Source organism: Camponotus vicinus, unplaced genomic scaffold (genome assembly GCF_025532165.1).
Source record: "Camponotus vicinus isolate PSW18456_S1 unplaced genomic scaffold, iyCamVici1.0 SCAF_13, whole genome shotgun sequence".
NCBI classification, from domain to species: Eukaryota; Metazoa; Arthropoda; class Insecta; order Hymenoptera; family Formicidae; genus Camponotus; species Camponotus vicinus.
Window position 1 is genome coordinate 8,455,438 of NW_028141949.1, and position 72,089 is coordinate 8,527,526.

Below are 72,089 nucleotides of genomic sequence, written 5' to 3' on the forward strand. Positions count from 1 at the left end.
ACAGGGGCTAACCGCTATTCTGTGCTTCAAACACCGAATAAGTTTGTTAACACTTAAAATCTAAGAACGAGGCGATTCACGGGAAGACGATATTAAGGAAAGAAGGCTTGAAAGAAACCGATTAGAATAAAATAAGTAAATATATTCGTAAAAGGCCAGAAATTATAATACTAATAAACTGAGAGTTAAATGGTTCTGAGGCCTTGATTGGTTATCCCGGCAACATCCCACATCCCGTGCCGCACCAGGCACAACAATATATTATAATTTATTTGTTTTATTTTTCAGAAAATAAACAAAAAAAGAGGAGGCGGGCGGGCCCGTGCCCGCTGGTGCGCTCAGCGTAGCAGGGGCAGCAGGGGCGCTGGGGCGTCGCGGGCGATCGAGAAGGCGACCGAGGCCGAGGAGGCGGCCGGGGCCAAAGAGGCGGCCGGGCCCGAGGAGGCGACCGAGGCCGAGGAGGCGCCCGAGGCGCAAGAATTATAAACAATTATTATTATTATTAATATTATATATAAATAAATAATAAAAAAATAATAAATAATTCATAGAATATTTATTTATCCAATATTTTCTTCCTTTTATCCTTTATTCTTAGATATTTTTTTCCTCCTTTATATATATACAATGTGGTATTATAGGGCTCCAGGCGAAGGTCCACATAAAAAAACCTAACGCGCCATTGGTGATACCCCGTGGGTGGTGTGGAAAATCACCACACTCATTAAATTTTTTTTATTTTATTATTTTAAATGTATATGTATGGAGAAAACAAGTTAAATTATTATATTAAATAGTTTTATAATATATTTTTGTAATATAATTAGTATATATTTATATTTGTATATTTATTTGTATAATATATTTATAATATATATATATATATATATATATATATATATATATATATATATATATATATTATAAATATATTATACAATTTAATAAATATATTATACAATTTAATAATTAATTTAATTTAATTTAATAAAAATAATAGGGTATCTAATCCTAATTTATAATTAAATTTTTTAAAATTAATATTTTTCTTATTAATTTTTAAATTTATACCTATATTTCACCATAAGTAATTAATTTTAAAATTAATTCTTTAATAAATAATATTTATCTTATTAATTAAAAAAATTATTTATTATTTTTAGTTTAACCGCAATTGCTGGCACTAATTTTTATTAATAATCCCAATAATTTTCTATTATTAATTCACATTAATACATAATTATTTTAAATATTAATCAATAATTATTAAATTATTTAAATTTAATTAATCAAAATTATCTTAAAAAATTATTTATATTTAAATTATTCAAATAAGCTTATATAAAAAAATTAACTATTTATCTTTATTATTATTTTTTTTATTCATTTCATTAAATTTTTTTATATTTAAATACTTAAATAAATTAAATTCCATTAAAACTTTATTTATTCATTCATATATATATACAGGGTGTCCGATTCCTGAGTGACCAAACGAAAAGTAGTGGTAGATTGGATCAAATTGAAAAGAAAAGTTCTCTACTATTTTGCAAAATTCGCAATAATTATTAAGAAATAAGCAAAAATGTTTCGGCGCATGAGAAGCGGTAGATCGCTCGCAGTATCCGATTAATGAGTGATCAAACGAAAAGTGGTGGTAGATTGGGTCAAACTGGAAAGACAAGTCGTCTACCATTTTGCAAAATTCGCAATAATTATTAAGTTATAGGCAAAAATGTCTCAGCGCATCAGAAGCGATCTGTCTACCGCTTCTTATACTCTGAGACATTTTTGCCTATAATTTAATAATTATTGCGAATTTTGCAATATGGTAGAGAACTTTTCTTTTCAGTTTGACCCAATCTATCACCACTTTTCGTTTGATCACTTAATAATCACACACTACAAGCGGTTTACCGCTTCTCATGTACCGAGACGTTTTTGCTTATTTTTTAATAATTATTGCAAATTTTGCAAAATAGTAGAGGACTTTTCTTCTCAGTTTAACCCAATCTACTACTACTTTTCATTTGGTCACTCAGGAATCGGACACCCTGTATATACAGGGTGACCCATTTTAACTTAGGCAGCCAAATAACTCGAAAAATAAGCAAGATAGAGAAAAATGTTTTAGACAAAAGTTGTATGGTTTCGAGGGGGCCATAAGATGGTATCATTGGTTTGACCTTGAAGAGTCATTTGAAGGTCACGTGAAGGTCACTTCAATTTTTTTAAATGGAATACCCTATATATTTTTGTACATTCTTGTAGCTTATTTCGAGAGCTTTCCAAAACACTATAATTAAGTACCTTTCCGTTAAGTACTTTTTGAGTTATGATGCTTGAAATAATTTCTTAATTTTACATAAACCGTAAAATATCTTGTAAAATATTCATTTTTCGATTATCTTACCTTAATACTTTTATGTACAAAATAATGAGAGGAATCAATTGGTGTAAAGAAAACACATAGTTGTTTTTAAGAAAAAATATGGAATTGTTAATTGCAAATTACATATTTTTTCTTCGAAACAACTATGTGTTTTCTTTACACCAATTGATTCCTCTCATTATTTTGTACATAAAACTATTAAGGTAAGGTAATCGAAAAATGAATATTTTACAAGATATTTTACGGTTTATGTAAAATTAAGAAATTATTTCAAGCCTCCTAACTCAAAAAGTACTTAACGAAAATGTACTTAATTATAGTGTTTTGGAAAGCTCTCGAGATGAGCTACAAGAATGTACAAAAATATATAGGATGTTCCATTTAAAAAAATTGAAGTGACCTTCACGTGACCTTCAAATGACTCTTCAAGGTCAAACCAATGATACCATCTTATGGCCCCCTCGAAACCATACAACTTTTGTCTAAAACATTTTTCTCTATCTTGCTTATTTTTCGAGTTATTTGGCTGCCTAAGTTAAAATGGGTCACCCTGTATACACACACATACATATAAACATATTATACGATAAAAAAGCTGTAAGAGAAACATTGAGCGCATATCGAGATATCGAGATATGTCCTCTTCTACTATCTGAAGCTAGCCGAGGCGCCGAGCTCACACGTACGATTACGCTCACATCCTCGTTACCCCCTCCACGACGTGTTACATGTTGCTTGCGGCGGAGATCTGGCAGCTTTACGTGGAAGTCCTCCGGAGAGGAGGAAAGAAGAGGATTCTTCTGAAGGATATGTGCAAAGATTGAGGAGAAAATTAAATAATATTCACAATAGTGGTAGGCGGCGTTTAAATCTTCAATCTCTTCGTTCCAAAATTCGATATGATCAAAGGGCTAGGAAAGTTAATTTTAATATTTGCCAGAAAGTTTGGTTTTATAATCCTCGAAGAATAAGGGGGAAATCTCCCAAATTACAAAGTAGTTGGGAGGGACCCTATAAGATAATTACAAAGCTTAGTGACGTTGTTTATGGAATTAGGAAATCGAATAGGCATAAATGTAAGGTAGTTCATTCTGATAGGTTGGCCCCTTTTCACGAACGACAAAGATTTAATTAGGAGAGTATTTCGGAGTCCACCTTTCTTGTAAAAAGATTATAAAAAAATATTTTGCCCGGAGTTTAGCTGTGTAATATTTTTCAGGAAAATTCCATTTGACAACGGAAAAGTAAGAAGGAAAAGGGAAGGAGAGAGAAAGTCAAGAAAGAAAATGAAATGGAATTATTTGAACATTAAAGGACTGCCTCGCCCGCGGTTTTTGAGCCGTGGTTTTCCCGCGGGAGGGTAAATGCCGAGGCAGAGGCTTGAGAAGTTCTCTTTGGAGAACGGTCCACGGAGGGTCACCCCTCTCTTGCCTGAAGATGTGGAACTACAAAATTTCTGGAATCATTTGAGTCGTTTGGGCCCTAGAGGATGTGCAGTTCGGTAACCTGAACAGCAGTTCAGGGAGAACATGGAGACACATCGGGAACTTTAATTCGACCAGATTCCTGGAGAAACTTGCCATTTCGTGATTGTCGGGACGACAATCTTTCGAAGAGGAGGGCAAGTGTTACGTCCGTGTTACGTCCCTGGTTCAATTTGCGGTCGAGTCAGCTTTGGAAAGCAAGGAAGATCTCGTTGTCAAGAAGAATATTGATAAGACGAATGACAGTGGAGTCTGGTGCCAGCTGTTAAGCTGAGCGGACGTGTTTCTATTTACGAGCCGTTGTATTATCGTTCCGAGTTATTGCTTGTGTTTCTGTGTTGCCTATTAAAGTTTCGGTGTTACAAAGAACAGTGTTATTATTTACGAGTGCGCAAGCGTGTGCGCGAGCGAGTACGCGAGTGTCGATCTTTGTGTCGCGCGCGTTCGATAGATATCGTTCCGCGGACGCAACAATATATATAGTATTGAATCTTCTTTCTCTTACAATTGCTAACGTACGCTAATTCTGTTTTTTTCTAATGCTTTGCTTATTGTAATATATCACTCCGTTGCTGTTTCACACAAGCTCATATTTGAAATATTTTCATTTATTTCTTTGCGTGAAAAAATGATTGAAAAAACTAATAAGTTTGTGAGAAAGCAACGGGGCGATATAGCGAGCGATTAGAAAGAGACCGAATGAGCGTATTGTAAGAGGAAGAAGATACGAGAAAATGTAATAATATTAGAGTGTGGATGTATATTACTCTCCACGCATGAAACAGACAAGGATAGTACCATTGTTTTTCCTTGTCACAGAAACAGATTATAGCTCTTACTATCGCGACACCAGTCAATCTGTTCGTGTACTAATCTACTGTTCTTTTTTATCGATTTATCCTCGATTTCGTATGATACATATGCATAAAAGTGTTTTACACAAAAATCTTTTTTACTAAGAATTAAAATTCATTTCTAAAAGTTTACATATATTCTTTCATGCATTTCCAAGTGGGAACGTATCTTATTTTGTACGTGCAAATTGCAAAACTTTTATATTAAACAAATATATTTATGACTTGACGCTAGCAGTCGATAATTTAAAACTGTAATTTTTTTTTTCGTTTTTATCTGAAAATTGAACACGTTCCCGCTTCGTTATTGTATGTACTTTAATCATGGAGAAGCATTTTTCATTCTGTGCAACCAACATAATAATTTTTGTGTATAACTAAACAATTGTTTTGATCGGTAAGGTAGGAAGATACGACATCCTCTTAAGGTAGCTCCCTCGCCTACTGCTCTAATCAAATGACTACACGAGAACTATTTTGACTTCGTCAGTGTCGGTAACACAGTTAGTGTGTATACCTATATTGCCTGTATATCAGTGTCGTCGTCGTAAACACGCGACTGTATGCCAGTGCTTCAAAACGATCCATTAGTGCAATTTGTGAAAACGAAAGATGAATGAACACTCTCCAAAATCGCAAAAAAAATCAACGCTACATGCAATAAGGATTTCCAGAGATCGAAGGAAAGGCCAATTTATGAGAAGAAAAGTATATTTGGGGAATGAGAAAAAAAAAGCTTTAAAGAGGTTATGCGAGGTTTGTTTACATATTCTAAAACAATTAAAAAAATTGTCAAGTATAATTGTAAATTGTGTATTTGGTATTAAGTCTCAATTACTTTCAGGATAACGTTCAAGTCTCATCTGATGCCAGCTCTGGTACTGCAAGAAGAGAAGTGATTGAAACTTCTTTATTTTCTAAACAAATGTGGTGCAGCAACTGCAATATTCCTCTCTCATTGGATTTTGCAATTGAAAAAGAGCAACGTGGACTAAGCAATCAATACACTGTCAAATGCTGTAGGTGTCCTTTTCTCAAAAGAGTACATACTAATTCAGTATTTGGAGACAAGAATCAGTATGCAACAATAAATGCAAAAGCTGCCATGGGTAACTCATTTATATGATTTTTTATCTTACAATATTTTCATTGAGTCTTCAACTAATTTTTATTTTTTAGGTATGATAGACTCAGGTATCGGAGAGACGCAGTTTAATTTACTGCTATCGGCTCTCAACATTTCACCAGTCTCATCTAATTTAATGAAAAGATATGAAAGGATGGTTGGAAATCAGGTAGAAAAAGTTGCTATAGAAAGTTGCAGTGAATATTTAGAGAAAGAGAAAAATTTAACAAAGGAGGCGAATGATGTAGTTGTTGATGAGTAAGTTAATTGTAAATACACAAATTGTAGATAAACAAATTATAAATGATGAACTTTTTTTAAAAATGATTATGAAGTATCGACAAAAATTTTGTATGCGTATGAAACATAGAGTACTGATTTTTTTTTACATGATTTTACATTCAATATTTTTTATATTATACAAAGGAGTAAAGAGAACATTCTACTTGTTATAAATAACATCTCAAATGCTAATTATTATGTAATAAATTTATACGTACATTATAAATTTTTTAAATATTTATTTCCCTTTTTTCCTTTTTTTCTTAATTTCGTTGCACCTCACACCTTTATCTTTCGATTATTATTTTTGTATGTGGAGAACAGGACAAGGTAAAGACGGATTGTCGTTCGCTTACGATGTAGGATGGCAAAAAAGGGGCACTGGAAGATCTTACAACAGTCAATCGGGTCATGGTGTTTTAATAGGGCACTATTAAAAAAAAATTGTCTCGTATGCGATTCGATCCAAAAGTTGTCGTCGTTGTGATATGGGACACAAGAAAAATGATCATAACTGTAAACAAAATTACGATGGATCTTCCAAAGGCATGGAAGCTGATATAGCTGTTGAGCTATTTACGGAAAATCCATTGTTTGCAAAACATCATGTTTTCGGAGCAAGGCTTATCATGGACAACGATTCGGCTACTATTGCCAGCTTGAGAGCAGTATCAGCCCACAGCATTGAGTTGTGGTCTGATAAAAATCATTCTGTCAAGGCGTTTTCAAATTCGATGTATGGAATGTCTTTACCGAAACCAATGATAGAGTATTTCACAAATACTCTAAGCAACGCCATAGCAGAAAATAAAAATCGGCCCCAAGATCTCGCCGAATCTTTAAAATCAATTATTCCTCACGCTTTTGGTGACCATGCGTACTGCAAATTCCACGAAGAAAAAGAAAATTATGAATATAAAAGACTCCCAGGTAAAAAACCACTCGAAGGCCAATCTCTTAGAACTTCTTTAGAAGAGTTGATGGGACGCTACATTAATAATGTAGACAAACTGGCGCCTGCTGCTTCAACCCAAATTAATGAAAATTTCAATAATATTGTGGCAAATAAATGTCCGAAATCCAAGCACTATTCAGGATCAGAATCTTTAAATTATCGCGTAGCTGCAGCAGTGTGTCAAAAAAATTCGGGGCACACTTATATTGACGAGGTTTTTAAAAAAGTAGGTGTCAGTCCAACGCACGCAGGTTTAAAATTTAGAAAAATCAAAGAAAATAAAGTTAAGAAGAAAAGATTATTCACAAGCAGTCGAGACGGTAAAGTAAAACGGAAATTATTGAAAAACAAAAAGTCATCAAAAAGCAATGTTCGACGCAATGAAGGAGTAAGTTACGAAAGTAATATTGGTCTTAGTGGAGTATTCGATATACCGATCGACAGAGTTGAGCCTTCTTCAAGTAGTCCGTCAGAAAATGAAGTCAAAAATTTTAAAATAGTTTTTTTCGACATTGAAACTACTGGTCTTAGTGCTTCTGACCAAATAGTTCAAGTATATATACATATATAAATTGCATCTACAATAAATTAATATTCATAAACTTAATCTAATGTTAAAATTTTCTCAAATAATATTTTTTATTTAAGATTGCAGCTTTCGACGGTCTATCTACTTTTAATGTTTACTCGGTTCCGACAGTGCCAATGAAAGCTAAAGCTGCCGAAAAAACTGGGTTGACGGTAAAAAAAGGAGAGCTCTTCCTGCGAGGAAATAAATTAGATACTACATCGAAAGAGGCAGCTTTTAGCGAATTTTTAAACTATTTAGAAAATGTAAAAAATCTTCACTCCGTTGATGAGCCGTGTAACATAATATTAGTCGGTCACAATGTTATAAGGTAATTTAATAACTCTAAATTGCGGCTATGCTATTTCATTTAATTATAATTCATCTTTTATTATAGTTTCGATGCAGTAAGAATTACAAGTCTCGCAAATCAATTAGGGCTCTATGAAAAATTTAGAGATTTAGTGTATGGATACACGGACACGCTAAGATTGATAAAAAAAAAATTCCGAAACCAAAAGACGTCGAAATGTCATACTCCGAGGAAAATTTAGTAAAAAAGTACTTACCAAAAGAAAATATACAATCCCTCCACGATGCTTTACAAGATATTTTGATTCTTAAAAAATTAGTGGATATTTTAGGTATTTCAGATGATGAAATAAAAAAAGAATGCATAAGCCTTAGAAAAATTGAATGCGAAAAAATAAAAAAAATTAATATACAAACAAATAAAGCATCATTACAATTTTTAAACAATATTATTAAACCTAGAATTATTATGAAAATGGCAAGAGAAGGCATAAATCAAAAAGTTCTTTTTGACACCTATAAAAAAGACTTTACTAATGGGATAAAAGTATTATTATCAACAAGTGTCAATCGTAAAGTCCGAGTGACGTCTGAAATAAATATAATTAATATAATACATGATAAAATTAAAACTTTATGTGATGTTTAGTTAAGTGCTTTTATTTATTTATTAGAATATGCCAAAAAAATCTCCAGATGTGTTCAAAGTATTTGTTAAAATCAATTTTAAAAAGTAAAATATTTATTTAGAATAAAAAAAATCTTGCTTTTATTTGTTCATTCATTTGTAACCCTTCCATTTATCATAATTGGTACGATTCGTTTTTCAAAATTCGCGTGCTTGAGTACAAGAACATGGAGGCCCGACAGACTTCCTCTCATAACCGTGAAACCAATGTTTACTTTCTTTTTTGACAAATATCTCGAAAAAATGGCCGGCTACCTTTATTTTGCAAAGCGGAATTAGAAAGAAGAAGATTTTTTCTACAAGTAAGTCATAGTGTAGTTGCTGAGTTAATTAAATTTTCTTTGTAAAGAGCATGAGCAAATGATTGTGGACCACTCTTCCATAAGAGCCCATGTAAAAAATTCAAAGTTTGAGTTTGATTTTCTCGAGATTTTGTCCGGCTTGGGGCAAAAATAAGGTCACCATTGGATTCAGAGGCATGAAATCTATGAGTATAAACATATTTCGCTTCGTAGTTTTTCGCGAGGGAGCTACCTTAATGACTAACAACTCATTGTAGACTGAACTTTATATATGTCATAAATTTTATCACAGAGTCAGTGACGCAAAATTAGGATATTTATTGTGCTTGCAGTAGACAATGTAGAAAAACACTTTGTTATTTTGTATATGTGTTTCACAATATAGTGATTTATCTAATACTACAATATGTATATTGATCTGTTGTAACACGACGTGGAGCGAACGTGTCCAGACGTGTCCAAATGCGTTCATACACATTCAGGGGGTCGATTGTGTAATTTTGTCGAATATTCTCACTTTTCGCACTTTCATCTCACATGAAAAAATACGTGCGATTGGCTATGGACAAAGTGAAAAAGCGACATCCCTATGCTCACGGGAACATTACTCGCGAAACATGAATTATTTTCTAGATAGTTTTATACATATAAGTTTCTTCTATAGCATTTTTTTGTTCAATAACGAACCTCAGACAAAAGTCAGTATGTATTGCTGTATATTTATTAATGCTCTATGAGGATTAATTAATTTATTATCGATTATATTGACTGTTGAAAGTAGAGCGCTTACTAGACTTCCGCGGGATGCAATTTAGCGTCACCTACGCGTCGAGAACAAATTCGTTTAATGTAACGCGTCACTATCTGTAATATATATTGTTAACATCGCGCTGAAGAAGGATCAAAAGATGATCCGAAACGTTCGCTTCTTGTTATTATAATGTATTTTTTAATAAACTAATATTGAAAAAAGAAAGAAATGTTGTTGCTTCTCTGCGCTCCAACTACCGCGCGTTGGCTCTTATGCCATTTTCTTTTTAATTTTTCGATTATATTATATTAGTAATAGACGGCAGTGATAATAATAATAATGAATGTAACGGAGAAACAAAAAGAAATAATGTTATCCTTTATGTCGAAGTATCCAGATTTTGGACGAGGACGTTTGAGATATAATTCGGAGCACAAACAAAAATTGTAAGCACTCTTTAAATATTATAAAGATGATATTTTTGATAAACATACATGTATTGCATGTTCATTATCTTTATACATTATAGAGCGAGTCGCGACTCGCGTGTTGCGGATTCGTCGCGGGAGGCGCGGAGAGGGCATGGACCCCCCGCGAGGATCGTATAAATAAGATAAGGCAATCGATGCTGCAATCAATAACCCTTCGATCATTAGAAGCGTCAAGACAACATGGCAAGATACAAAAATGAAGAATATTACGACATGCTAATGGCACTCGGTGAATGCCATGGGGAACATTACGTCGCTACAAGACGATACGCCGAATTATACCCAAATCGGCCAAGACATCCAACGGCTGCTATCATACTTGGAGCAGCTCAAAGATTGTACGAAACGGGCAACGTTCTCCCGAACAAACATGACGTTGGATGAAATCGTAACACAAGAAATTTGCGGAATACGGAAACAGTTATTCGGGCTCTCGAGCAGGAACCTGAAACAAGTATTCGGAGTATTGCTCGAGAGCATAACTTATCGTATTCGACAATACAGAGGATATTGCGAGAAGAAAAATTGCACGCATTTCATTATACCCGCGTGCAACACTTACGACCAGAAGATTATCCTCTGAGATGAGTATTTTGCGAAAATTTTCTGAGGAGCGTGGATAGAGATCCCAGATTCCCTTCTCGTATAATATTTAGCGATGAGTCGCTATTTACACGAGAAGGATTATTTAATTCGCATAACATGCATTTGTGGAGCGATGAAAATCCTAGAGTTACACGAGTCAGGAATTTCCAGACTCGTTGGAAGCTCAATATCTGAGCTGGAATCATGGGAGCTGAAATACTAGGCCCAGTTGTTCTTCCGGATATTTGACCAGCGCAACATACATCATAGACATACTAAAAAATAATCTACCAGATTTCCTAGAAGAAGTACCATTATTGGAAAGAAACAAAATTATATTTCAACAAGACAGTGCTGGACCTCACAATGCCAGAATTCTGACGAATTTTTTAAACAACGAGTTTCCTGGACGCTGGATGGGCCGATATGGTCCGATACGTTGGCCTGCAAGATCTCCGGATCTCAATCCATTGGATTTTTTTGTTTGGGAATATTGCAAAGAAAAAATTTATAAAACGCTCCCTGAAGACATTGAAGATTTAGAAACAAGATTGCGATATGCCATATGGTCTATCGAAGAAGACGTAATGGAGAATGTCCAAGAAAATTTATTGAAACGCATGAGAGCTTGCGTTAAGATGGATGGGGGCCATTTCGAGCAGCTACTATAATTTCTAAATTAATCCGCCCTTTTTAGGGCGATCAGAAACAATCCGCTCTTTTCAGAGCGACCAATATTTTTGAATATTTGGAACATTTTCTTTCGTTTTTAAAATCATAAGAAAAAACCAAGAGAGATTGAAACGCCAGAATTTAATGATATTTTTTCATATTATTTTCATATTATTATTGATTATCGATTTTCAATCAGATAATAGTTTAATAAATATGTAATAATAATAAATAAATATATTTAATATTAATAATAATATTTAATAATAAATAAATATTTAATATTAATAATAATATTTAAGAATATTTATTAATAATAATATTTAGTATTAATAATAAATAATATTTAATATTAATAGTGAAAGTATTAAACATTTATTTATTTTAATTAATTTTAAAACAAATATCATACGATGTATAAATATCATATGATAATAATATTATACGCTAAATTGTCGCGTCTTCAATCAAACACATGTTCACGTTCGACAGCGCTGTTAGTACCTTAACCTACCATAACCTACCATAACCAAAAACTGTTTGCTGTCGTCGGGTAAATATCGTCGCATTGTCGCGTCGTCGCGTCGTGTAATAACGTATGTGCGCGTCTTTCTTTAATCGAGTGGTTTTTAGTTGCCAACAGTGATTATTCGACAGTGATTGATAGTGATTAGTGATAGCCATTGGTAAATTTCTCGTCTTATCGAGTGAGTAAATGAATGTGATTATGTTGAAGTTTATAAAAGAATACAAATTAAAAAAGAAAAAAGAACTTTCGATTAATTATTTAGTGTGTATCTTTGTCCTTTAAAACGTGATATCTACGTTCAATTTGAGTGAAAGTACGATCTATCGGAAAATTTATTTCTCAAGAAATTACAGCAATACATCGAACAAGGTAATAATAATTATTCTTTGGTGTTGTGTGAAAACAGATTTCGGGATGTCAAATAAACAGTGTTAGAGAAAATTCGCGAAAGAGAGGGGTTTTTAGTGGGTAGGGAGTACCGAGTTGATAATTCGACTTGGTACTCGAGTCCCCGGACCGTCCGGTGAATATGCATAAAATGCATTTTCCCTCGTAAAAAAAAACAATACAATTTAAAAAAATAATAATTAAAACAAAAATGTATAATAATAAAAAGTAAATAATAATTTAAGTAAGAATAATAATGACTTAAAGTGAGTAAGCAAAAGAGAGAGAGAGAAAGAGAGTGAGGGAGGGAGAGAGAGAGGCAGAGAGAGAGAGAGAATGAGAATGTATGTATTCGCATGTGTGTGTATGTCTGTAGCGATCAAGTGATCGCAGCAGGCGTCCCGCATAAGCACCCGCGTCTGACGGTGAATCGCGCCACCCTTGTCTGCCTCTTGTATCCGACCCGTCATAAGTTAATTACTTCTTTTAATAATTCAAAAACTAAGCGTTGGACGAAATTTTGCCAAAGGAAAAATCGTCTAAGAGTTGACTCAAGAATGTGTCATTTCAAGGACAATAGAGTTATTTTGAATCATCCTGTATATATTGTACTATTTTTATACATACAATTATCACATTTAAGGAATGGTACAATTTTCTGTTAATGAATAAATGTTCTCGTTCTGTCTGTGGTGGAAAGATGGCAATGTGAGTTCCATCAATAGATCCAATCACTCCTGGAAATCCAGTTTCCTCAAAAAATCTAATATAATAATCATTAATCATTAATCTAATATAAAAATAATCACTAATACTAATATTTAATTTATATATTTGTATTACTCTTTTTTAATCTGTTGTTTTTTTCTTTCTAGAACTGGAAACTGAATTCACTGTCTCATAAGCCTATTCAATGCATTTATTGTATTATGGATGGAAATAGAGACAGAAGTCTGAGACATACAAGATAAAAAATCTTGTCCAACTTTTCGTTGATATGATCCAGATGACAAAAAATGAAGTTGTAAATATCTAAAATTATAAAAATTAGAAACATAGATGAAATAAGATAATTTTGTTAGAAATATTAAAAGCTAATTATTTGTAATGTATATAAGTAACAAATAATTGTTGAGAAATTGCTGTCCTTCTTATTTTAATTGGCATGAAATTGTATTAAATCTTCTGGAGGAGTTGTAAAATTGCGGCTTTAGATAATCTGAAATGTACAAATATTTGAACATATAAAATATACGTTTATATTATAATAATAAAATATTATAAAAAAGATATAAATAAATTATCTCATTTATACATAAATTAATAATATACGTAATAATAATATATTATGTGTTTTATAATTTAAATTTGTGACAAATTATCACTAATTTATACTTGTATAATTTAACAAATGTATTATCTGGGATATCAAACGGATCTTGCGTATCTCTTAATGTTCTCCTTATTAAATTAAGATTATTTTGCTGTCTCCTATTGCCCTTGTTGTTTTCCTTTAGTAACATAAGAATAACCTCCATTTTAATTTCTGCCGGTTCTGCCTATTGAAAGTCTATAGTTTAGGTTACGTATACTATAAAGATTTTCGTTTTTATCAGTAAATATTGAAACACAGGCATTAGAAACATCGACAACAGATACAATTCGACACAAAATTTCTTGTTGAATAATCTCATGTGAAATATTTCGCATTTTCACTATGATGAAAGTTACCCAATCAAGTGAAAGCTCACTTTTATTATTTTCACTAGGTTTCGCGATACATAATCGACCCTCAGATGCGTTTTCCCATTTGTGTCTCTTATTAAAATTATATTTTTAATTTCCGATCATGTCTTATTTCTTCAATATGTTTTACAACTCAAATACCAGTTGATGGCATATAATTACTGTCGATAAATAACTTTAATAATCATTGTCGATAAATAATTTGAATATAATTGTAACGATGCACCCCGCAATGCATCGTTCCCGGCGAACACCGGTCGGAAGCTGCCTCCCGACGAACATCGGTCGGGCATAGACAGAAACGCGATGCGCCCATTTTTAATAAATAGATAACATCCGGGTAGGAATCGAGAGATCGATTATCGCGACACTGCCGTCGGGAGCCGACACTGGCAGTTGAGAACCCGCGCTCGGCACCCCGAACCGCTTCGATATTTTTACCGCCGCCCAGAGGGAGTAATTACCGAATACGCCGGCGCGGGTAATTAACCGAGTATAAAACGGGCTCTCGGCGGCACAGAAAGTCAGATCCTTCCGATCCTTCTTGAGACGCAGAGCTAGTCAGAAGGCAAGCAAAGCGAAGATCGAGAAATCCTTGCGAAATTAAAAGGCCAGAAGGTAATGTGAACGCTGCTTCTACCGATCGATATCGGCGCCTTAGAAATCGCCTCCAAACCGACATCCGAATATTAGGCGTCGCGCCTATCACGAGGTGAAACTTAAGCCGCCTCCGACGCTTGCTAGCGTCGCGACGCCTTCCGTAAACCCTACATCCAGCGGGGAAATAGACACGTTTAAATAACCGCACTACCGGACTTTAAATCTCCCAACAGCTGAGACGTAAACACCGGGCAAGAAACGCGGGCAAAAACGCGAGCGCGCCGTACCGGGAATCGTGCAATCGCATCTTGCACGCATTGTAAATTGCGTTATTCCGCGCCGCAAATTGTGCGAACTACTATTCGCAAGATCCGTGACACGTATACGGCCGAATTACATAACGCGGACGCATTGATAAAGCGCAACTTCCGCCAATTATAAACCATGGGGATTACTTCGCGCCGGGATTCCGTAGATCCTCGGCCCGCGTTTGTCGAACCTATCGATTACCATACGCGCTTACACATACACACACACGCACACACACCTACATTGTAATTACATATATTCACATACGCATATACATGCACACGCACACTTACACTTGTACATCACAACGCAGAGCTACAATAAATACATTTCTTACACACATACACATAATCCGTTATTTTATCACCGCCACCTGGATCCGACGGCTATCCGCAAATAGAGATTCCGCGGTATACGAAAAACCGTACGTTACATAATAATCACTGTACTTTTTTGCCAATCTTATATATGAAAGCGTTTTCTATATTATTTACTGCACATATGATATATATCCTAATCTCGCGTATTTTTATCTCATCTATCTTTTCATCTCATTAACATATTTGTAATGTTAAACATATATTTGTCAGATTTCCAATTTCAGTTTTTATAAAGGACATTGAGTGAGAATTCTTTAAGTGAAAGTGCTTGAGTACCCAGATAACACGCTTGTCAGAATGAAACTTTAGGAGAACTTCCTGAGGAAAACATTTAATTATCTTGAAAATGATATCCAGATGGTATCTCATAATCATCATTTACCAAAGGCATCTACTAAGAGAACTCTTTAAGATATCTCATTTGAGAGATTTCTTGAAATTGTTATCTTTTTGATATCATGCTAAATGATATCAGTTTGATCTCTCATAAAAGATATCATTATGTTGTATGGTTCCTGAGCCTTCAAATGCACATGCGCTATTATATGGACAGCTCAGAAACCAGACAAAGTTATGATATCTTTAATAAGAGATCCATTTAATGTTTAAGAAGATATCATAAAAATAACATATTCAAGAGGCGGGCTTAACCTAAAAAATTGTGTGTACTAGTGCTAATAAAAATACATTTTTATTGGTAGTACAATACAATAATAGAAATGTAGTGCTTAGAAGTGAATAGACATTTAATGCTTTTAATAAGTGCTAGTACAATATAATAAAAAATACAGAACAACGGTACGTTTCGCAGTAAGTAAAACATTAACTGATATACTATATTAATCTTAGAATAAATTAATAATTAATCCTCTATTAGGTTATAATGAATGAAAATAATACACCTATAGATACTTTTAGATTAATATATTTCAGATGTCTGAACGAAAAGCGTTTAGAAATTTATCTAAAAGTCAAAGGAATCGGAGACTTGTTCGTAAAATCTGCAATCCAACGTACAGTTCAAATCAAGAAAATATTAATGATAATGTGTATCCACTACAAGAAAATGTATTACAAGACAATTATTCGGTTATTGAAAGTTTGTGATCATAAAAATGAATGTCATGTACGTGAAGTATTAAGTAATGAAATGGACACTGAACTATGTTCATACAAGGTAATTAATACAAAAAAACAGAATTAAATTTTAAAAAAGAATTAATGCAATGGGTATGTCGATTTAACATCAGTCACAAGGCAACAGGAGCTTTATTAAAAGTTTTAAAAAATGTTGAAAATATTAGCGAGTTACAAAATCTTCCATTGGATTCACGTACACTTTTGCATACACCAAAAATGTTATGTCACGTGATGTATCGCCAGGTCAATATTTCCATTACGGTTTAAAGAACGCCCTAATTGATCATTTGAGAGCTTTGGATATAAATAAAGTATCTCATGATATTCAAATAAATATTAATATAGATGGATTATCATTGGCGAAAAGTTCTAAAAATCAATTATATCCAATATTAAGTCAAATTTATCCAGTAATTGCTGAACCATTTATTATTGGTGCTTATCATGGATATAATAAGCCAGAATGTCCTAATATATTTCTTCAAGATTTTATTAAAGAATATAAAACATTACATGATGAGGGTTTCCAGTTTGATGGAAATTTACAATTTAAAGTAACAATTAGGGCGATCATTTGTGATACACCAGCTCGATCTTTTGTAACATGTACAAAAGGATTTAATGGTTACTTTGGCTGTTCAAAATGCATACAACGAGGTAAATACACCTCTTAGAGGCTAATACATCTCTTATAGAATGATATTTCTTGATCTCAATGCAGAATTAAGAACTGATGAAAACTTCATTGAAAGAAAAAATGAAGATCATCACAATGGAACATCTATTTTTGAACAAGTAAACTTAGGAATGATCAGTCAATTTCCCCTCGATTATATGCATCTTGTTTGCCTTAGTGTCGTAAAAAAAATGTTACAACTTTTTGTTAAAGGACAGTTTAAGCCTGTTAAGTTTAGTGCAAATATGATAAAAAAAATATCTGCAAGTTTAAAACGTATTTCAAAATGGATTCCAGCAGAATTTGCACGAAAAACCCGCAGCTTAGATGAAATTGATCGGTGGAAAGCTACTGAGTTACGACTATTTTTATTATATATAGGTCCTGTTATATTACAAAATTATTTATCTGATAAATATATGATACATTTTAACGCATTGCATTGTGCAATTAGAATTTTATGCCATGAAACAGATTGTATTATCAATAATGAATATGCTAAAGATTATTAATTTATTTTGTAAAAACATGTCAACATCTGTATGGAGAAGAATTTATGATTTATAATATTCACAATTTAATCCATTTATCTAATGATGTTGCAAAATTTGGCAATTTAGATTCTTTCAACAGTTTTCCTTTTGAAAGTTTCTTATTTAGTATAAAGAAACAATTAAAAAAAGGTAATAAACCATTACAACAATTGTTTAATAGAATTGTTGAACGAGCTAATTGCAATTTTTGTAAAAAAATAGACACAATTTTAAAATCACAAGTAAAAAATTTTAATGCCAAAAAGTCTGCGGAAACAAGAATAGATTCATTCGACAATATTGTTTATAAAAACTTCACACTTTCAGTCAAGAAAATTAATAATAGATTTTGTTATTTAAAAAATAATAATATTCTGTCCATAACAAATATTTGTATTTATAATAACAACATAATTTTAAAAGGAAAAACTTTATTAAATCCAGTTGAGCTTGATCATTATCCTATAAGTTCATTACAGTTTAACATTGTTGTAGGAAATACATGGTCAAATATACAAATTTTTAATTCTGATGATGTTTGTACAAAAGCTGTATGTGTTCCATATGGAAAATCATATTGTTTTTTACCTCTTATACATACAGCAGTATAAAAAATATAACATGTATGAATACTTACATACGTATCAAAAATAGAAAAAAATATTTTCTAATATTCATTATATAATATATTATTATAATGTATATAATTATATTAATATAAATATTTTATTGCCTTACTTGAATACTTTATATTTTTGTTTTTTATAAATTTAGTGAATATCATGTCAAATATATTTTATGATTTTATATCATTTATAATTTTTTCATTAATATTAAACATTAATATGAAATATATCAGTAATGTTTTCATTACAACTACATCCTTTTTTCTCTACGTTGGAGAGAAAAGGAGGAAAGATTAACAGTGCAACAAGTTCAGCTGAAAAGAATAGACCTTAGGACTGTAACCTATTTGAACCTTGTATTATTGCTCCTGAAAAGATGACATGTCATCTACAAAAATAAAAAATGTATATAATTAATTACCAACTACCATTAATGATTGCGTTTAATAGCGCGCTACTAGCTAGCTCCGCAAACAGCTGATAGCGATAAATAGCGTGAAATTTGCGCCGCGAATAGTGTCTCCTCAAACGCACCCATAGGCTGCGTTCCGTTTCATGCATGATGCGCATGATTCATTGCTTATCCTTGTTTAACATTCGGTGAACAACAGGCCTTACTGACCGCAGAGCTCGTAAACATTATTTTGTATGATATTTCCCATTGTAATCAGTTCGTATAAGTATTATATATATTATTCATAAACGTGTTTTAATATTTTGTGACAAATTTTGCTAACAATTATTTATTTTACATTAGGATGGAAAAGATATCTTTGGATTTGACGATTTTGATCAATTAACCTAGGAATTATACTGCGGTATGTTGCCCTTGAATATTATTTATTGTTATTTAGAAAACAAACATAAATAATTGAGATAAATATAAGTCTAATTAAAGTAATTTATACCTAATTAATAATTTAAATATTATTTATACACAAAACTAATAAAATACATAAAATTTAATTTTCAGACATGTATTTTGTTGTTTTTTGGGATGAATGGTGCGCTACAATACCGGCTTCTTGGCTTATCTTGAAGTCTCAAGTTTTCAAATGGCCACCCAAAAATAAGAATGCTACTAATGAAAGTAAAAAAGGAACGAAGCCTCAAGAAAAGTGGATAACGGTTCGATATTCCAATTGTTAGGACCTTACGGTATGTAATTGAAAAATATTGTAATTGATAAATATTTCTTTCCAATATATATAACTTATAGAAATTAAATATTTATTTTATATTTGATATAAAGATACTTTCGAAGAAGCTAGAGAAGTAGAAAACAATACTTTAGATATTTCAACGAATGATGAAAAAATACTTGCGGAAGTGACAAAAAAGAAAAAAACTGAGGTTTCACACAAAAATGTGCAATTCAAAAACCATATCGTTTTCTTTCTTCCTCTTCCAATTCTTCTTCTGAAGAAGAAGAGGAAAGACAAAAGCTAATGAGAAAAAGGGTAGTCAACATTCAATGAACCAAACAACAAATAACAATCTAATAGATGAGACAGCAGAAAATTCATGTATGTGTTATATAAATTTTTTTTGAAACTATTATATTTAAATACATTTTGTGATAATAATGGATTAAAATAAATTCCGTCAGGTAATAATAAACCTCCAACAAATTACAAATTATTAAATGCAGGAGAATTTTGTCATATATCGATTAAAGAATTATGGAATGAAAATAGTGATGTATATTTTATAAAAAATATTAGAAATAATTAAATGTTTTCTATTTCATAATATAAAATTTTTGTATATTACTAGATTGCGCTAAGGAACAAATTTTTGAGAAAGACGAACCTTTATTTTCTGAAGATCTTCCTCACTTTATTCAAAAAGATATTTCTTTAGAATTACAGGCTGATATACTACTTACACATGAAGGTATAAAGTTTTTATAATAACATTTTATATTTTAAGTTAATAAATTTTTTACCAGTTGCATAGAACAAATTATGAAAAAGAAACTATTTTCGATGTAAATTCACGTTTATTGTAAATTGAATATATCAAACAAATAAAATAAAATCAAGGTCAAAAATCGAGCAAACTATAAAATCATCATATAACTTAATTTATATCAGTGATAATACAATAATATAATAAATAATGAGACATTTCGACTTTACTTAATCTTCTTAAATCAAAGATAATGTTAATTAAATTATTTAATCATCCCTTAGCTTTACTTTGCTTGTTTCTTGACCTTGATTTTATTCTATTTGCTTATACCAGCCTTATTTATTTTTTTATATCATTGAATATATCAATTGTTCAGATTAAAACTAATAAATGTAATGAATATTCGTTTTATTAATAATTATTTAAATTATTTATAAAATAATAATATTTTTTGTTATACCTTATTTTATATTGTTATTACAGATTCTTCATGCATCACGGAAACTAATCAAAATCAAAAGCGTCAGAAAAACCAACTATCAAAAATATTGTTGTAACAAGTGAGTTTTTTATATGTAAAATATAAAATTGTACCTTTCGTTGTACATATGCTGTGCTTACTCTTTTCTTTCTATAATATTTTATTTCTATAATATTTTATTTTATAATAAATTTTTAATCTACTTAAATCTTATTTTAAACAGATATACCATTACCTGTTGAAATCTTACATAATAAAAAAAATGGCAATAATCAATCATGGAATAGTGAAAATAATATCCAAAAATTACAACAGCTAAATGATCGAAATACAGAAACCCACACAGAAAATAATATCTATTAGATATCTATTAGATATTCTCAATGAGCATTAGGGATATCCACGAATATATAGGAAACATTTATTAGACGTGTTTTAGGTATCCAGATGTCCGCCATTCGAGATCTCATAAAAAACCATAGGATATCTACATAAATATCCATTAGATATTCATACAATATTTAGTGGATATTTCTGTAGATATCCATTGCATGTATACGGATATTCATCAGATTTCTGCGTGGATATTTATTCAATGTTCCATAAATATCTACAGGATATGTAAACCAATATCCTGTAAATATCTATACAATATTCAGTGGATATTTATTACATATAGATACATTTATTACGTATATATTGATATTTATTTTTGAATGGATATTGATTTAATGTTCTATATATAGATACCATATATAACGGAATTTAAAAAAAAATTGACCGTCTGCGGTTAATTATATGGAGCTCTGGAGCTCCTCGCAAAAGCTAGAGGACATGCGGCTATAATACTCTGCGCTCTTTGACCGATAAGCCGTGACTCGTGGGACCTGTGCTGCGGCCTTATATACTGTCTTAGATGGATCCCACTTTCGGGTTAGGCGTTTTCCTTTTCGCCACCTAGCGGCGAGGCGTGAAGCTCGTGGAAGTATATGAATATCCATTGGATATCTTTGATAGATTTTCAGTAGATATGTGGATTTTATATGGATGTCCAATGGATATCCTTGATAGATTTTCAGTGGACATGGATATGTAGACATTATATGGATGTCTAATGGATATCCTTGGTAGATGTTCAGTGGACATGGATATGTGGACAATATATGGATGTTCAATGGATATCTTTGGTAGATTTTCAGTAGATATGGATATGTGGATTTTATATGGATGTCCAGTGGATATTTTTGATAGATTTTCAGTAGATATGAATATAGGGATTTTATGGATATTCAATGGATATCATCATTGGTTATTCAGGAGATATAAACATTTTAGACATCTTTTAGATATCTATTGGTTATCCATAGTGGATATGGACATTAAATGGATATGTAGATATCCAGTAGATATCCATTAGATATTTTCTTCTGTGTGGGAACAGACAAGGAACAAAAATCAGGCAGTCATCATGAAATGCAGACATCAGAAAATACAGGCCAAAAGCAAAAAATAGATAATCATGAAGAATGTTGCAGTAAGTTTCAATAAAGTAAAAATCCACTTATATTCGATAAAACAAAAACTAAAAATTAATGTCATAACTCTCTTTTATAATCTCACAGTATTTTTCTTTAAATTTATTTTTATTATTGTGATGTGTCAGTTATTCTATTTTAAAAACTGTTATTATTATTCTCAATAATAAATGATTGATCCACAATAATTAGATAATAAATATCATAACATTTTATCACGACATTAATTTCTGTTTTTCTCCATCATATGGATTATATTATCTTATTTATATTATGTAATGATCAAATAAAATGAAAATTTTTCACAAAAATCTTGAAAACAAAATAATACTTCCTAAATATTAACTATCTTCAAATTTTGGTCAACTAATCGAAATTGATTATAATAAACAATGCATGCATATCAAATAATAAGGATAACGGAAAATACAATTATACTTGCTTATTAGAATAATATCCTAAAGGATGTTAAATATCACTTTTGCAAATGTAATTAATGTATATTAGCAATCATACATTTACTAGTAGAAATAGCAGAATTATTTCCTAACAATTGTGAACTCGATCATTACTTATAAACCGAAAGACAAATTACTTATCATTACTTATATCATTATTTATATTGCAATTGTTTCTAAATAGGAGTTTGTCGGAACGATATTACAACGATTTTGCGTACTGTGATAGGAATACGACAAATACTTTTAGATTCAAATCCATACCAGTTACAAGAGGAAAATATTGATTTGGATTTGCCGATTTTCAATGTTAAGAAATTATATGAATTTAATAAAAGACTTTGTGAAGATTCTACTACTCGATTGCAATATGTAAGTATTGTTTATTAATAAAAACATTAAAGTTAAATGTAAATATCTTTTTAAATTACAAGACATGCAACATGATAAAAATATCTAAAACAAAAATATAAAAAAATTGTAGTTTTCCAAAAAAAAAACAAATATCTTGAAATGAAGAGAACATATTCTATATTCTACATATATTCTATATATTCTACATATATTCTATAAACAAAGATATAAGATTATTTTTAAAGATTTTAAAAAATTCTGTCTTCACAATTTTTCTAATTTTTTTTCATGTGGACTTTTTTATATTTGAAAACATGTATACAAACGTAACAGTTTTTAACAATTCTGCAAATTCGTTATTTTACGTGTAAAACGTTCTTTAATTTTGTACAAGCGACAGTAATAGTGTATGGTAAAAGTATTAACAGTAAAACTAATGTTTGAAATTAAAATTTTATTGTTTTAAATGCTGTTGTTTTTGTACTATTTTAAAAATCAATTAGAATTTTATGTCATAATATAAGAATATTGCTTTGGAAAAATTTGGTACTACTAAAACGTACTAAAATTTGAAATGGAAGAATCTAATATAAAAATAATTTCTAAGGAAATGCTGATTACTAACTTTTAGTGATTTTTATTTATAAATATGCCAGTTTAATAGTAGTAAATATAGTAGTAAAGAACATATTTAAAAATTATCGATATTACCAAGATAATAATAATAAATTGCAACACAAGCATATTTTATATTTTTTACAGCAAAGAATGATTCGGACAATAGGAGGTATAACCCCACATAAACATGTACGAAACGCTATGCGTTTAACGATAGCTGATACGTTAGCTTACCAAATGACTTGGACTAATAAAAAAAATAAGATTGAAACTCAGAGCATGAAATTCACTAATCTCATTATTGGTATATGGTTCATTTCCTATTTCTGGAAATATGTCAAAATTAAAATAATTTTTTGTTTACACTCCATTTTTACAATGACAATTTTCTAAAATTATTTCAGTTTTATATTCTATTAAAACACACATTTCATTTGTGAAAATAAGAAAAAATTTTTTATAATTTCAATATAAGAAAAAATATAGTTTGACATTTTTATTTATATATTAATATATTCCTTTACTATTTCTTTTTCATATTACTCTATCACGTACAGTTACAATGGCTAAGTTTCAAAATTCATTGCCGGTGCTAAAAATCTGTAGTTTACATTACACACATACACACACACACACACACACGTGTACTATAGATTTTTAGCACTGACAGCGAATTTTGGAACACAACCAATGTTTATAGTAATTTACGAATATGTTTTATTGAGTTTGATAATTATAATATGATAAAAAGCTGTAAACATTTATTATCTGCCGAATTATTTTAACTATTATCAATAATAACTTAAAAATTATTCTGTCAAATCATATATAGTTTTTATCAACTTTTTTAAACATTTTAGACGTTCTCATATTATTCAACATTCTAATCTTCATAGTTACTTTTGATCGTATTAATTGTACGTACATATACAGGGTGTCCTAGACCACCCGTACACCCCTTTTCTTTCAAAAACTAAGCATTTTAGAGAAAAACGTTTTCGACAAAAATTGTATGGTTTTGAGGGGAACATAAGATGGTGTCATTGGTTTGACCTTGGATGGCATCGTTAAAGTGAGGTCAAGGACACCTTTAATTTCTTAAATGGAACCACCTATTTTTTATTGCATATTCTTATAGCTTATGTCGAGAGCTTTCCAAAACACTATAATAAAGTATTTTTTCATCAAGTACTTTTCGAGTTATAAGGCTTGAAATAATTTCTTAATTTTACATAAACCATAAAATATCTAGTAAAATATTCATTTTTCGATTATCTTACCTTAATACTTTTATGTACAAAATAATGAGAGGAATCAATTGGTGTAAAGAAAACACAAAATTGTTTCGAAAAAAAAAATGTAATTTGCAATTAACAATTACATTTTTTTTTCGAAACAATTATGTGTTTTCTTTATACCAATCGATTCCTCTCATTATTTTGTACATAAAAGTATTAAGGTAAGATAATCGAAAAATGAATATTTTACTAGATATTTTATGGTTTATGTAAAATTAAGAAATTATTTCAAGTCTTATAACTCGAAAAGTACTTGATGAAAAAATACTTTATTATAGTGTTTTGGAAAGCTCTCGACATAAGCTATAAGAATATGCAATAAAAAATAGATGGTTCCATTTAAGAAATTAAAGGTGTCCTTGACCTCATCTTAACGATGCCATCCAAGGTCAAACCAATGACACCATCTTATGTTCCCCTCAAAACCATACAATTTTTGTTGAAAACGTTTTTCTCTAAAATGCTTAGTTTTTGAAAGAAAAGGGGTGTACGGGTGGTCTAGGACACCCTGTATATGTTAGTTTCTTACTAATCTACTCATAATATCGTATATAAACGTTTCTTTATTTCAAAATGTTTTATATTTGTTCTGTATGACTAAATCAATACATTTTTAGTAATTTGTTTGCCCCATTAGTAAAATGTTAGCAAAATAACAACAAATTAGTAGCAAAATTGATCACAGTTTGGCTGCAAGACCGGTATTATTTGTGTTCTCATTAAACCCGTGTTTTACAAGCACAAAAGTCTGCAAAGTACAGTTAAACATAACGTCGATGTCTGTTTAGCTGTACTCTGCGCTAATTCTCTTTTGTCTTTCTTTTGCAATAAGAAAGACAGAAATGAATAGTGCAAAGGGTTTAATTATAAAAAAGAGACCCACATAATTTAATAAAATTTCTGCTAAAATTTTGTTCACGAATGAATTGTTAAAACATATTGAAATTTTTTTCAGAAACTCGTTACTGATCGGAATATTTCTATCGTCGATGTGCAGAAAGTATTTAAACCCTTACGGAAAGAAACTACAGCCAGAAAATATTACAGTTGTGTAGTTATTACAAGATCCCCTGTAGTTATTACAGAAAGAATTACAATAATCTGTAATTATTACACGCTATAGTTATTATAGTGCGTGAAATCTCTGTAATAGGGAATACATGTTTAGCCTATGAAGTGTGTAATTCATTACACGTGTAATCCACTACATGTATAATATACTACACGTGTAGTCCACTACATGTGTAATATACTACACGTGTGAAAAATAACTTGTGTAATGAACTACACGTGTAATCCAATACATGTGTAATATATTACACGTAATCTACAAAATGTGTAATACATTACTATACGCGTGTAATCTATAATGCCACCAGTATTTAATGAAATTTGAAATAGTGAGTCTTTTATCATATATATATAGTATACTTTTACTTCAATGCAGTTGTATATAAATTATTTTTATAAATAATGTTTGAAATTTATTAAATTTAATGTATCACTTTTTATTAACACTACATTTCATTATTTTTTAATTTCATATTTTCTAAGTAAATAAATATAAAAAATATAAAATATATCTATGTAAAAAGTATAAAATATATCTATAAAATATAAAAAGTATAAAATATATCTATGTACTACAAGATGTTTGCCATTTTTATATGAAACAGTAAAATGTTTATATTATTTTTATATATATTTTATAAATATTTATATATTTTTTTATTAAATAAATATAATAATAATATATTGGTCAATATATATAAATACGTAAGAATCTGATATATCTGTTTAATATATATTATTTTATTTATTATAAAATACATTAACTCACATTACATCAACTATATAAAAACACTAACTTAATAATAATATAATATTGTACACTGTATATTCATCTCTACGTGTATACGCATTATGTTCACCCGTACCTTTCGCTTGCTAGCTGCGTTCCGATATTCACTGCCGGTACTAAAAATCTATAGTGTACGTGACATACACGTAAACTATAGAATTTTAGTACTGGCAGTGAATATTGGAACGCAGTCTACGTGTCTCTAGAAATCAATCGGTTTCAATTGTATTAACGATAGGTATGATAAATTGCTTATGTTCATTGGAATACGGTATAACAACGCACTTTTAATTATATCCAATAGGCAACCTCTAATGTTATCAGTTTTTTTAGTAATAAAACTAAAATTTATGGAAAATATCCGATTATTTTTGCATACTTCTTCCGGTAAAATATTATATTCTTTGCATAATAATACATTAGTTTCAGTTCCATCATTTGCTTTTGTCACGGTACATAAATGTAATATATCCAATATCAATCCATTCTTTGTTAATATTGTACTATTATATCTTTTTAATAATCTAGGATAATTTAAAGTATGGTAAAGAATATTTCTAAAAATAAATCGGTCAAAAGTAAAAGCCGTCCTTTCGACGGATTCCTCTATTAATTCTTCTACAATCAGTTTTTGTATAACAGTTAACACTATTTCTTTTTTTATTCCAAATGCTTTTAAAGAATTTTCGTATTCTATACTTCTTTTAATATGACACACTTTCATTAAGTTATCAAAAATAGCTTTGCCTTTCGAGCTACAATTTTCGCCAGTAAAAATCGACCTGTTGTTGTTAATAAACCTTAATCTAGAATAAAACTTAGATATTTGTTGCGTTATGCATTGTGAACCATTGAACAAAGTTTTTTGTGTTCGATTAAAGCCTTCAAAATGAAAGGTTGACCAAGCCCAGAGAGCACCGTAATTTTTCACTGATGCAGGTATATGCAATAACAAATGAATATTATAATTCATGAAATCATCGCCATACAATTCTTCTATTTGCAATACAAATGTTCGTAATGCTTGTTCAGCAGCGATAAATTTGTCTTCAGGAATATGTGTTTGTAGAAAAATATACATACTAAATACAAAAAGTAGCCAATGTTTAATAAATTTCTGTGGCATTAATCTACTTAAACAAGGCAACGAATAGTACAGTAAAATATTCTTCCACTCTAATGCCTTAAACAATTTTCTTTGAACTATCGATCGTGGTATTCGTGTTATTTCTGATGGAGGTAATATATTTGTCAATTTATTATCAAAAACTTGTTGGTATTTCCCTAAATACCACTCTTTATCATGATTGCTGGAATCAAACCACGCCATAACAAACTGTTTAACTACGCCTTCCGCAACACTGTGCATATAATCTGGCGGGAAAGACTTAATTATATCAAAGAGCGGTATAAGTTGTGTTACCGAAGGACCCTTAACTCCTTTTACTGAATGATTTTTTTGAAATACTTTTTTTAACATGTTTGTTGTGTTGATATTTATGACGTAAAGCATAAACATCTCCACAATAAACATGTTTAAAACCCCTGCTTTTTGTCTTGACTACCTTTCCTTTATTATAGCAATACGAACATCCGTATTTGCCGTTAAACTGTTTCATGTTTTGTATCATCTTGCTATTGAATCAACAGGAGCTACAAGTGTATGAACTTTAATACATATTGCTTCATCCTTATGCATGAATGTTGTTGTAATAAAACCATTATTATGTAAATCAATAAGTTCATCAACGAATGGCTGAAGAAAAATGTTCATATTTGCTTTCGTAGATGTGTTAAATCATATACCAGCTAAGAGAATGTGTTGCCTTCGCAAACGATAAGGCAATTCGTTAATCGTAACTAAAATCGGCCAAATGGATGACATAGAAGACTTAAATAATTGTACTCCATCTGAATTCCACTGGAGGGTAATATCATTATCTCCAATGATATTTTTACTTCTTAAATTACGGTAAATGTTTCCATTAATGATATCACTTTCCATTTCTTTAGTTTTTCGGAATTGTGCAAAATCTTCAGTCTTTACTAATTCTATTAATTGCTCTCTGAGTGGAATATGCATAAAATAATTGTTTCTTTTATCGAGATACTTTTCTTTGTAAATTGTTGTACAAACTTCACATTTCATTCGATTATCGGTACGTAAATTCAATATCATATAACATTCCGGACAATAATAATATTTACGCGCTTTATTTTCTGGTAATGACTTTAATAATAAATATTTGGAGCCATGATGTGTACGAGGAAGATGACAATCAATTACTTGAATAAGAGATTCCAACGCAGCATCGGTCAATTGATGACGAAGAGCCAAACTTACAAGCAACATTTTGCTTTCTTCTTTTGAAAGATTGCATCCTTCGTACAGTATTTGACGAAACTATAACATGAAAAAATTTTACATTACTTATTACTACAATAAAAATACCAAAATTAATCTTAAAGAACGCTATTTTCTCTTTGAAATAAGTTTTTAGATTTCTTCCCATGAAAATGTTTGATCACGATGAAACTTGAAATATTTTAATTTTGGGGTGAGATGTTCGGAAATTTTTTAACAGCATTGTATAAAACACAACTATACATTGCATAATTAAGACTTTATTTGTGCACAAATATCAGCAAATTCTTGGTAACTATGTCCAATAGAAAATTATTCAAAACGATATTCACTAATCACATAGAAAACGATAAGTCTATAGTTTTCTGTATAGTTATAATGAATTATTTTTAATAGTTTTTCATCGAACTAGTTATCAGCGATATTTTGTAAGGTGGTACATGTATATTACCTGCTCCATGTGTGGATCTTGATTATGATCATTGGCATTATCAATAACATTATTGTCATCTTCATCAGCAGTTGGAATTTCTTCATATTCGTCCATGTCAGAGGCCAAATCAATTTCATACTCTGATAAGTTATCTGTACATGATGAACTATCATCTTCTGTATAACTTAAGCATGATAAAATGTCATCTACTTCTTCATCGCTGCTTTGGAGGCCCTCGGAATCAGAATCTTTCTCAGATGAAAGTATATTAGATTTAATTGCGACTTCATTTATTACTTCATTGCTATTTCCAGCTACATTGATCTCCTTTATTTGGCTCAACTTTGAACGTTTTGTGTTCTCATCTGATGAACAAGGATTCTCTTCAATCTATCTCAAACATAAAAAAAATTAAATTAATAGTTATACAGAAAATACATATAAACCTTGACAGCAATTTTAACTAAAAAAGTATCCATAAAGACTCAAAAAAATTTCAATAAAAATTTTTGCTTGTATATATAAAGACATATTTGTATATTAAAGAAATGTATAAATTAATTTACTTATAATTAATTAAATTAATTAATAGATATGACTTAAAAATACTTACATGATCATTTTTTTTTTTTCGAGAAAGTGCCGTTGATGCTGGTATTTCGGGGTTATGTTCCTCGTATATGTATTGTTTATACGGTCCTCTTTTATTAACACTCATTGTTAATTAGCGCGTTTTCTGTGATTACGTCATAATTTGCAATTTATATTCAGATGGAACGATATAATTGTACTCTCGTTCACGTGCATGTGCTCCACATATCTGTTGCGGAGCGTGCATTGCGCCGTACCGTAATACCGTACTGCGCGGAACAGCTGTAGCCGGGAAACAATTCCCTAGCATTCCCGAGCCAGAAATGGCGGGAATCGCGGTCCGGGGCAGCCGGCAGCCGGCAGTGTATGTGACTGTGTGGCAGTGCGTTCGCCATTGTTTATATTGTCTGTCGAATGTTTATTAAGACGTTTATATTGTCTGTTATATCTTTTATTTTATTAAACAAGATACTTTCATCGTAAAAAAATGAAAGATAGCGAGTGCGTATTAGTAGAATTTATTAACGAGGATTATAAAGTCGCAGTAGGCTACTGATCGTGGCTTCAAAATGAGACATTACGAAATAAAGAAACACTACAAAAAGTTATCGATGAAAAAGAAGAAGCAATTAATTGGCCCGTAAATTGTGAAATTGCTCCAGCATTAAAGATGCAAAAAAAGTACGAAATTGCTCATGGAAATCCCACGTTGTACATATTTTGTCGTTTGGAGGTAAGTATTTTTATACTAAAATTAATAATATAACCTTATAACTTGCATGTCTCCTATACATTCTTATTTGTACTCTATATACACATCCTTACTGGAAGAAAAAAATCATTCAATAAAATGGAAAATTGAAAAGTCGCTGAAAATTTCTTTGAAAAATGTATAGTGCAATATTGAAATCGTTTTCAGATAATTTTTACAGAAATGTCTCAAACATGTTTATAATTCCTTTATAAAATCCCTGAAATTGCTTAAAAATTTATGAATATATTAAAACAAAATCTTGATTTTGTAAATAAGAATTTAAGAGATTCTCAAATAATATATGTCTGAAAATTTACTGAAAACAGTTAAAGACATTTCCAAAGAAATTTTCAATAACTTCTTTCCCAGTAAAAGGCACACACACACACACACAACATTTTTTATGCAATAATTCTAAATTTTATTTTCAATTTATATTTGTAATTATTAGAATGGACTGAAATGTGTACACAGTGCGATAACGTATTAAAATTTGAAATTCCAAACCCATCAAAAAGTGAAAGAAGTGATAAAACGAAAAAATTGTGACATGAAAACAAATTCCGAAGATGAAGACTCTATTGAAAATGACTTTAAAAAAAATCGAACGGTATATGAATACAATGATGTATATACAGGGCGATCCCGAAAAACCTTCCGTCTGTAAAATGACGTATTTCTGACACCATTCTAAGACAATTTTTCCTTTACCAAAATTTGATTTGAAGCGTAGTTTTTGAATTATGAGCAAAAATAGTTAGTAAATCACGCGTCGGATACGGAAGGCAGGCAGGAGCGGAGCGGCATGCCGCGAGCGCGGGCGCAGCTGACCGCCCGACGGGTGATTACCGCCGCATGAGTCGCTAACTATTTTATCTTATAACATAAAATTATGCTTTAAATAAAATTTTGGTAAAGAAGAAAATGTCTTAGAATTACGTCAGAAATACGTGTTCCTTAAAATAACGTTATTTTAATAATGAAAAGTTGTTCCAGATCGCCGGCCGTCCGACGTTGCAATCAGCTGATTGCTACACGCGACGTGTGTATGGCGGAGTGTGTGCGTAAGAGAGAAAGAGAGAGAGAGGGAGAGAGAGAAAGAGAGAGAGAGGGAGAGAGGGAGGGTAGGAGGGACAGACTTTCATACACACGCACGCACTTTTTTTCTCGCTCTCTTTCTCTCTTTTACGCAACACTCATACACTCTCTCATTCAGTCTCTCACTCACACTCTCTCGGTCACTCACTCACTCACTCACCTGCTTACTCACTTGCTCACTCACCTTGTAGCAGCGTAGCGAATCTTCATGCTATGTATTGTTGTTATCTGCTGCACGGTTATGATTGCTAGAGATGCGCGACACATCGAAATTTTTTCGATTATTAGTCTCACACTCGATTGACACAATACAGATTACGCGATAACGAGTTTACTGTTTATTCACTCACTATCGATTTATCGATACCAAAAATTACTTTCAAAGAAACGCGAATGCAAACAGCACATGACTCGACGCGAAGCGACGGACCGCGGAGACTGCGCGACCACAAGAGTTATGTTGCCAGAAACGCGACACGCGACATCTAACAAACGACTTGCGCGTGGCGCGTGATTGACGCGAGATAAGACGAACGATCGGCTAAAACCTTCGCATTGCGAATGCGGTAGAAAACATGAAACGTATAATGACATACTTAAAAAATTAATTATTTATTATAAATAATAACTATTTCTAATTATAATAAATAATTATTATTTTAAAAAGCATGTGTTATACGTTATTACGTTTTCGAAATTATTGCATTCACGATGCGAAGATTTAAGTCAATCGCAAGAATAATGTTATTAAAATTACATTTGGAAAAATTTATTTTTATTCTGCTCACAATGAAATGTTCCAACGTGAAAATGTATTGGTCTGAAAAGAGCGGATTGACTAAAAAAAATTTTAAAGCAGATGCTCAAAATGCCCGGATATATTGATTTAAATTATTCATTTCTACCAAGATCGTTATGGTATAAATTTCTTATGTTATATATTTTCAGGAAAAAAAGAAAACTTCGAAATTACGAGAAACTGCCAAAAAAAGAATAGAAAACAACATTGTAGAAGTATTGAATATTAAGAAAGATAAATTTCAAGATGTAAATAGCGTTATTAATTCCAATTAAACATGGTATTAAAAAGTTATTCTCATACAAAGTATTGTGTGGAACGAAATTGTGGACATTTAGAAAAAAAATGAATGACTGAAAGCGAGCGTTAAATCTTTACTGTTTTTGTTGTAAAGAATATTTCAGTACTGCTTGTTCTGTTTCTTCATAATTTTACTTAACTAAATATGTGACATTTTATTGAAATTTAGGATAATACCCTGACAGACTCATCCAATAATTTAAGTATTGACGAACGAGTATCAAAACACGATATGTCAAAAACAAATCTTTTGCACAAGCATCATCAGGAAGTGAAGGAATTAAAAGATGAGATTTTTCGACTGAAAAAAATTATAAAGTATTCGGAAGGTAAAAATACAATTTTACATATATAAATGTAACGAAGTTTGAATTGTCTATCACCGCTTTTTTGTTTTATTTATTTCCGGAACTTATAATCTATATTACCGTTTTCGCTGTTCTCTTCTCTGCATTATTTATTTTTATTTTATTTATATATTTAATATTTATCTATATACATATTTAATATATTTATATTACTATATTTTTCTTTATTTCATATTTTACTACATTTTATCTGTATATTTAACTTTTACTCTATCTTTTTGTGCCTGATCTTTACGTTCTGTTATATTTTTATTGTCACTTATCATGCACCACAAAAATTCTCTGTAAATAAGCATCTATTTATATAGAAATTCCTAAATAAATAAAATAATAAATAATTCAGATATTCAACATATAGACAAATATATTAAAAAAATACTTTCCAGAGCAAAAGATATTGAAGAGAAATTAAAATGTTTAGAAAAAGAAATCAATAAAAACACAAAGCATATTATGGTAAGATAACAAATTTATTATCAATATCAATTAATTTTCATATTAATATCAGAGGTTTTAGTGAATATATACACAAATATCTTGTATGTAATTACTAAATTGTTATATTTTGTATTATTTTATATTATATAGAGTTGGAGTACTATTGAATCGATTCCAATATACACTAATGATAAATTAAGAAATGAATCCGAAATTGTGGCTACTGATATATTGATTGATTGTAATTTAAAAAACAGTCCAGAGAAAAACAGTTCACAGAATGATGAATGCCTGAATCCAATGGATAAGGTAAAGTATACATTTTTTATATTAGTTGCATATATATAAATCATTCAATTATTATATATTAAAAATAGGAAAACAAAACTTAAAGACAATTCATGTATGTGAAACAAATTGAAACAAAAAGTACATAGTTTATTACATATTTATATACATAATTATCATGAAATTTTGTTAATTCTATAATCTAAATAGATAATTGACAACGCGCGAGCTTATTTATAAATGCTATTATTAAGTAAACAATTTTATTTTTCTAATATAGGAGTTTTCGGTTACAAATTCTGGGATTACCAATACTGATATAATAAAAAATGCCAAAATTGAATATCCACCTTCACATACATCTGAAATAAATGTATGTTTTATATAAATATGTGTGTCTATATATTAGTGTATTTAATCGTGCAACTTTGAGTATTTTGACATTATAAAAAATTCTATTATTACATAAAATAAGTTTTTCAGGAAAACATTGCTTTTAATGAAAGCGGTCTTCTTAATAAAGACAGTAATAATGAAAATAAAGAAAATTCGACATCCGAAAAGGTGAAATAATTATACATAATTGATGCTATAATGACTTATATATTTACATCTATATGTACTGCTAATATACGAAATTGCTACACGTACTGCTAATATATGAAATTGTTACACGTAAACATTTTTCAGGTGATATCTGGAGGGAGATATTTTGGATTCAAACACATCACAAATACTCAACTGAGCAAGGTCAATGACAGCAGCGTTTCGAAGCTAACTTGTGATCTTCTCAGTTTGGTTTATGAAAAAACGGAGTTAAGAAACTCCAGTTTGACTGGATCTGAAGCCAATGCAAATAAATCTTTAAATCCAGATAAAAAATCGACCGAGAAATCAGACCCTGTTCGACTGAAAGCTGTAGAAAGTAAGAAATTTTGCAATTTAACATTATACTTGTGCATATATATAAAAATACATAATATATTTAAAATTGAGCTTAAAATATCTGAATTATGCATACTATTCAAAAATATATGTACATAATTGAATTTGATAAATTGTTACAGAAAGAGATTTTTCATTCTGTGTTTTCTTTTTCAGATTTTATTTACGAGAAATTCGGCAAGACAGACGACAATGCAAAATTGTTCCGTAGTGCCGTTCGAAGCAAGTGCAACAATGCCAAGAAAAAAGTGACATCCGTCAATTCAATTCAATAATCTAAAACATTCAATTTTACAATCTGTTGAAGTCATCCAACTCAAAGATTCTGAGGCCGGTATTTATAATCATTATTTAAGCAATTGTTTCGCGAAATCCAACTTATTCAACAATATATATATATATATATATATATATATATATTGCGACGTCTTTTTATTTTTAATTTTTCGATCCTCCTCGGGTGTTGGAGAGGAGGATGTTAATGGGGAGCGAAAACGCCGTCAAAAAAAAGACACAAGGTGGATAGAGATACTCGCGCTCGGAGGAACTCAGGTGGAGGGTGTTCTCGCGCGAGCCGCGGCGAAGCGAAGGCCGTCTCGAGATCTCGAAGTTGGGCGCCAGATACGGTCTTCCACGTATCAATTCGCAAAATCGTCAGAATAACGCGAAGAACGTTAGCCTGTTTCGCCACGGGCCGACTAGCTCACCTAACGGTAGAGGGGCAGGGTCCGTTGAAAAGGATCCAGAATTATTTTATGCGAAGCTGTCGGTGATTACGAAAATTAACGAACACAATGGAATTTAACACACACGAGAAACGAACACTCAAATAAATTACGCGAATTTAATATAAAAGAGAATGTAACAAATTTATTTAAATAAAAGAAATATAATAGAAAAGAATATAAAGTGAAAGAAATAACAAGTTCTAGAAAGAAATAGTAATAATGACATAAACTAGCGAGACTGAATTAACGAAATATAACTGAGTTTAACATAAATGCGAAAATTTGAAATAACGTACAACAGATACTTCTTCGACAGCGGTGATAACAATAATACGAAATCGAAATCATAAGGAAGCGGTGATATTTATCGTCCTCCAGGCCCGTTTTTATGGCCGGACTGTGCGAGACCGAACGGCGTTTCGAGAGCGTAACGGAAATTTCGACAATCTCCTCGAGGACGCATTTAACAGATCTATTCCCTTTGTTACTCGCTCTTTTAATCGACAGCACTATGGTGGAAATGAGGCTTAATAATTGAGCGATTAGTAATCAAGCGATTTGCGAAGGCGAAAAATCTCGCTTGCTACGAGCAAGATCGATTCACTCGGAATTCGATAGCCGTCGGACGCCGCTTCGCCTCTTTTCGGCGTAACGCTTTCTATCTACGCGAAACCCTCGAATTTCGACACTTTCTTAATCTATTATGCACCGCGACACACTCCAACGTACGACAAATACCACGCAAATACCACGCAATAAACGCAATTCGTACCAGTATCAAGAGCGACAAGGACAGCACGACATTTGCCACGTCGTCACACGCACACGGTCACACGCTCACATACACGCTAATTGCAGACGAAAATTGCCCGGAGATCGATTGCGGGGAGGTCTTACGCGGTTTCGACAACTCTTTTCGACAGCACGGATAGCGAACGCATTCCCCGCGATTTACCGCGCACGTGAGTAGATATGGGCCACTATGGTGCGTCAAAACAAACCCCCATCACTCGGCCCCTGGCGCCGTGGGCGTGGCCAGGTGAAGTGGAGGGAGGCGTTCTGATTGGTGGAAACAATGCCCCACCTCCCGAAGTCTCGATTTTGATTGGCTTGCACCATAGTGGCCCAGAGTTTGATTGGCTTGCACCATAGTGGTCCAGAGTTTGATTGGCTCGCACCATAGTGGCCCAGAGCTGCGATTGGTCGACGTCGGCTGTGTCGCCGATTTATCAAATTTTTATTTCCCTACCTCCGCGGTACTAGACTCGAAGAAGCAATCCTCCTCCCACTCCAGCCCTGGCCCACCTGTATAGGGTTCCGAGTCAAATTCCCGTTACCTAGCCCTTAGTCGCTCTCGCTACGTCTTGGCAGAACGAACCCCCCCACCTACCGACTTTCGGAAGGTAGCCGGCGGTATATGTCTCGAGGAAACAATCCTTACCTCCCCACTCCGTCTCGGCGCCCGCTATGGAATATCGAAACAAGCCCCCTCCGCTCGAACGGTTCATGACGCACTTTATCGGAAAAAGAGACAAAGCATCTCAGTAGGAGACAATAATTATTATAATTATTATAATTATTATAATTAGACTACATTGCACTACAGAGGTAAAAAGATGAACATGCGGATGATTGAACGCGAGGCGGTGGTGTTATAAAGGAAGAAGGGAAAAGTTAAAAGTATTAAACTCGAATTAAGATAAAAAATTTTTACATTTATTAATATTTTTCAAAACCAGCCATTTTTTAATAAAATTTTTGCTTATTATTAATATACAGAAATATATACAAAGAAGAATTATATTTATATTGTTATAAATTTTACATTTTTCTTATGCTACTTACAATATTTATAATTCTATTTTTTAAAATAAAATCGGAAAATGCGCGACTTTTATTTAAAAAAGAAAAAGTCACCCAAGAAATAAGAATATTGTTATACCGACACATATCCGTATGGTAGCGAATATCTGCTATTGATAAATCTACGCTTTACTAATACCGGCGCACATATTTTTGTTTCACTTCGCGTAACAATTTCATGAAACGCCGTACGTCGAATCGCATTAAAGCATAGATTTATCGAAGTTTCGTTATTTTCTTCTTCTTCGTTTTCCTGTGTGTCTTTTTCTCTCGCTAATAGTAGCTTTTTTATAGCATTAAAATTAATTCGTCGCGAGTTCTCGTAATTGAGAGTAATACCCTTAACTTTACAAGTTTCGTGAGTATTACCCTCCGGTGTTCGCACGATGTAGGCGTAAAATTTCGGGCCCCCGGACACGAACGCCTCGATATAGCTACCGCGGCCGTAGCTTTCGAGTTCATCCGTCATGTCGCCTAGAAAATTTCCCGTAGGCGGCATGTATTCGTTCGAATCACCGGTGCTTATAAAAATACACGAATCCGTATCGTAATATAATACACGACGATCTAAACGTTCTAGGTACTCGTACAATTTTAAACGCGCTAGTGCAGTCGTATACGCTGCTATCACGACGTTTGTTATCGGCGAGGGAACGAGAGCCTCTTGTCGCAGTCGCCACGAAACATACATTACCTCGTCATTCACGGGTAATATGTCGGTTATCTCGTATTCGGCGCTCGTTAGTAATGTCGCGAAACGTTGTTGTGTTTTTACGATTTCGGTAGTCGGCAAATTGGATCGTTGGCCGAATTTTCCCCAGAATGAATTTAAGCATAGTTTCGCAACCGAGCGTAAACCAGGATTCCGCGCGATGTTTCGCTTATCAAGAACGATACCCTCAGTTTTTTCATATTCCCTCAAGTATCGCTCTTTTGCCTCATCGTCGTTTTTCCCGCATTCGCTCGGCCAACCACTGGCTTCCTGTTTAAGCTGTAAAAACGTATTAATATATTCGGCGAACAATCCACCTTGCCGCGACGCGCGATCGTATTGGCTAACTCTATATTGCCAAATTTCGCTTACCGACGTTACGAGATAACCTTTCTCGACGGCCTTGCGTAATTCGCAGGTTACCCAGGTACCCTCGAATTCACGCTCGCTATCATTATGAGTGCACGGTGTCTGAGAAAATGTTTCGCAGCAACTACGACATAACGCGAAGAGTAATTTTCCTCGTACGCGATGCGGAAGTACGGGGTGAAATAAATCACGAGGAGGGAGTACTCTACAGCGTATGAGGTCTTCGAGCGAGTCGAAATTATAATTTGGTGACCTTCCGACTAACGCGCTACATTCATCGCCGACGTAAATTTCCGGATGACCGATCGGAAAAGCGCCCGTCTTCAATACAAACGGGTATAATGAGCATACGTCGACGTAGCGTATTTTCTCCGTACCTGTGACTTCGTATTGAGTTGCGATATTTCCCGTACGCCCACCGAAAAACGCGTCGCGAGGATCGAGCAGTGGTGTTTCTACCATCGGATGGTTCGCGAGAAAATCATACATTACGCGATTGTCGCGCATTTCTTGGTCGAAGGCGCACTCCCACTTTTCCGACACTATGTATCCCCGCTGACGAAGGCGCCATGAAACTGCGAGAGTTCGTTCATATCGCGAATTTAATGTATCTCCGCGATCCTCCCCCGACGAAAGCGCTTTATCGCGATTTACAGGAAAACAAGTTGGACATCCGTGCCAAAAGCAACCGTGAAATTGCAACACGTGACGCTGCGTCTTTCCCGCAACAGACGTTTCGAAATAATCATCGACGAGCGTACCCTCGATCGTGCGATATTCCCGCGCACGCCCCGCGTGATTTATACGGCGGTCGAGTTCGCGCTCCATCCATATCAGCCATTGTAAGGCTTTACGCGAATGATTGCTCGCGCATCTGTATCCCCCCGTAGGAATAATGCCTATCGTATCGGCTTGCAAAAAGTTTTTCCGGAAAACCGTCATGCAGGTCGAAGCAATAGTTGTACATTCCTCGAACGGGCATACATTTCCGCGATCTAGGAAAATTTTTCTAAACGCTACGCACGCTCGTCGAAGAATATCAACATCGTTACGACAATAGCGCACTATCTCGCGTTGGAAGTCGAACACGGTATTTTTTTCCCTCATTTCGGTATGCCATGTGAGAAAGCGTTCGCGCTCTTGCGATTTCATGTTATCCGGAGAATAATATTGTACATGATTTTCGATAGTATTAAATAAATGCGGAAAAATGCCCTTATCCTCAGTATCCTTTAGCCCGAAAGCCTTAGGTAATTCGGATAAGCGCATCGGCATATAATTAACGCTATCGATGAATTTTGTATGTCCCGCGGTTAAAAGAATAATTTTTGTGCCGTTTAAAATTACTTTCGGTTCAATATCCCTACAATTTTCCACGATATATTTCAAAATAAATTGCGCGTCGAACGCTTTCGCATTATGCGCTATACAAATTATGTGTTTAAAATATTTTACCGGACGCGTAACGAAATCTACAAACTGTTTAACCGGATCGCGTTGAAATACGAACTCTCGCACTCCGCACCAACGGCACCACACGGGCATGTTATTTTCCCCCATGCATGCTTCACAAATCTGTTGCGCGATGCATAGCGTCGGAATATGTTTTTTTATATTTCCCGTTCCTTCGACCGTCTCGTCCTGCCGCGTTTCGAAATCGTAAAATACGAAAGCCACACGTCCCTTTCCGCGTTCATATGCACGTTCGTTCTTTTTCGCGTTATCACATATGTTCCGTGCTTCTTCTTCTCTCGTGCTAGATATATCTACCTCATCCGGTACCATCGCTGATGAAGATGGCCCGGCAGAGGAAATATCGACACGTTGTCGAAGAGGTTGCATATAACACATATGATTGCGCGGTTGTTGTGAACGGCATAATTTGCAATAAGAAACGCCGCATTCGTGTTTTAAATTCGATTTAACGATACGCCCGCAATTATCGCAAAATCGCACGATGCTACAAACATTAGCGCGTGTTCTACCGTCGTACGATTTCTCGCTACGATGACGCTCGAAACACTTTGCACCGTAAAATAGCCGATTGCACGCGTCGCATTTTATTTCGGCGTAAGTGGAATCGCACGATGGTGCGGATAAGCATCGCGGGCATTTATTTAAGCACCGGTGACTATTGGGTCTATCGTTTCGGAAGCCTACATTACACGCTACGCAATAATCGCGAGTACCAGCGGCGGCTTTTAAATTTAAAATAGGATTATAATGTCGCGAATCCTCGTAATACATGATATTTAATCGCCGCGAGGACTCGCGTCCGAGAGAAGCGAGTATTTCGGCACCGTCATACATCGGTTTTTCGCCGCGACCGAAAGTATTAAAATTATACACAATAATCGCGATATTGTCGGCGGCGAAATAACGCTGGAAACGTTCGATTTCATGAATTTCACAACCCTCTTCCGGTATTGCGACACCGGCATTTCTCGTTAATTGCAATGCACATTCGCGTTGTAACGAAGAATGCTGATATCTTATCGCGTTCCATTTCTCATGCAGCTCACCCGTACGGATATTACCGCGCTCGCTATAAGTTTGAGCTACTACGAGAGCTCGAGGGAAGCACAGGTTATCGGAATTATTAATTTCGACTATCGAACGTTTCGCGACATCCTCCCGTGTTAAAGTGACGCGACCGCGACCCGAAGGCATCGAGACATTATAAACCCGTATGTTAAATTGGTCGGCGATATCGAGACCACCGGCGCTCTGTGCTAACGAACTCACAAGTCTCCAAATGTCCTCGTAACTCAAATCACGCGCCGGACGAAAAGATATACCCGCAGGACCATGCGATAAATTCGGCGAATCAAACGATAATCCTACGTAATCGCCCGGTTCACATGAATTTAACGCATACGCGTGAATTTCGCGAAACGCGTTTTCTAACGAGTGATATATATCGTTGCCTTCAGTCAACGGACGTATCGCGAAACTCGCTTCTCTACCGATTACCCGGAATCTTCTAAATTGTCGCGCATTTTCCGATATTAAATTTAAAAAATTAAAATTATTATTTCCGACCTGTTGGTGAAGTTGTTGCTGCTGCTGCTGATGTTGCTGTTGTTGTTGCTGTTGTTGTTGTTGCTGTTGCTGCTGGTACTCATGCTCCTCCTCCTCGTCCTCTTCACCCTCCTCGGTCTCGGATGAAATATTTTCCGAGCGGGATAACTCGGCTACCTCCCCCTCAGTCTCATCCTCTTCCGCTTCTTCTTCCTCATTGGTGTGGGAGAGCGCAGAATTTTGTTGGCCGTCAACACCACCTCCGTATTGTACTGTTAAAAAACCGTATAAATTATAAATACTATTTTTGTTATTTTTATTATTTTAATATTTTTATACTCGAATGTAATCCGTACTATAAATATTATAATACAACGAAATAATCTCACCTTTTTAGCAATATTTGTTGTTTTTTATTCCGCTACTAATATTTTGGGGAATAGCTAATCCCCCAGCGACGAGTTTCTAAAGAAAAATTAAGAATTTGGATTAAATTCGAGCATAAAAATATATCGAGAAATAAATTATTAAAGTTACCTTCTCTGGAGGGAGCGTATATATTTTCCTCTTCTTCCTCTCTCATAGTCTCTTCTTCTTCTTCTTCTTCTTCTTCCAGCACTATCACTTCTTCCTCTTCCTGCACTTCTTCTTCTTCCCCACTCTCTTCTGGCTCTTCTTCGTTAATCTCCACTCTCCCGCGCTCCTCCATCTCTCGCGGAAATTCTAATAATATTTCAAGATTCGAATATTTAATATTATAGAAACAAAATTTAAAACAGTTCTAAAATTATTTTTATATTTGAATTTTCGTTTTAGCCTATTTTTTACATAATCATCATCTTTACCCGGCGAGAACACTTCGCTATCAGGGCTACTGATTGCATATGTGATGTCGTCAGCGTTCATGTTTTCCTCGTCGTCGTCGTCGTCGTCAAGAACGACAACGGGAATCGCCGGATTTTCCTCGAGTAATCGCGGTCTTCCTGAAATGTAGAATATTTTTTATTAGTATTGATTATTTTTATTACTACCGAACATTCTATCCGAGAAAAATTAGCACTCGTTTTCATTACGTGCAAAACTTACGCGAAGGACCTGCCTCGGGTTCTTCCTCTGCGCGGCGTCTACGTGAAGGTCGCACTATCGCTGTTCTCGCGAGATTATTGTTTCCTGTGATTAATTAGTAATTAAATATTTAACTTTATAATCGCGATTTTTCGTATTTTTTCTTTGAAAGCAAAAATAAATAAAATAAGTAAAATAATTACCCGTCGACTGGATCCTACTGTAGTTTTGAAGTAGGTAGGTTATATGTCCACCTACATCTTCCTCTTCTTCATATTTTTCATCTTCGCTCAAGGCTCTTCGTGCACTAATTATTTCGCCGGCAATATTTAGTAATTTCGCGTCGCCGCCGAAATGCCCCAATTTATATAAAATTGCAAGCAATGTATCGGAGCAGGCACACGCGAAATTCGAAAATACGCTGTAATTATGTTCACTTGTTTCCGTTAATTTGGAAATGTAGCTCGCGGAATTTATCTTTGGAGATAAACTCGCAGCCAACTTCGCACAACTCGATATCAAATTTTTATTACACGCCATTTTTTTTCTTAAAGGAATAACACGCGAGTGAAAATCGTACAAGTTTCCTCGGGCAAAGAAAATCTCGAAAATGCTTATATTCGGTTAAGCGTTGTCCATTTTATATATTTTCCTCCCCACTCAAAAAGGAAAATCAAACAAATCTTTATCAGCGCACGGAGAAGTCCATAAAAAATGTAGAAGTTTGAAATTTCTTGTAGTCGTATATACCGTATTGTAATTATATTTTTCACCGTAGCGCGAATAATCTATTTCATTTCTTATTTTGTTTTTCGAGAAAGCAACTGACGCTAAACATTTTGCTAATTACCTTAATTAAGTAATGGTTTACGCATATGATTTCTTAAAAACTAGGCGTAATAAAAAAAAATTTGTAATTATTTTATTTGTCAAAGATTTTTATTTTGCGTCGACCATAGCTATTGCTCGAATATAATAAATTTTTAAAATTATTTGTTTCTTTATAAGAAAAAATACACGTTTAATGCTAATAATAATAATAATACACGACGTGTTGCTGCGTGTTCGCAGTAAAGGACAGAAGGAGATATCGGGAAATATGTTGAAAACGTAGTAAAAAGTACTCTGTGAATTTTTTTTTTAAGAAAAACTTGTTATGTTATTTATTATATTTTATCGATGTACATTTATTTATTGGTTTTCATAAAATTTTCGTTTTTGTAAAATCGCACGAGAAATTTCATTAAATTTAAGCGAAAGTATCTCTACAAATATAATGCTGAAATATACATCTAAAAATGTTAAATTATTAATTTGAGTTCGAACACTTTGTTCGATTTGTTCATAATTTCCTTTAATTGTGAGTTTTATAATTTCGCAATCTATGTACGATGAGGGAAGTTTTAATTCTATTTCGTTTATTATATAGTTAGCACATGTATTGACAGTATCAACGATATTAATTAATTGTGACAAATGCGTATCTATGCATTTTATAATATTTTCCAAGCCGAGGAAAGTAACTTTCTGCATCATGATAGCGGTGTTATAAGTTTTTCGTTTCTTCGACGGAGGTTGTTCTTCCTTCTCGACATTACTCGCGGAATATTCGTTGGTTTCCTTGTATGCCACTAGAATAGCCCTCGAGCCATAAGCGCTGGTAAAGTTGATGGTGATATTGTTAATAATAATCGGATTTATTCCTCCCGTTCTTTTTTGATCGTCGTTCAAATACTGTCTCATATGTTCCATGCAGGATTGAAATTGCTGCCACGTGTCGGAGTCGAGACAAATCCCATCGGCATTATTGCTCGTTAATTTAACAATTGGAACAAAACAGTCTTCCTTCGTCGATTGCAATCCCACTTGTATCTTCTTAGTGAAGGATGAATTAAGTCCGTATGTTGTTGATAGCAACAAATGTCGGTTTCTTCCACCGTTGCCGATTTTATTGTCTCCATTTCCCGGCTCCTTAATATCGCAAACATGCGAGGATTTCACAAAACTGGCTATTTCGGTCGTTCCAGCCATTACTATTAACCACTCGAAACAAACTCGAAAAATGTACTGTGCAAAAAATAATCACAACAACAACGTTAGCGTATTTGCGTAGAATTTTTCTTCTTCGCTCGAGACTTAACTTCTGTTAACGACGAAATTCGAATGAATACACGGTTTGTCCTCGCGCTTATATTACTGCTTCTCCCACCTAAAAAAAAATCTAAGCAAAAAAAGTGGGGGGAAATAATATGGGCAGAAGTGAGCATAAATGCGTATTCAAACAAAATATTTTACAATAATCAAAGAAAAATACCGAGAAACTTCTATAAACGTTTCTAGAAACTTCTAAAAATTTTCTCTAAGCTATATCTCGAGTGATTCACCACGGGAAAAATATTTAGGGGATGTTTTATTAAGGAAGATTCGAATGATAAATTTATAGATATTACGGGCGGGGGTATATCTGAATGTTTAATTTAAAAAAAATGTGAAATCTTATCAGATTTCTTAGTCGATACGGTATATATGCTGTTTCAGCATGAGAAAAAAATAGGTTGAGGATTTAGGATGAGGGTTTCGCTAGGGTAGATTCAAGGTGAGAAAGATTTTCCATATCTTCCTACATTATTTGGAAACAGAATTGTTTTCTTAATCACTATTGCAAATATAGCGGGGTTATTTTAAAATGAAAACCATTGACGGTTATCTTAAGATGAGATTATTTTATTGAATGTCTCTAGTTTTTTAACGTGTGTTTAGGGTTTTAAGAATCTCTAGATATTATTATTATATCACGGGGGGATAGTGTTTGTCTGAGTCAGCTATCGGTTGATTCATAAAATACGAGTATGTACAGGTATTTTGTAATTTAGGCGATACATCGATTTAAAATATATTTTCCAGAATTTAAGCATTTTATTTTTACTATAAGCGTATATGGAGAATCAATTATAAGCTCATTAGCGTTGGTGCTCGCGAAAGTCGCCGATGCGAGCCTACCCTCGCGCGAATACGCTTACTCGCGGTCGCGCGTCGTGTATCATCTAATCAGCGGTGCTTTCCGCTCGCACGCGTAACAGAGAACGCTAGCGTGAGCACGTGGCCGGCGCGGATGGGGCCCCACGCGAATAAGCTTATTTTCTTCTTACATTCCTGTATAATATTCGAGGAGCATGCGCATTTTTTTCTTTCTTAGATTATTGTTGTTAAATATCATCGTTTACTTTTTTATTTATGAGATTGTTCCTAAACGCGAAATCGATTATTTTGTGTAATGGACGTGCGCTGGAAACATCCTTGGACGTCGATCGTCTGCGGTCCTACGAGATGCGGGAAAACAATTTTCGTGAAAACATTTCTTCGACATTTATCCCGCATGTCCGATGTCCGATTCGAGAGAATTTTATTTTATTACGCCGAGTGGCAAGATGCGTATCAGTGCTTACATTGCGACACGGGAGAGAGAGAAGAAGAGAAAAGCGAGAGCAAATATAGCGATAATGCTTTAATAAAATCGAGGAAAAATATAATCGAATTTCGCGAAGGGTTACCGCGTCCGGAGGATTATTCTAACGATGCGCTTTCTCCGAAATTGGTGATAATCGACGATCTTATGAGGGAATCGTCTTCGTGCGACGCTATCGTGGATCTATTTACGAAAGGAAGTCATCATAAGAATCTCAGCGTTATACTCATTTCGCAAAATCTTTTCCATCAGGGACGTGGACAGCGCGACATATCTCTCAACGCGAATTATATAGTAGTTTTCAAAAATCCGCGCGATCGTGCGCAAATTCGTCATTCAGCGCGTCAGGTATATCCCGACGATCCAAAATTTATGGAAGAAGCGTACTACGACGCTACCTCGAAGCCGCATGGATATTTATTGCTCGATTTGAAACAATCGACTCCAGACGAATACCGATTTCGCACGTGTATCTTTCCGGAGGATACTCTACATTACGTCTACATACCACGTAAATCTGTCATTAGAGCCGGAAGCGTATAAAAGAAAGGTATTCGCAGCCGCGAGTTGTAGTTGTGCGATTACGACGCAATGGTGAAAAAAGCAGACCCTAACAAAACATCATCGACAGCGACAGCGAGGAATTTACCGAATAGCGCAATAAAGACTGCAAAACGTTGCATCGGAGAGAGGAACCTGTGTCTCTTAAAAACTCTATGCTATTTGAAAAAAAATCAAAGAGCGGCGTTCTTACGCGATGCCGACAATAAATTTGTAAAGTGTATTCAGGAGTGTATTTTCAATACGCTCGAAGGTAACGTACCGCTCGAATCTAGCGAAAAAAAGCGCTTGTCCAAGCATAAAACGACTTTACGGCGCATCGCGGCAAAGCGGGGTAATTTGAAGACTAAAAGAAAACTATTGGTACAACGCGGAGGATTTTTACCCTATATTATCGGTCCTCGGAGCTTTATTATCACGGATTATCGGCGAGTGAAAAGAAATACAATTCTTTATATTCTTTGTGAGGAAAAATAATAATATTTGGAAAAGTATTAAAAATGGAAAAGGCTAAAAAAATGGTTTTAATTTCTACGGAAAATCTCGAAAAAATGCAACGAATGCAGTAGCAGCAGCAGCAAAATCAACAGTCGGAAAATGTTAATAATACGGAAAATGATAATAATAAATCTGTCCGGACACCGGGAACCCCTTTATCGCGACTCGATGCGGAGATGTGTCGTATTCTCAATCTCTCGACTCCCACCGACGAGGGTGAAAAATAGAAAATGTATAAAGAAGTACTTCAACGTTATCTTTACTTTGTTCGGGATGCAAAAAAGCGTTTTCGCAAAGATTCGCGTGGGGCTTTAAACGGCGACGCCGATGATAAAACTGAGCAAGACGAGGACATGTACTTGGAAGATGACGATACCGAAGAATTTACGCGTACTTTAATTAGTAGCGTTGAAGATGGAGGAGGAGGTGACGCTAATAGTTTCGGAAAAAAACGCGATCAATCGGCGGAAATGATTAAAAATATAATCGAAAGTGTGCCGAAAACTTATCGCTACAAAGCTCACACGCTATTGAAATATTTACTCGATGCTCCGTCGTCAAAGATCGGTTGGGATAGACAAGGACTCGTGACTATAAACGGTGCGGTTGTAACGGGTTCGAATATTAGCGATCTCATAAATGACGCGATACGCGAGAGAAAAACAGTAAAAGCAATCGGAAGAGTTCAGTTTGCGCGATTACTGCAGGACATAAACACACCTTCCAGTCTCATAGGAAATCGTAGTTTTTTACACGTAGGCAAAATAGCTCGTCGTATTAAAAGCAGCGAATTAGCAGCTGTTACTTCCACTCCGAAAACTCGTCGTTCACGCAGCAGGTTAAACGAGACAGTTGTATCCGAAGGAGATACGGTATTTATATCTGCCGATGAGGATGAGGATGAGGCCGATAAAACATTAGCAAGTAAGGACGAGAATTCCCCGACGAAGAAAGCAAGAGGTTTATTCGGTTGGAGCAAATTCTAATAAGATGGAACTCGAAAAATTATATTACGATCCTTCGCACTACGCGGGTTATTCAGCGACGGTCAATTTATCACGAGCGGCTAAGCCGAATTTCTCGCGTAACGAGGTTGTCGACTGGCTTAAATCGCAAGACGCGTACACGCTGCATCGTCCAGTACGACGAAAATTTCCGCGTTTACATTATAACGTGACAAATATCGATGATTTATGGGAGGCTGATTTAATCGATCTTCGTAATCTTAAGAGTTATAACGACGGATATTCCTATCTACTGGTGGTTATCGATGTACTTAGCAAATTTGCTTGGGTAGAACCTTTGCGCGATAAAACTTCGGCGTGCGTGATAAAGGCCTTTCAAAACATATTCTCGAGAAACAAAAAACGTTTACCCGTTTACCTACAAACCGACAAAGGTAAAGAATTTATCGCGAGCGCTGTACAAAAATTCTTAAAAGAAAAAAACATCCGATTTCGTGTAGCGCGAAATCCCGATATCAAAGCAGCTATAGTCGAACGTTTCAATAGAACACTTAAGGAGAGGATGTGGCGCTATTTTACACATAAATATACTCGCCGTTATATCGATATTTTGCAGGATATTGTTCACGCTTACAATCATACTCGTCATTCTAGCATTAAAATGCAACCAGCGATCGTTACGTTGGAAAATGCGCGTATCGCGCGAGAAAATATGAATCGACGTTGGAATATCAATGCCGAAGATGCTGAAGGAAGAAAAAATCGCGGGCGCAAACAAAAGTGTAAATACAGAGCGGGCGAGCTCGTACGCATTAGTAGAGCAAAAGCAGCGTTTGAGAAAGGATACGAGGCGGGATGGAGTGAAGAAATATTTCGAATTCATCGCGTTCTCGAATGGAGAAGACCTCCTGTATACGAACTAAGCGATTTACAGGGCAAGGTTATAGACGGGATTTTTTACGAGCAGGAATTAACGCAAGTTATTAAAGACTTACGAGAGGGAGAATTTATCGTAGACCACGTGATAAAAACCAAGGGACGGGGCGACAATAAACAATTACTAGTTAGTTGGCGGGGATATCCTTCTAAATTCGATTCTTGGATATCAGCCTCGAGTTTAATATCAAAATGAGAGGGGAAGAATTTCACATAATCCTCCCGAGTAATAGTAGCATGCGCTACTTTCCGGAAAATAAAACAACGTGTTTCACCACCGAATTACCTCAGCGTATAGACTTAAGCGGTCGTTGGGAAGTAGCGCTCACGGAGATCCAGTTTCCGTGTAGCTTTTTACATATACGCCCTGGAGAAGGAACAATAAAATTTATCGATATTAATAAGAGCATCGATGCGTTTTCTCATGCGGATGTCGAAGTATCACCAGGCGTTTATTCGAGCGTACGCGATATTATAGAGACAATGAATGACGCGTGCAAACCCGTAAAAGCCCATGTCGTTTGGGAATTAAAAGCTGGTGGTAAAGTTGTTATGAGACTTTCCTGCAAAGAGAGGAAATGCGATATGGAACATCATGTGCATTTTTCCGACAAGCTTTGTCGTATGCTCGGTTTTGATTCACGCTGTGGAAGTTCGAACGATCTACTACCGATCTACTACAATCCTGACATTCCTCCTTCTTCGAGCATTGCTTTTCCAAAATTTCCTTTTGTACTCACGGGTGACGGCTATATAATAGCCGACATACCAGCTAGTTTGTTGCGAGGTATTCCAGACAAACTTTTCGTCTACTGCGACATTTGCGAACCTTATATTACGGGCGATGTACAATCGCCTCTTCTTCGAATAGTCACGCACGATGTACGAAACGATTATCCGTTTGCATCCACTCAGATAAAGCATTTTTCGCCCGCGCAATACATCGCGCTGCGGCGAACGAGTTTCCGTACGATCGAAATAGATATAAGAGATCAGCTGGGGAAGAGCATACCATTCGAATTCGGAACGTTGACGGTAACTTTGCATTTTAGGTGTATCGATTAGATATTATAAAATACACGGAATCCGCGAAAGAGAAAAACGCATTTGACCGTTCATTATTATTATTATTATTAATGGACTATTACTCGGTATATCGCGACGAATTACAGAACGGAGGCGGTCGCGGCGGCGGAATCCCGCGAGTTTTCGTCGGATCGCCCTATCAGCGCGGTCACGGAATCGGCAGTTTTCTCGGGGGATTATTCAGACGCGTACTACCATATTTAGGTAAAGCCGCGCGAGCTGTGGGAAAAGAAGCTTTACGGGCTGGCGTTAATGTAATCGAAGACGTCGAAAACAATACGCCATTTAAGGTAGCGGCCAAACACCGTTTTGAAGAATCGCGAGACAAACTCAAGAGAAAAGCCAAAGAAAAAATAAGTAGTCTAATGAAGGGTTCGGGATATAAGTCTGATGCGAAAATGCATGTAGCTCAGTTCCCTTTTGTCGGGCTTGATAATCACATCGCACGATCCGCAATAACATCGGCTCGCAAGCGACGACGGACGAGTAAGAAAATCAAAGCGGTTGGGAAAAAAAGAACGAGTACAAAAGCGCAGAGAAATAAAAAGAAGAAGAAAAGTCGTACGGTTGTGAAAAAAAGACTTAAGACGTCTGCGAAACGACGTAAAATCGGTAAAAAACGTACCGTATCCGATATATTTTCTTAAGCGGTTATATTCGGAGCATTCTAATTTAACGACGGTGGCGAGCGACGGACGACAGCGAGCAATTTGCGATAAAGAAATATGTCTTTTCTTCACACGCATTCGAGCGAGTGTTTAAAGAGCGAACTAGATCTCTTCTCTCTACCACCTACGCAAACTAGCATCGAAAATTCGCAATGGATTCATTACAAACCCGTGACCTCTCTCTCGGACGACTCGCCGATAGAATTCGTCATCCCCGGACACGGAGAAGAATATTTAGATCTCACGCACACCATGCTGAGTCTTCGTCTACGTGTAGAAACAAACGCCGATTCCGCGAGACAGGCTTCAGGAACAAGCGCCGAAAGAATAGCCGTAGCCCCTGTAAATCATTTGCTTCATTCTATCTTCAATCAAATCGACGTGTATTTCAATCAAAAGCTCGTGTCGCCTCCAAACAACGCTTGCGCGTACCGAGCGTACATAGAGGCGTTGTTAAATTATTCTTCACCCGCAAAAACTTCCCATCTAACTTCCTGTCTATGGGACATGGATGCACCCGGACACATGGACGATCTGTTGGAAACAAATCCCGGCAATCCCGCTCTCGCGAGACGCGCTCGTTACATTTCCGGAGGAAAGGCGTTAGATCTCGTAGGACATCTCCATTGCGACGTTTTCAATCAAGACAAATTTTTAATTAACGGTGTAGAAGTACGGTTGAGATTCGTTCGTTCGAAAGATTCGTTCTGTCTCATGGAAAGTAGCGGAACATCGAAAATTCACATTCTCGACGCTACCTTGCTCGTTAGAAGGGCGAAAATAAGCTCGGGTTTGTTACTCGCGCATGCTAGAATGATGAGTAAAGTTACAGCCAAGTATCCGCTCACGAGAGTCGAGGTTAAAACATTCACGATTCATAGCGGCGTTATGGGTGAATCGTTAGATAATGTAATACTCGGTCAATTACCGAAGCGAGTAATAGTCGGTTTCGTTAGTAATAAAGCGTTTAACGGTGACAGAAAATTAAATCCGTTTAATTTCAAGAACTACGGAATAAATTTCTTCTCGCTTCTCGATGGCACGCAAATCCCCAGTAGGCCTTTGCAACCAGCTTTCTCCGAGGAGGAACCGCTTTACATCGAAGCTTATCAAACGCTTTTCTCGGGAACAGGTATTCATTTTTTGAACGAGGGAAATTCTATAAGCAGAGACGACTATTTCAAAGGATATACTTTATTCGCTTTTGATCTTACTCCCGATCTATCCGCTAATTGCGCTGGACATTGGAATCTCGTCAAACATGGTAGTTTACGATTAGAAGTGCGATTCGTAAGAGCACTTTCCGAGACGATTAATTGTATTATCTATGCCGAATTCGATAATGTCATAGAAATCGACTCGTCTCGTCAGGTCATCGTCGATTTTTCGGGGTAAATTTTGTATAGACGCTTAAAATTGTTCCCCCTCTACTTCGCTCAAAACTCCGACATCAGTGCGCAACGTTTCGAAAAATATTCAGTTTCGTTGGAGACACGCTCAGCGTCGTTGTTTTACATAGAGCCTCGCGTCGAATCACATAAGTTTTTTTCGTAAGATGGATATAGTCGTCGATATTCAGGGTTTCCGCGATGCGAAGAAAAAGTTTATCCCTAAGGAGGTTGCTATTGTAGCGATTGACGCTCCAATCGTCGATCATTGGATTATGATACCGACGCATTCGTTTGCCGAATTACCTGAAAAAATAAGACAAGAAAACAACTGGCTCACGCGAAATCATCACGGCATTGAATGGTTCGATGGCGAAACTAATCCGAAATATTTTACATCGCAACTGCGGCAAATTACAAGATGCGTGCGTCACATTTATGTTAGAGGAAACGAGAAAGCGAGTTATTTGAGGAATCTACTTTCTAGAAATATATATAATTTGGAAGGCATCTCACCGGCATTCAAAAATCTGACGGTAGAAGAAGAGTGCGGACATCACGGATTTCGAAAATTCGGAATCTTTCATTGTGCATTACGCAACGCTTACAAATTAAAAAGCTGGATTGTTGCGCAAAATAATTTCAGCAGCGACGGAGACAGCATTACTCGAACGACTTGCAGTTCTCCCGAAATTTTGATAGTAAGCGACGACGACGACGACGATGAAAATGAAAATATTAAAGCACAATCAAATAATAAAATAGAGAAGAAAAATCTGCAAAAAATCGAACGTGCGGCTATTAACCGCCCCGCGCAAACAGAAAATCCGTTAGCTGTACAACCCGAAAACAAGCCACCAAAAGAAATTATTCAAATAATACCGCTTGTTCGCTCGTCTTCGCTGCAAACAAATGGACTCTCGCGAAATTCTGCAAGCATTGCGTCAGCTTGATGTCAAACATGTGGGAGTCTATCCTGCCGACAGATTGCCGATGGCGTGGACGAGGTCGACGGCCATCGTCGCTAATACGGACAATCATAATCGCCCTGGAGAACACTGGATCGCTTTCTTCCTCGACGAAGACGGTACAGGGACATACTTCGATAGCTACGGAATACCGCCCTTGTATCCGGGTTTTTTCCTACGTCTCCGGCGAAATTCCAACATTTATCGATGGAATACCGAACAACTACAAGGGCTTTTCTCTCAAACTTGCGGACTCTACAGTTGTGTATTTTTATATTATATGTGCAGCGGTTACGATCTCGATGGATTTCTTAGTCTTTTTTCCGAAAATTGCAAATATAACGATCATTTAATCGTAGAATTATTTCATAAAATTTTTCTTCGCGAAAAAAAACATGAAAAATATAATGTTAATTAATAGCGTGTTTAATTGTAAGAAGATATAAAAAAAATTTTTGCGAAGTATTACGAATTGTATGCGGGTATATTAATAAATGTGAAAATTTTTTATCTTAATTCGTGTTTAATGCTTTTAACTTTTCCCTTCTTCCTTTATAACACCCCCGCCTCGCGTTCAATCATTCGCATGTTCATCTTTTTACCTCTGTAGTGCAATGTAGTCTAATTATAATAATTATAATAATTATAATATAATTATAATATAATAATTATAATAATTATAATAATTATAATAATTATAATATAATTATAATATAATAATTATAATAATTATAATAATTATAATTATTGTCTCCTACTGAGATGCTTTGTCTCTTTTTCCGATAAAGTGCGTCATGAACCGTTCGAGCGGAGGGGGCTTGTTTCGATATTCCATAGCGGGCCCCGAGACGGAGTGGGGAGGTAAGGATTGTTTCCTCGAGACATATACCGCCGGCTACCCTCCGAAAGTCGGTAGGTGGGGGGGTTCGTTCTGCCAAGACGTAGCGAGAGCGACTAAGGGCTAAGTAACGGGAATTTGACTCGGAACCCTATACAAGTGGGCCAGGGCTGGAGTGGGAGGAGGATTGCTTCTTCGAGTCTAGTACCGCGGAGGTAGGGAAATAAAAATTTGATAAATCGGCGACACAGCCGGCGTCGACCAATCGCAGCTCTGGGCCACTATGGTGCGAGCCAATCAAACTCTGGACCACTATGGTGCAAGCCAATCAAACTCTGGGCCACTATGGTGCAAGCCAATCAAAATCGGACTTCGGGAGGTGGGGCATTGTTTCCACCAATCAGAACGCCTCCCTCCACTTCACCTGGCCACGCCCACGGCGCCAGGGGCCGAGTGGTGGGGGTTTGTTTTGACGCACCATAGTGGCCCATATCTACTCACGTGGTCGATATACGAGAGCCGGTCACTACGCGTTTTACGACACCCCGAATCCCGGAGAGAGACGAACGGTTCCTTATCAGCTACGGCCGACGTTACGATCGTCCTTGATGCCTCGGTCGCTTGTCTCCGGTCGCCCGAAATACACGAAAATCGCGAGCTCGGTACAATGCCCGAGCGACAACGAGACACGAAAATGGCGACGGCGACAGAACGGCCGGTCCGCGGACGGAATCGCGTACGTGGCGTACAAAATAGCGATGGGCAACCTCACCGATACTCGCTCCCGTTGACAGGGGATGATCCTCGGTCTCGTCCTCTCGACAACCTCGGCTGCGACACACAAAACGACAACGACAATATACGTTTCGCAAAACGACTACAAGCTGAGAGCGCCCGCACCAGAGTGATTCCCTGGATCTCGCGATCCAGAGTCGATAGCGGCGTCAATTCTGCGCGCAGGGGTGCGCGGATTAGCGGCCAATAGCGCCGCGACACGCGAGGTATTACTGCGCCCCGCGACAACGCCGTATCGGGGGCCGTAACGGCCCCGATAATTTAAAATTCCGAATCTCGGTGACCCTGTTATCCGCGGTCTTCCGGATGCTGGTCCTTCGTCCTCCGTCCTTGGAGGGTGGCGCCGATCCGGTCCGGTTATTCCGGCTCAAGACAGCTGTTTCTTGGCTGTTTTCCCTCCGTTATTTGAAGGGGACGAAATCCACCCGCGACTCTGTTCCTCCGGCGTTGTCGTATCGGCTGTCGTAATGATTCCTCTTGGGCCTCTTCTGGTTTCCCTCCGGCGGGTTGCCCGACGTACAAAAATGATACAAAAAAATAATTAATACTAGCGCGAAAAAGGATAATGGCTCGTCTCTCCGGAGATTTCGATACGGCTCTCGCAATCTTTTTCTGGCGCGGCCGCTCGGCTCGCGCCCCGTGAAGATTTCCGGGGCGGATGGACGCGCCTCGGGACGGCAACGTCACAATATATATATATATATATATATATATATTGTTGAATAAGTTGGATTTCGCGAAACAATTGCTTAAATAATATATATATATATATATATATATATATATATATATATATATATAAGTTATAGTAAATAATATAGTAAATGATTTAAGTTGTTAAATGATATAAGTTATAGTAAATAATATAGATAAATAATTATAGTAAATAATATATATATATATATATATATATATATATACATATATATAAGTTTTAAAGTCTGTGATTGGTGAAATTGTCAGACTTCGCTAAGTAATTGCTTAAGCAATATAAGGTCGGTTTGACTATTGATTATTAATCCAATATAAGCCATATTAGTTAAACAAATTCTGATAAATTATAAAAATAATCAGTATTAATACAATAAGATTTGTTTAAACTTTTAAAAGTTAGATTTATTTAGAATTTGTGGTTTTTAGATAACTGTGCAATAAGATAAATAATTTTATTTGATCATTTTTTTATTACTTTTTCATTATTTTTTTAACGTTTTATTTCAAAAAAATTTGTTTAAAAATTAGATTTTAGAATTCTTTTAAAAATAACTGCAATAAAAGATAAACAAAGAATTTTATTTGATCATTTTTTTAATTATTTTTTTTAAATAAGATTAATTTTAAATAAGTTTTATTTTATGCAGATAAATAAAAAAATTTAATTTATTAGATTATTAAAATTATTAGTTTATAATAATGTCGTTACATCAAAGGATATGTGTATTATATATAAAAAATTATATAAAAAATAAACAATTATATTTAATTCAATATATTATGTTGATGTATTATTAGGCCCTGCGCACAAAATAGAGAAAATATTAAGAATAAATATATTAAAATTTTTAAATAACAAAATCGAAAAAATTCTGATATAAATAAAATACAAATTCGCGGGTATAAATAAGGACTAATAAGGGCTAATAAATTTGTAAAAGCCCCTTATATTTATACCCCAATTTATATTTTTATATCAAAGTTTTTTTCGATTTTATTTTAAAATCTTAATATTATATTTAATATTTATTCCTAATATTTCCTCTACTGTGCGCAGGGCCTTATCTTGTAATCCCGGCGCATGACATATTACAGGTTATTTTCCTGTAATATTTTCCTATAATCCGAGCATATAGTGCGAAAATATTACAGTATATTACAATACTTAAAGTCAGTAATTTCGTGTAATATTTTTATGTAATCACTGCAATATAATTTTCTGTAATCCACTGTAGTTTCTTTCCGTAAGGGAAATCATGGTTGCAACATGCCGGCGATCGAATAAATCGAAGACAAAAAGAAGAAATTCAAAATGAGTCAGTGGATGATTAATACTTTTATAATAATATATTATATAATAATAATAATAACTATATAATAATATAATAATGACATGGACGTATCCAGGATTTTTTCAGGGAGGTTTTATCAATTCTGTTATTATAGAAACTATTTTTGTGTTAAGGAATTTTGTTTTCTTTCATATTTTAGAGTTATAATGTCTCCTCGTTCCTGATTTTGAAAAATACTTATTATTAAAAATATTAAGTTTTTTAAATCAATTTTTATTTTTATTTTTGTGCAATAATAAAAATAATAAATATGAAAATGTTTAAGATGATTTATTCCCTAATACTTATTTTACACAATCTATAATAATTCAAGACAGAATTCGGGACAGAATTCTAGTTATAAATTTTATGTATCGTGTAACACAGAAAACATTTAAATATAACGTAAAATACATACAAAATAAAATATACAGGGTGACCCATTTTAACTTAGGCAGCCAAATAACTCGAAAAATAAGCAAGATAGAGAAAAATGTTTTAGACAAAAGTTGTATGGTTTCGAGGGGGCCATAAGATGGTATCATTGGTTTGACCTTGAAGAGTCATTTGAAGGTCACGTGAAGGTCACTTCAATTTTTTTAAATGGAACATCCTATATATTTTTGTACATTCTTGTAGCTCATCTCGAGAGCTTTCCAAAACACTATAATTAAGTACATTTTCGTTAAGTACTTTTTGAGTTATGAGGCTTGAAATAATTTCTTAATTTTACATAAACCGTAAAATATCTTGTAAAATATTCATTTTTCGATTACCTTACCTTAATAGTTTTATGTACAAAATAATGAGAGGAATCAATTGGTGTAAAGAAAACACATAGTTGTTTCGAAGAAAAAATATGTAATTTGCAATTAACAATTCCATATTTTTTCTTAAAAACAACTATGTGTTTTCTTTACACCAATTGATTCCTCTCATTATTTTGTACATAAAAGTATTAAGGTAAGATAATCGAAAAATGAATATTTTACAAGATATTTTACGGTTTATGTAAAATTAAGAAATTATTTCAAGCATCATAACTCAAAAAGTACTTAACGGAAAGGTACTTAATTATAGTGTTTTGGAAAGCTCTCGAAATAAGCTACAAGAATGTACAAAAATATATAGGGTATTCCATTTAAAAAAATTGAAGTGACCTTCACGTGACCTTCAAATGACTCTTCAAGGTCAAACCAATGATACCATCTTATGGCCCCCTCGAAACCATACAACTTTTGTCTAAAACATTTTTCTCTATCTTGCTTATTTTTCGAGTTATTTGGCTGCCTAAGTTAAAATGGGTCACCCTGTATATCGGAATACACGTATACATTAAAACATATGACGCATAAAATTATAAATAGAATTCTATCTTCAATCAGAAATTCATATGTTAACATATGTCAGATCTCTTTTAGACATCATAAATAAGAACTCTATATGTTGACATAATTCAGATATCTTAAAGACGCTTAATTTAAGAAATCTTTCAGGCATCATTTTCGTGATATCTTTCTGTCTTCAAAAAACGGCGCATTAGATAACATTCTGGTATCTTTATATGATCTTTTAGAAGCCTTTTTAGGTTATCAGGTTCAAAAAGGCGATATCTTTTAGAAATCTTTTTGATTACATATTGTTTTCTGGGTATTTTAACAATGTGGAGTAAATCCTTGACTGTATGTAACAGAGAGAAGACTAAGAGGTGTCATGGTCCGCTTTTAGGTGATCCTGTGGCGTTATGCGTGATAAATGACTTAAACTTTGTATTATAATAATAAATGTATTTGTACAATATTATAATAAGACAAGTTGATATTGAGACACCAAGAATAATAATTTTTAAAGATGTTTTTTATAAATGAATAGCGTTGTCAACAAATTATTAAATCAATAAAACAAAACAATAAGGTGAAAAATAGTGTATAAAGTTGAGTCGATAAATGTCGGTAATGAAGTGATCTTCAAAAGAAGCAGAGTTGCCACAAGAGTTGCCACAACCGGAAATAAGTTAGCGCTGAAAGTGCATATTTTTTAATAAACTATAGCTCAAACGATTGCTCCTTAATTGCTCCGTCCGAATCTACAATTGCTCCCCTTCTAAAATTAATAGTTTTTTTAATATTTGCAAAAAACGTAAAATTGACCATTTTTACTGAAAAACATATTTTTAATGATTTTCGGCAATTATATCCGGTATAAAACGATTGCTCCCTAATTGCTCCCTATTGCTCCATCATTAGTTTAACGATTATTGCATTATTTTATCGAAAATTGATTAAAAAAATCATTTCACAAGTGATGACGTCACCACCTGTCGGCCACTTATCGGAATTAAATATTTTAATAGTTTTCAACAATTATATCCAATATAAAACGATTGCTCCTTAATTGCTTCGCACTGCTCCATCGTTATTTTAATAATTATTGCATTTTTTTAACGAAAATTAACAATTAATCATTTCACTAGTGATGACGTCGCCACCTATCGGCCGCCTGTCAAAATAAATAGCTCAACGGTCAATGGCGTGAATATTCAAACATAATGTTAGCTCTATTGCTTAAAACTGTATCTGTAAGAAAATAATCAACTTTTCTTATTGACTTTTTGGTAGAATAATTGCTCCTCCATTTCTTTATCGAAATATTCAAACGCTCCCTTTGTGTTATTAATATTTTATAATATTAGCAAAAAGCCAATCATTTTCTTGAAAAAACATTTCTCATAGTCTATCGCAAATATATCCCACATAAAACGATTTCTCCTTAATTGCTTCGCATTGCTCCATCGTTATTTTAATAATTAATACATTTTTTTATCGAAAATTATCAAATTAATCAATTCACTAATGACGACGTCGCCACCTATCGACCACTTATCGGAACTACATTTTTTAATAGTTTTCGGCAATTATATCCAATATAAAACGATTGCTCCTTAATTGCTTCGTATTGCTCCATCGTTATAATTAATAATTATTGCATTTTTTTATCCAAAATTGATAAAAAAAATTATTTCACAAGTGATGACGTCACCACCTGTCGGCCACCTATCGGAAGAAATGGCTCATCGGCCAATGGCGCCAATATTCAAACAGTATATCAGCTCTATTGTTTAAAACTATATGCGCGCTCATGCATGCTCAATTATGATATTTTATGTGTATCACAGAACATTAATTAAAATATCTTCACAATATATTCTTTAGCTAGAAGAGTTGTTGCAAAACAGTGTTGCATATCCACCCATTATATCTTCTTAAAATTTTTCAATATATTTTAGACTGTGATATACTGTAATAATGATAATGGGTAAATGTGCAGTATCGTTTTGCAACATCTCTTGAGCTAAAGTATATATCATAAAGATATTTTAATTAATATTCTATGATACACAAAATATAATAATTGAGCATGCGTGAGCGGGCATATAGTTTTAAACAATATAGCTGATATACTGTTTGAATATTCGCGCCATTAGCCGTTGAGCCATTTATTACGATAGGTGGCCGATAGGTGGTGACGTCATCACTTATGAAATGATTTTTTTCGTCAATTTTCGATAAAAAAATGCAATAGTTATTAAAATAACGATGGGGCAATGCGAAGCAATTAAGGAGCAATCGTTTTATGTCGGATATATTTGCGATAGACTATGGGAAATATGTTATTCCAAGAAAATGATTGGTTTTTTGCTAATATATTATAAAATATTAATAGCACAAATGGAGCGATTGAATATTTCGATAAAGAAATCGAGGAGCAATTATTCTACCAAAAAATTAATAAAAAAAGTTGACTATTGTCTTACAGATATAGTTTTAAACAATAGAGTTGATAAATAATGTTTGAATGTTCGCGCCATTAGCCGTTGTGCCATGTATTTCGATAAGTGGCCGATAGGTGGCGACGTCGTCACTAGTGAAATGATTTATTTGTTAATTTTCAATAAAAAATGCAATAATTATTAATTATAACGATGGAGCAATGCGAAGCAATTAAGGAGCAATCGTTTTATATTGGATATAATTGTTGAAAACTATTAAAATATTTAATTCCGATAAGTGGCCGATAAATGACGACGTCGTCACTAGTGAAATGATTAATTTGTTAATTTTCGATTAAAAAATGCAATAATTATTAATTATAACTATGGAGCAATGCAAAGCAATTAAGGAGCAATCGTTTTATATTGGATATAATTGCCGAAAACTATTAAAATATTTAATTCCGTTAGGTGGCCGATAAGTGGCGACGTCGTCACTTGTGAAATGATTAATTTGTTAATTTTCGAATAAAAAATGCAATAATTATTAATTATAACGATGGAGCAATGCGAAGCAATTAAGGAGCAATTGTTTTATGTTGGATATAATTGCCGAAAACTATTAAAACGTTTAGTTGCGATAAGTGGCCGACAGGTAGCGTCATCGTCATTTGTGAAATGATTTATTTATTAATTTTCGATAAAATAATGCAATAATCATTAAACTAATGATGGAGCAATAGGGAGCAATTAGGGAGCAATTGTTTTATACCGGATATAATTGCCGAAAACCATTAGAAATATGTTTTTCAGTAAAAATGGTCAATTTTACGTTTTTTGCAAATATTAAAAAAACTATTAATTTTAGAAGGAGAGCAATTGTAGATTCGGACGGAGCAATCGTTTGAGCTATAGTTTAGTAAAAAATATGCACTTCCAGCGCTAACTTATTTCCGGTGTTGCCACAATCCCTGAAAGCGATACGCCCTCTGTGGATCTAAAAAACGTGGACACGAACTACAAAGCCAATGTCCACGAAAGTTCTCAGAGGGTAACATATAATGTGCACAATTTCTGATTCTGTTCCGTGCTATGTGCACGAAATGCCGGTAGCACCAGTGCTGTATAGCAAGACGCTTATGTATATTATGTATATTAAATACATTTTTAATGAGTTTTATATGATTTCTCTCTCTCTTTCTCATATATATACAGGGTATTCGGAAATTCAATCGACAAATTTTCAAAGATTGTCGGGGGCACCATAAGAATCATTTTTTGCAAATGAACCTGGGGTCGGAAACGTGTCATTACATCGCTACGGCATACGGAGTGTTCGAAAGAGTCGGGACCTCGAAATATCACAAAAAATAGAAGTTTTACAAAAAATTGTTTCAAACAAAAGTTGTAGGGTGTAAAAAGGTCTATTTACTGGCGCCATGTGTTTGATCTTGGATGGCGTCGCCAAGATCACGACAAGACCACCTTGAATTTTTGAAATGGAAGCCTCCACTTTTTATTGCATATTCTTGTAGCCCTTCAAAAATTCAAGGTGGCCTTGTCGTGACCTTGGCGACGCCATCCAAGGTCAAACACATGGCGCCAGTAAATAGACCTTTTTACACCCTACAACTTTTGTTTGAAACAATTTCTTGTAAAACTTCTATTTTTTGTGATATTTCGAGGTCCCGACTCTTTCGAACACTCCGTATATATATATATATATATATATATATATATATATATATATATATATGTGCAGATCAGTTACTTTAAGGACAAAATCTTATATATTCTGATTACTTTGGGGACAAGTGTTTACTTTCAGGACTGTCCTCATTATTTTATATACAAAATAATTACTTTCAAGACTGTCCCCAAAATAAAGGTATATAAGCAAGGATTACTTTAGGAACTTACTTAGTGGATGACGTTCAATTGGACATATTATTTATTAACCAGTTAAACACAGGGCTCTCTAATTAGTCAATTGTGCTAGTTACTTTAAGAATTGGTCCATATAAGTGATTATGTTCAATCGCATTGTGTTATAATAAAAAATAAATTCCTCTCCTATTTAGCAAAAAAATCATATGCATATGAAGTGTTAATGTTTAATTTATTTAACTTTTGCAAATTGGGCATCGAAAAAAAATTAAGATATATAAAATCCATCTATGCTTTCTTTCTTTTTTATAATATTTATTCATATAGAGGGTGAGCCATTTTAATTAACGCACGCAATTATTTCGGAAACAAAGCATTTTAGAGAAAAATGTTTCAGACAAAAGTTTTATGGTTTCGAGGGGGCCATAAGATGGTATCATTGGTTTGACCTTGAAGAGTTATTTGAAGGTCACATGAAGGTCACCTTCAATTTCTTAAATGAAACCTACCATTTGTCATTGCATATTCTTGTAGCTTATCTCGAGAGCTTTCCAAAACACTATAATTAAGTACCTTTTCGTTAAGTACTTTTTGAGTTATGAGGCTTGAAATAATTTCTTAATTTTACATAAACCGTAAAATATCTTGTAAAATATTCATTTTTCGATTATCTTATCTTAATACTTTTATGTACAAAATAATGAGAGGAATCAATTGGTGTAAAGAAAACACATAGTTGTTTTTAAGAAAAAATATGGAATTGTTAATTGCAAATTATATATTTTTTCTTCAAAACAACTATGTGTTTTCTTTACACCAGTTGATTCCTCTCATTATTTTGTACGTAAAAGTATTAAGGTAAGATAATCGAAAAATGAATATTTTACAAGATATTTTACGGTTTATGTAAAATTAAGAAATTATTTCAAGCCTCATAACTCAAAAAGTACTTAACAAAAGGTACTTAATTATAGTGTATTGGAAAGCTCTCGAGATAAGCTACAAGAATATGCAATGACAAATAGTAGGTTCCATTTAAGAAATTGAAGGTGACCTTCATGTGACCTTCAAATAACTCTTCAAGGTCAAACCAATGACACCATCTTATGGCCCCCTCGAAACCATAAAACTTTTGTCTGAAACATTTTTCTCTAAAATGCTTTGTTTCCGAAATAATTGCGTGCGTTAATTAAAATGGCTCACCCTGTATGTATACATATATGTGTATATATGCAGATCAGTTACTTTAAGGACAAAATCTTGTATATTTTGATTACTTTGGGAACAGTGTTTACTTTTAGAACTATCCTCCTTATTTTATATGCAAAATAATTACTTTCAGGACTGTCCGCAAAGTAACGGTATATAAGCAAGGATTACTTTAGGAACCTATTTAGTGGGTGACGTTTAATTGAACACATTACATATTAACCAGTTAAACATAAGGCTCTCTGATTAGTCAATTGTGCTAGTCTTTAAGAATTGGTCAATATAAATAATGATGTCAAATCACACTATATCCAAATAAACTTCTCTCCTATTTAACAAAAAAATCATATGAGGTGTTAATGTTCAATTTATTGAACTTTTGCAAATTGAGCATTAAAAAAATTAAGATATGTAGAATATCCATACATGTTTTCTTTCTCTTTTTTATAATCTTTATTCATATATATATATATACAGGGTGAATTTTAATGGTTGTGTCTTTTTATCATGCGGGAGATTACCGACCGCAATTGTAATAAATTGATCGGTACATAGATGTCAGATAATTGGATCGACCGTATCGAAGGCCGGGATATAATGTGTACAATTAAAGCAAGTTAAAAGCTGAAATTATGTGTGTAGTATGGATTTATTTATATTATTAAAGCTACGTATTTATTATTATTATTATTATTATTATTGTTATTATTGTTGTTATTATTGTTGTTATTATTGTTGTTATTATTGTTGTTATTATTGTTGTTATTATTGTTGTTATTATTGTTGTTGTTATTATTGTTGTTATTATTGTTGTTATTGTTATTATTATTATTATTATTAAAGCTACGTATTCATATTCGATATATTAAAGCAGTAAGAATACATATTTAAAAATTTAGTTCAAATTTAACACTTTAATGTTTCATGTAAAACTTTATTTCAAATTCCGCATTTATTTTTATGGTAAATTTTTATTATTGTTTATATGCTAAAAATACGCAGCAAAAAATTTTCTTCCTTCTTAAATTAAAATTACGTAATTGTTTCATAAGAATGTATTTCTCATGAAACAATTGCGTAATTTTATTTCAAAAAGGAAGAAATGCTACATATCTTTAGCGTATAAAACAATAATAAAAATTTATCATAAAAATAAATGCAGAATTTGAAATAAAGTTTTACATGAAACATTAAAGTGTTAAATTTGAACTAAATTTTTAAATATGTATTCTTACTGCTTTAATATATCGAATATGTATACGTGGCTTTAATAATAATAATAACAATAATAATAACATTAACAATAATAATAACAATAATAAACAACAATAACAATAATAAACAACAATAACAATAATAAACAACAATAACAATAATAAACAACAATATCAATAATAAACAACATTAACAATAATAAACAACAATAACAATAATAAACAACAATAACAATAATAAACAACAATAACAATAATAAACAACAATAACAATAACAATAATAAACAACAATAACAATAATAAACAAACAATAACAATAACAACAACAATAATAATAACAACAACAATAATAAGAATAATAAGAATAATAATAACAACAACAATAATAATAATAATAATAATAATAATAATAATAATAACAATAACAATAACAATAACAATAACAATAACAATAACAATAACAATAACAATAACAATAACAATAACAATAACAATAACAATAACAATAACAATAACAATAACAATAACAATAACAATAACAATAACAATAACAATAACAATAACAATAACAATAATAATAATAATAATAATAATTGTTCAAAAACATCAAAAAATTAATTAAAACTCTCGCAATGGCCCTCGACTAAAAAGGAGAGTCGAGGGCCCGGCCGTTCGTTCGGCGCCCCTGGATAGCGAGATATCGCTTTGTCAGCGAATATCCGAAAACAGCGCTCGCCCTTCTCGAAAGATCCAACAACAACAAATAACCCGTTAGATCGCTCAATTTAAACATTGTCTCGGTAACCGTCGAGTTCACGAAAAATCGGGATCTTTCGAGAAGGGCTTGAGTATAAATCGACGCGATCACGGAGCACTGAGCCTTTTGTCGAAAAGTCTCCGACGCGATCATTTAGCTCTCGAATATTAAAAACGTTCTTTCCGTCGCTCGCGGAATAAATCGATTTTCTCCGTTGCTTGCGGATTCAAAATTCAGCTTGAATTTTTCGATCTTTCTTCGTCGTTAGTCAAGAAACTGTAAATATATTAAAAATTGTATTTGTGAATTAGAATAAAGGACTGTACATAGACACATATATATATCGGGACTTGTCGTTCTCTTTCTTTCGCGCCGCGCTCACTTCTCGGTCTATTCTCGCGCCTTTTGCTAACATTTGCTGGTCCTTCGAGCCGGATCTTCGTGACCGGTTTTTTATACGACGCCGTGTGAGTGAAAAGTGGTGTGCTTCCTCTGTGCTTCGGAGATCAGTCACCTGAAATTCAAGCCATCATGAGTCGTAAGGCAGAGTTAATAATTACCGCCGCAACGGATCTCTACGGCAAAATCGCTCGCACTCACGAGAACCTGATGAAGCTGGGCGCTGCCAGAATCACTGTGGGCGCCGTGGAGGCGCGCCTGCAGTCCTTGGAGAGGTACTGGACCAAATTTGACACTCACAACGATGAGCTTCTAAACCACCTAGACCAAATCGCAGATTCGGAGTATTTAAAACTCGACATACCTGCTCTGGCTGAGGAGGCCTACCTCGGTAATAAAGGTTTGCTGTTGGACCTTCTGCGTAGCCTCAAGACCGAGGAAGCTGCTACGAAGGCGCTAGAGCCGTCCTCTCAGGCTCCTCGCACTACGCTTCCACGGATCCAGCTGCCTCATTTCTCCGGGAAGTACGAGGATTGGCCAGCTTTCCGCGACCTTTTTCAGTCCCTAATCGGAAGGGACACCCTCACAACACTAGTTGAGAAGGCTCCATTATCTGAAGGCGTGCCTTAAGGGAGAGGCAGAATTATTGGTCAGAAGCCTGCCTACAACAAGTGAGAACTTCGAGCGCGCGTGGGATGCTCTCATTGCCTACTATGAGAACAAGCGTCTCCTGGTGCGCAGTTACATCTCCCAGTTCACGTCACTTCAAAAACTGAAGAGCGAGTCGGTGATTGATCTGCGCAAACTCTACCACAGCGTAAAGAGCACCGTGGGCTCACTGGAGAGCATTGGGCGCCCTATCACGAAGGGCGAAGACCTTTTTGTGCACCTGGTTGTCGACCTTCTCGATCCTCGATCTCGTCGCGAGTGGGAGAATTTTATTAGTGACTCAAACGATCCACCTTCGTATGATAAACTGCAGCTCTTCTTGGATCGTCGGTTGCACACCTTGGAATCGTTGCAGCCAGTCAAGGTCGAGGCCGCTTCTTCCAAGTCGAGTTCGAGTACAACGCAGAAAACCCGCACTCTACACGCGCGAAAGCAGGACAGCAAACGAGGTCGCTGCTCCTTGTGTAGTCAGGACCACTACATAATGTTCTGTGATCTCTACCAGAACAAGACGGCGGAAGAGAGGAAGCGTCACGTCGAGGCGAACGATCTGTGTCTTAACTGCCTCGGGAAGCACAAGGTAAGCGAGTGTGCTTCTCAGAAGACGTGTTCGTTGTGTCGCGCGCGTCATCACTCGACTCTCCACGAGGCGTGTCCGTTGGTCGAAGTCGCTAAGACGTCGCACTTAGCGCAACGCAAGGCCGAGCCGACGGTATCGGTGCTCCTTGCTACCGCGCGCGTTCGCGTAATGGACCGGTTCGGCCGCGTCCACACTGCGCGCGCCCTAGTCGATCAGGGCTCGGAGTCTTCACTAGTTTCCGAAGCTTTAGCCCAGCGTCTTCGTCTGGTGCGATCTCCTACCTCGGTCGCGGTGTATGGAGTCGGCGGCAAGCAGACGGGCCTCGCGCGCGGTCAGGTCGCTCTCCAGATCCGCTCTCTATGCGACGGGCCTTTAATAAACGTGACCGCCTTGGTCTTTCCCCGGCTCACCCTTTATGAAGGCGGGATCAAGGCCGACCGTCAAGCGTGGACGCACATCAAGGGACTGGAGCTCGCCGATCCGGACTTCTCAGCTGCGGACCCCGTGGACATCCTTTTGGGAGCTGATGTCTACGCCACCATCCTCCAGGAGGGACTTCGGCGAGGCAAATCACAGGAACCTGTGGCACAAAAAACGGCATTAGGCTGGATCTTATCTGGGGCCGTCGGCGCAACAGCCACTCCGCGTCGCACGCTAGCACACCACTGCCTGGCCGAGGAAAGTCTAAGCGCTCTCGTACAGAAGTTCTGGCAGCAGGAGGAGCTCTCTGACGCCGCTGTAGCTCTCTCGCCTGTGGATCAGGTGTGCGAGAACTTCTTTCGCCGGACTCATACGCGAACCGCCGACGGCCGATACGTCGTGCGTCTGCCGGTCGTTTCTCCTCTGCCAGACTTTTCAGCAACGCGCTCTTCGGCTCTGCGAGTTCTCTTCAGCATGGAGAGGCGCTTCACTCGGGATCCTCCATTTCACGCGCTCTATTCAGACTTCATGCGGCAGTACGAGGACTTGCGCCACATGTCACCCATAGCTCCTGCCGCCAAATCAAATGAGTCGGTGAATTACCTACCTCACCACGGCGTTCTGCGGAAGACCAGCGTCACCACGAAGCTGCGCGTGGTCTTCAACGGCTCCACGCCAGCTACTTCGGGCAGAACTCTAAACGATCATCTTATGGTGGGTCCGAATTTGCTGCCTCCTCTCGCCGACGTGCTACTCCGCTGGCGACAACACCGATACGTCCTCGCCACCGACGTAGAAAAGATGTTCCGGCAGATCCTGGTACATCCGGACGATAGGGACCTGCAAAGAATTCTGTGGCGTTATTCCGAGCAAGACAGTCCAGCGGAGTATCAGCTGAGCACGGTGACTTACGGTCTCGCGTGTGCGCCGTTTCTGGCGATGCGCACCCTGAAGCAGTTAGCCGAGGACGAGAGTGAGCGGTATCCACTGGGGACGGCCGCACTCCGACGGGACGTCTACATGGACGACATTCTGACTGGAGCATCAACGTTCGCGGAGACCAAGGAGATGTGCAAACAGCTGTCCGACATCTGCATGGCGGGCGGCTTTCCTCTCCGGAAGTGGTCGACCAACGACTCGGCTCTCCTCTCCGCCATCCCGATGGAGCATCGGTTGCAGCGCGAACTCCGTGACTGGCGACCACACGAGGCTCACTCCACCTTGGGACTGCAGTGGCATCCCGCTACGGACGACTTCTCTTTCGCTACCCGGCACATTGCCTTGCAGTCCGTCACTAAGAGATCCGTGCTGTCTTTGGTGGCGCAACTATTCGATCCCCTCGGCTGGCTGGCGCCGGTCGTGGTCCGTGCCAAGATCGCTTTCCAATCTACTTGGCTTCAAGGACTCGAGTGGGATGCCCCGCTCGACGACGTCTCCGCATCAAACTGGGTCGACTTCCATGCGGAAATCCCGGTACTCGAGCAAATCCGAGTACCTCGCTGGATCAATCTGGACCCTTCTTGCACGCACCTGGAGGTCCATGGCTTCTCCGACGCCTCTGAACGCGCGTATTCCGCCGTCGTGTACTTGAGGACAAAATTAAACGATTCATGGGCCGTCAGTTTGATCACCGCCAAAACGAAGGTCACGCCGCTCAAACAGATTTCCTTACCTCGCTTAGAGTTATGCGCTGCCGTCCTTCTCTGCCGCCTAGCCAAACACGCCATGGCGATCCTCGACGTAGCCGCACCGCTTCACCTGTGGACGGACTCCACCGTCACGCTGGGCTGGATTCGAGGTCACCCGACCAGGTGGCAAACCTATGTCGCGAACCGCGTCTCCGAGATCCAGAGGACAACCCCGGAGGCTACGTGGCATCACGTCTCTGGCCAGGACAACCCAGCCGACTGCGCTTCCCGCGGTCTCTCTCCCAGTGCGCTGCTGAGTCACCCACTGTGGTGGCAGGGTCCACCTTGGCTAAGGTTAGAAACCGCTGCGTGGCCGACTATCATCAGCCATAACATCGAGGAGGACCTGCCTGAGAAGCGCACCCGAGTCCACGTCGAAGCAACAGAGGCATCAACGAGCGAGGCCGCCGAGTTGCTGCGTTTCTCCTCCCTGCAGAGACTCCTGCGCGTAACAGCCTGGTGCCGACGGTGGCTGAACGTGAAGGCAGGTTGTGCAGCGGTCACTCGCCGGCGCTCCCCCGGAACGACTCTGTCTGCTGACGAGATAGAGGAGGCTCGAGTTTCCTGGATCCGGCGAGTGCAATCTGAAAAATTCAAGGCCGAATTAAAATTAATAAGTCAGGATCTTACGCTCAGCAAATCAAACTCACTCGTCCGTTTTAGTCCCTTTTTAGATCCTAAGGGCCTCTTGCGGGTTGGCGGCCGGCTTAAGCACTCCATCTTGGCCTACGACGAGCGTCATCCCGTCCTCCTGCCAAAGGATTCGCACCTCACCCGGCTAATCGTGGACGACTGTCATCGACGAGCGTTGCACGGCGGAGCGCAGCTCACATTGTCTCTGATCCGCCAGCGATACTGGATTCCACGAGGTCGAGCCATCGTTAAAAGAGCTATCTCGCGATGCCTCATTTGTGTGCGATGGCGGGCGGCAACCCCACAGCAGTTGATGGGCAACCTTCCACGAGAACGCGTGGTACCTGCGAGGCCCTTCCTTCACACCGGGGTCGACTACGCCGGGCCGATTCAACTTCGCACCACCAAGGGGCGTGGACATCGCTCTTACAAGGCCTTCGTAGCGGTCTTCGTCTGCCTTGCTTCCAGGGCAGTACACCTCGAAGTGGTCTCGGACTATACGGCCGAGGCCTTCCTTGCGGCCCTCAGACGATTCGTCTCTCGCCGCGGCATTTGTCGCAGTCTCCGTAGTGACTGCGGAACCACCTTCGTGGGAGCCGATTCGAAGTTGAGGGCTCTCTTCACCGCTGGCACCCCCGAAAGTCTCTGGGTCATCGACAGACTCGCCTCCGAGAAAATCGAGTGGAAGTTCAACCCTCCCTCCGCGCCGCACTTCGGTGGTATCTGGGAGGCCGCCGTCAAGTCGTTGAAACATCATCTCCGACGGGTGCTTGGCGACGCCACTCTAACATACGAGGAGATGAGCACCCTCCTCGCTCAAATCGAGGCGTGCCTGAATTCGCGGCCACTGCAGGCGCTCTCGGACGACCCTGAGGATCTCGCCGCGTTGACACCCGGAAACTTCCTGGTGGGAGCCGCCCTGACTGCCGTACCCGAGCCGTCCTTGCTGCATCAACCGGCGACTCGTTTATCCCGCTGGCAGCTCCTGCAAAAAATGCGGGATCACTTTTGGGAGCGCTGGTCGAAGGAGTACCTCCACTCCATAACTCACCGTCCTAAGTGGTTACGCGAAGAGGCGGGCTTCCAGGTCGGTCGGCTATGTCTTCTCCGGAACGAACTCACACCACCAACGAAATGGCCACTCGCGCGAATCACGAAAGTCCACCCCGGAGAGGACGGCCAAGTTCGCGTCGTCACCGTGCGCACCGCAGCCTCCGAGTTCGTACGACCGGTAGTGAAACTCGTAGTGCTACCCGTCAACAGCAGCGAGGATTACGGACCTCAACCGTAATAGATCCGATCTCGCGAGTAACGGATCTGAATTTTTTAATTAGATATAGAATATTATTCTGAAATTTTTTCCTACTGTAAAATAAATTCTCCCATTGCGTGCAGTGCATCCACTGCCGCAAATAGCCTAATTTCGCCAAACGCCTTCGGCGAGGCGGGCGGAATGTTCAAAAACATCAAAAAATTAATTAAAACTCTCGCAATGGCCCTCGACTAAAAAGGAGAGTCGAGGGCCCGGCCGTTCGTTCGGCGCCCCTGGATAGCGAGATATCGCTTTGTCAGCGAATATCCGAAAACAGCGCTCGCCCTTCTCGA

At 35.6% G+C, this 72,089-nt stretch overlaps 6 protein-coding genes, 2 long non-coding RNA genes and 1 pseudogene across 9 annotated transcripts; 6 read left to right on the plus strand and 3 right to left on the minus strand.

Annotated features, from left to right (window-relative positions):
* Window positions 1-5,236: 5,236 nt before the first annotated feature.
* LOC145964280 (uncharacterized) lies at window positions 5,237-6,581 on the plus strand. Of its 2 annotated transcripts, none has more exons than XM_083086862.1 (4): window positions 5,237-5,486; window positions 5,575-5,839; window positions 5,910-6,114; window positions 6,458-6,581. In XM_083086862.1, the coding sequence occupies exons 1-4, from the start codon at window positions 5,343-5,345 to the stop codon at window positions 6,573-6,575; spliced, it is 732 nt and encodes a 243-aa protein (XP_082942988.1). In that variant the 5' UTR covers window positions 5,237-5,342; the 3' UTR covers window positions 6,576-6,581. The 2 variants fall into 2 exon arrangements, with proteins under 2 accessions (XP_082942988.1, XP_082942989.1); XM_083086863.1 differs by having other exon boundaries at window positions 5,239-5,486; window positions 6,463-6,570.
* A 45-nt stretch (window positions 6,582-6,626) lies between these two features.
* LOC145963658 (uncharacterized) lies at window positions 6,627-8,485 on the plus strand. Its single transcript, XM_083085791.1, has 3 exons — window positions 6,627-7,646; window positions 7,742-7,992; window positions 8,059-8,485. Exons 1-3 carry the CDS (start codon window positions 6,627-6,629, stop codon window positions 8,213-8,215), a joined length of 1,428 nt encoding a protein of 475 aa, XP_082941917.1. The 3' UTR covers window positions 8,216-8,485.
* A 5,026-nt stretch (window positions 8,486-13,511) lies between these two features.
* Window positions 13,512-14,230, minus strand: LOC145964026 (uncharacterized). The gene is made up of 3 exons (XR_014436329.1): window positions 14,130-14,230; window positions 13,774-13,937; window positions 13,512-13,597 (listed from the first exon to the last, which is right to left on the minus strand). It is a non-coding gene; the product is annotated as an uncharacterized LOC145964026 (long non-coding RNA).
* Window positions 14,231-18,986: 4,756 nt separating this feature from the next.
* LOC145964470 (uncharacterized) lies at window positions 18,987-19,505 on the plus strand. The gene is made up of 3 exons (XR_014436467.1): window positions 18,987-19,058; window positions 19,146-19,206; window positions 19,362-19,505. It is a non-coding gene; the product is annotated as an uncharacterized LOC145964470 (long non-coding RNA).
* A 2,641-nt stretch (window positions 19,506-22,146) lies between these two features.
* LOC145963662 (uncharacterized) lies at window positions 22,147-24,168 on the plus strand. The gene is made up of 4 exons (XM_083085794.1): window positions 22,147-22,317; window positions 22,961-23,148; window positions 23,893-24,059; window positions 24,153-24,168. Exons 1-4 carry the CDS (start codon window positions 22,257-22,259, stop codon window positions 24,166-24,168), a joined length of 432 nt encoding a protein of 143 aa, XP_082941920.1. The 5' UTR covers window positions 22,147-22,256.
* Window positions 24,169-26,876: 2,708 nt separating this feature from the next.
* LOC145964067 (uncharacterized) lies at window positions 26,877-28,636 on the minus strand (annotated as a pseudogene).
* A 23-nt stretch (window positions 28,637-28,659) lies between these two features.
* LOC145963663 (uncharacterized) lies at window positions 28,660-30,505 on the minus strand. Its single transcript, XM_083085795.1, has 3 exons — window positions 30,319-30,505; window positions 29,724-30,095; window positions 28,660-29,311 (listed from the first exon to the last, which is right to left on the minus strand). The coding sequence occupies exons 1-3, from the start codon at window positions 30,421-30,423 to the stop codon at window positions 28,706-28,708; spliced, it is 1,083 nt and encodes a 360-aa protein (XP_082941921.1). The 5' UTR covers window positions 30,424-30,505; the 3' UTR covers window positions 28,660-28,705.
* Window positions 30,506-51,281: 20,776 nt separating this feature from the next.
* LOC145963664 (uncharacterized protein F54H12.2-like) lies at window positions 51,282-52,619 on the plus strand. The gene is made up of 2 exons (XM_083085796.1): window positions 51,282-52,179; window positions 52,357-52,619. Exons 1-2 carry the CDS (start codon window positions 51,282-51,284, stop codon window positions 52,617-52,619), a joined length of 1,161 nt encoding a protein of 386 aa, XP_082941922.1.
* A 14,007-nt stretch (window positions 52,620-66,626) lies between these two features.
* On the plus strand, window positions 66,627-70,633 carry LOC145963666 (uncharacterized). Its single transcript, XM_083085797.1, has 3 exons — window positions 66,627-67,018; window positions 67,236-70,335; window positions 70,526-70,633. The coding sequence occupies exons 1-3, from the start codon at window positions 66,627-66,629 to the stop codon at window positions 70,631-70,633; spliced, it is 3,600 nt and encodes a 1,199-aa protein (XP_082941923.1).
* Window positions 70,634-72,089: the final 1,456 nt, after the last annotated feature.

Coding starts and splice junctions, on each gene's coding strand:
- LOC145963662 (XM_083085794.1), top strand. CDS start 22,257: ATGCAGACATCAGAAAATACAGGCCAAAAGCAAAAAATAGATAATCAT. Junction 22,318..22,960: donor TAATCATGAAGAATGTTGCA/GTAAGTTTCAAT, acceptor GTTTCTAAATAG/GAGTTTGTCGGAACGATATT. Junction 23,149..23,892: donor CTACTACTCGATTGCAATAT/GTAAGTATTGTT, acceptor TATTTTTTACAG/CAAAGAATGATTCGGACAAT.
- LOC145963658 (XM_083085791.1), top strand. CDS start 6,627: ATGGGACACAAGAAAAATGATCATAACTGTAAACAAAATTACGATGGA. Junction 7,647..7,741: donor CTTCTGACCAAATAGTTCAA/GTATATATACAT, acceptor TTTTTATTTAAG/ATTGCAGCTTTCGACGGTCT. Junction 7,993..8,058: donor GTCGGTCACAATGTTATAAG/GTAATTTAATAA, acceptor CTTTTATTATAG/TTTCGATGCAGTAAGAATTA.
- LOC145963666 (XM_083085797.1), top strand. CDS start 66,627: ATGAGTCGTAAGGCAGAGTTAATAATTACCGCCGCAACGGATCTCTAC. Junction 67,019..67,235: donor CTGCCTCATTTCTCCGGGAA/GTACGAGGATTG, acceptor CCTGGTGCGCAG/TTACATCTCCCAGTTCACGT. Junction 70,336..70,525: donor GACGGTGGCTGAACGTGAAG/GCAGGTTGTGCA, acceptor GTCCCTTTTTAG/ATCCTAAGGGCCTCTTGCGG.
- LOC145963663 (XM_083085795.1), bottom strand. CDS start 30,423: ATGAGTGTTAATAAAAGAGGACCGTATAAACAATACATATACGAGGAA. Junction 30,096..30,318: donor GAAAAAAAAAAAATGATCAT/GTAAGTATTTTT, acceptor TGTTTGAGATAG/ATTGAAGAGAATCCTTGTTC. Junction 29,312..29,723: donor AAGATCCACACATGGAGCAG/GTAATATACATG, acceptor TTCATGTTATAG/TTTCGTCAAATACTGTACGA.
- LOC145963664 (XM_083085796.1), top strand. CDS start 51,282: ATGTCTTTTCTTCACACGCATTCGAGCGAGTGTTTAAAGAGCGAACTA. Junction 52,180..52,356: donor AGTAATAGTCGGTTTCGTTA/GTAATAAAGCGT, acceptor TCTCGGGAACAG/GTATTCATTTTTTGAACGAG.
- LOC145964280 (XM_083086862.1), top strand. CDS start 5,343: ATGAATGAACACTCTCCAAAATCGCAAAAAAAATCAACGCTACATGCA. Junction 5,487..5,574: donor CTTTAAAGAGGTTATGCGAG/GTTTGTTTACAT, acceptor AATTACTTTCAG/GATAACGTTCAAGTCTCATC. Junction 5,840..5,909: donor AAATGCAAAAGCTGCCATGG/GTAACTCATTTA, acceptor TTTATTTTTTAG/GTATGATAGACTCAGGTATC.